Genomic DNA, 70,573 nt, shown 5'->3' with positions numbered 1-70,573 from the left:
AAGATACTAAGATTGATGGAGAAAAAACAATTTGCCTTCAAGTTAATGTTCGAGAAGTTATATTTCTATATTAAAAATAAAAATGCATTAGTATTCGAAAACTATAAATACTAAAACGGTGCACCTGCACCACATCTTAAATCTTCAAAATCCAACCAATTATCACATATATATCCACTATGCATTTATCTCACAAAATCACTAAGTATTACTAATTGGAGACTTTTCTGAAGCCTATGTTAATTCTCATGAGGTATACTAGAAAAAATAATTAGAAATTCCCACAGAAGGGTAAAACATTCATCCAACAATTTTATAGACATTAATAAAAATCAACAATAGTCATTCGGTATATTTTACTTTTAAAAAAATTATGACCTTTGACAAATAACCTAAAGTAACACATGATCTCCATCTAAATTAAACACCTATGTTATTATAAAAAATAGCATCCTACGGTTGTATCTAAATTACCCATATCTACATTATTAAGAATAACCCATAATAACCCCACCAATACAACTATGAAAAAAATAATGTAAAGTTAACCTGTAAATTATTATATACAATGGTTGTTATTAAAAATAACCAAAAGCTACCCCAAAATCCGAATCTACATCGCTTATATTTGTCATTATAAATACAAAATGTCCCAAAGTACTTTAAATATGCTTCTAAATTACCCAATTCAACCATTGTTAATATAAAAACTAACTCAAGGTATGCATGCACTATGTATAGATGTATGCAGGAAGCAATGATCATATATATTTTTATGTCAAACATAAAGTATTAATTCTCAGCTATGATTTTATTTATACACATGTCAAATACACATTGTTGTGATGCAAAGGAAAAACTATGAAAAAGAATGAAAAGGTATATAGTAATAGGTAACTAAAGTATATCACAACCATCTAAAGTATCTATCACTACTATGTAAGAATTTAATCAAATTAGATAGAGCAACGATAAACAATTTTATGGTCCTGAAATTATTAATGAATATCTAACACTTATGATCTCTTAAGATTACTAGCCCGTGCAGGAGCACGGGTTGATGAACTAGTTGGGCCTAATTTTATTACTTTATTTCCTTCCAAAGTTATTCATTCACTTTACGTTTCATCTTTTCCTCCATGGAAACTCTGAGAGCAAAATGTGGTGGGATAAAAAAAAAACTAACAACACCTCGGAAGCCTACCCAACCGTATGATGCCTCAGTGTCTGTGGCCGTCCAACGTGCATCAAGAACCCAGTGAAGAACTCGTAAAATCAGATGCCATGATGCAGCTATCAGATGATAGTACCAACAGGCAACAGTTAATTTGCATCCAAAGTATCTAACCGTACATGCTTGTCAACTGAACCTCCCAAAATGTATGTCCCACGAACTCGTAATACGAGCGCTACTGATGCCTCCCAAGCCTATCACCACATGTACAGTGAGCCACTGCAGTTGCCTCGGCGAGCAGCTCATCTCTTTTCACAGAAAAGAAATGTTCATGCATATCTCATGTTGGAACACCGTTGTGACCAAGAGAGTGCGATATCTCACTACAAAGGTAGCAAACGGACATGCTAGCGCTACTGATGCCTCCAAAGCCTACCAGCTACCACCACAGTTATCCACTGCTCTTTTATGGACCAAAAGAGAGGGCAATATGTACGTGCGTGATAGCATTTGATTCCATAAGGGTATTCAGTGCCTGCAATTTCATTGAATAGGCACTCATCACTGATGTTCCATGCTGAACTAACTCCTCAGTTAGTTGTCTTGAGAGTTCAGAGATAGGCAATCTCATCTGCATGCGCAGCAGCAGGTAATCGCTCATGAGAAAAGTCAGGAATCGGCTCGGGACGAAATCGTGAACCCTGATTGGGAAGCTGTAGAACTCCTCGTTTCTTGGTCCGAGTAACCTTTGTGATGGTGCAGGAATGGCATGAACCTATGAGAGCCCTCGGTCGGAGTCCTAACCCCTAGCCTCAAATCTGTTGTACAGAACAGATTGCATATGTGATGGTGCAGGAATGCGCATAAAAATGAATAATGTACCATAGGCAATAATGGGGTTTCAACTTCTATGCTCTTTGCAACCAATGAGACTAAACAGTGTGCACAACATTTTTGTCAAGCATAGGTTTCTGAAGGGAGGAGACGCGTATCTGTTACAGTTGTTCAGCCCAGCTCCAGCCTTCCTTGAAACGCTAGACAAGAGACATGGACTGAGAGTAAGCACATGAGCTGTATGGTGTATAAGAACACTAAACCACAAGAAATGGTGAGGCAAACTGGTACAGGGCGAAGAGCATATGGTCTTGATCAAGCTTGGGGATGCTGAGCTCCTGATGTCTCCCAAGCTTACACTACTAGAAATATGACTCCCGAGGTATTGTACCGGTTAGGTTTGGACCCGATGCTAATGTTAGCATTAGTACCGGGTCCAACAGATAGTGTTTGGAGCGCGTCCCGTGAACCCCTTTAGTACCGGTTGGGGGCGACAACCGATACTAAAGGGTGCACATTAGGAGCGGTTGGTGCCCCCAACCGGTACTAATGCACCACCCACCCTCTAGTACGGTACTAAAGGGGTGCCCTCTAGTACCGGTTGTTGCCCCCAACCCGGTACTAGTGTGGCACCCCTCTCTAGTACTAGTTGGGGCAGCAACCGGTACTAGAGGGCACCCCTTTAGTATCAGTTGTTGCCCCCAACCGGTACTAATTTCCTTTCTATAACTACCCTCCTTCCTCCAGCCCGAGCCAGATCCTCCAACTCGAGCTTCACCCTATCCATGGCAAAATAGGGGGAGGTTTTGCCGGATTTGTGACTATTTTTTGGGGATTTCACTCATTCAAGTGTTCTAAAGGTTAGAAACTTCATCCTCTCTAGATATATGGTTAGTATACTAAGTTTTATGCTTTAGAGCTAGAGTAATTTGTGATTTTCAGAATAAGGTACAATGAGAAAAATTTTCATTTATATGAATGTGTTATTTAGAGCTCATATTTGTGATTTGTAGAATAAGCTATAAATTTTTGGATGCTATGGTTCGTACTAGTTAAAAAAATTGATACGAGGTTAGAGAAATAGTTTCATAGTTTAGTACTTTTCAAATATGAGGTAAATAAATTAGGGCAAATGTGAGCGAGATAAATTGTGGTACATAGAGATAATTTGTGTATTTCTATCTAAACTTTCAGCAACATTTGACTTTAATGGTACTTAGAGATAATTTGTGTATTTCTATCTAAAATTTCAGCAACATTTGACTTTAATGGTACTTGTATCGGTTATTTCAGCAATTATGTTATCAAATTGTATGAAATAATATTCATTTCTTGCTAATTCAAGAATTTTTTTATATTCTCTAGCTAATTCAACATTTTTACTACAATTTCCAACTAATTCATATACTGCAGAAATAGAAAAATAATTATCCATGGCTCGAGCTTCACTCTATCCATGGTGCCCTAGGGGAGGTGCTGCCGGATTTGTGACCATTTCTTGAGGATTTCACTCATTCAAGTGCTCTAAAGGTTAGAAACTTCATCCTGCCTTGATACATGGATAGTATACTAAGTTTTATGCTTTGGAGCTATTGTAATTTGTGGTTTTTAGAATAAGGTACAATGGAGAAAATTCTCAACAATAAGTTAGTTCATGTGTATGTACTTCAAAAATCAATTCATTCAAAAAATTTAGATTAAGTATTTCTAATTCATTTGCCAATGGCACAAATAATGGCAAGGAAGGATAAACTCCTCGAGACCGAAGTTTTCAGGGTAATAAAAAACAACTATGTGAATTTCTTCTGGACAAGGTCGCAAATCCTGCGGGGGAGTTTCATAATGACAGATCAAATCTAGTGCACCCTTAGGAGTCGGGTTCATAATAGTAAATATGATATGTGTATGCACAATATGTCTATATATATATATGTAATATTATTCATATATGTGTGTGCATAATATGTATATATATAATAGTATCTCAAATATTATATTAAGATAAATAGAACTTTATATATAGTAGAACTAGCATACGTAAAGGAAACAAATACAAAATATGAATATAGAATAAAGAAACAGAAAATAAGAAAAGAAAGGAAAAAATAAATTTGTTTTGGTTGGGGATACCAACCGGTACTAAAGGGCCTGCCACACTACGCGCGGGGGCGGCCTTATTAGTACCGGTTGGTATCCCCAACCGGTACTAAAGGGCACCCTTTAGTACCAATTATTTCAACCGGTACTAAAGGACCCCTCCTTCTAGTATCAAATTGCTAATACCGATTTCACTACCGGTACTAGAGGGGGGTTATGGACCGGTACTAGAGATGATTTTTATAGTAGTGTTATGATATAGCGAAGCTGCTGGTGTGCACTCCATAAACTGCTCATCTCTCAACCATAGGACTTCTACTTATTCACATGCTATTTTTATGCACTGCAGGGAGATCAAGTAGTATTAGTAAAGGTGTGACTACCAAACTCTGTGAAATTAATTGGCATATGCATGGTCAGTTCATGGTTCACTCTGCCACTGCGTGCATGTGCACCAGCATACCGTCAGATGTGAACTATAAACCTTTCTGGATAGAGCGTATTTACCATCTTTAGGGAGAAACCACTAAATATAACCAAGGAAGTAGCTAAGATACCTAATTCAAAGTACTAATCATGGTACCTCTTTTCAGTCTAACATTTAAGAAGGGAAGATGGATTTACAAATTAGATGTAAAGTCTAAATATTTCTAAAACATTAGGAATACTAGCTATTTAGCATCCTAGCATGTACGAATTTGATAATAAATTTAGCAGATCATAAGCTAGTCTTCAGAAGAAATGAAAAGTAATTGAAATAAACATATTTAAAATGAGTAATAGGTTTCAGCGAATTAAGTTACTTCACCTTAAACTCCTCTAATGTATGGAAGTGTTTGTGCAAAAGAAAAGGTCAGCTTATACTTTGCATCCACTCTAAGCATCGAGAACACAAGTCCTACTCGACTACTCGTTTTGTTCAATTCAAGGAAAACCAAAGAACAGTGCAATCCTACACTGTGTACTTCAGAAGCGGAAATTAGAGCAAAGGTTGAAACCTGGACGAGAATGCGCGCGACAGGGTCATTCAACGTTAATTGAAGACCAAAACTAATTGTGGTAACCGGTGGGTTCTTGTTCTTGATCCTTTCCCTAGCTAAGCAAGCACACGTGTTTTTTTTTACTTTTAGTAGATTACTTTGATGGAATTTGAGTGAACTGGTCCGTCCGCATCTTCATGTCCATGGCTAATGCTACGTTCTCGCTTTTCATTACAACCAGATGTGATATGAAATTATGAATTAATCCACTCATATTACGGTGGCTCCGTTTTTACAGGAAGCCCGATCGATGCAAATTTCCTTGACGAATCTGAATGATATCATGCAACACGAGACCTCCCAATACCTCCCAAGCTTATTATCGAAGCATGCCACCGGAGCGGCTTCCGCCAACCATTCATCCCTTGCTACATCAAAAGGAATTTTACTCGTCTCTCTCAGCTTTGCAGAAGCAACAGTGGTGTTGCGCTCCTTCACCTCCTCTCTTTTATGGACTGAAAGAAAATGAGATAACACGTGAGAATGTACAATTTGATTACATCACATTATTTTCGTACTTGCTGTTCACTTCAATCTCACCTAACACTGCTCCATGTCATCAAACAATGGTGTAAATGCCAATTCTGTATCAGTGCCTTCAGGCTGATCGAGCTGAGAAGCTATAATCAGGTGACTGATTACTCTAAACATCACTTGGGGAGCTTCATTTCAAGATGGTAGATGAAGTACAAAAGCCACACATTGGAGACATACGCATTGGTCGACGTCGTCGCATCACTTCACTTCGCATAGGCACCTGTTTACTTTTACCAAGGTCCATGGGTCATGTCAAACTCAAATAACAGCAGTAATTAACTTCTTACACATACATAGAACCGCGTTCATGTGCACCAAATAACCACAAAAAAACTCCATAAAAGTTTGTAGAGATAGGACTAAAAGTTGATCAAGCAACATCGTGAGAAGTTTCAAACTGAAATGAGCTTAAAACACGGAGCACACCGGCCCTCTTGGATCCATTTGCGTGCAAGCTCATTCAAACTATTTCTGTATGATCTAATCTCTGCAAAAAAAAACTCAAGAAAAAATGATAGATGCAGGTACTGTGTTGCGAAGAAACATCTCATAGAATTGCATAATCAAATTTATTCTTGAGATTGATAAATTAAATAGGAGATGCACATGAGGTTTGGTCATTATTTGGAATATTGATCACCCTCTGGTTTGCAAAGCACTTACCTAGGAGGCTAGGACTCAGACCTCAAAAAGGATTTTATCACGAAAAGATTCTTGAGACAAGTTTTACAATTTCTAATCACCACGAAATCTCACACTTCAAAACTGAAAGAGGTAGGATTGGAAATGTAAATTGTTCATGGTGCGTGGTGGTTGTTTCAAACTCCGGTAAAGTAAATCATCATGTCCCAATTCCCTAAAAATATAATTGTGGGAAAATTTAACAGGTGTAAGGAATAGAATGTTGAAGCATCCTGAAAATTCTTATAGTCGAATAAGTTTGAAAGAGGGAGCTGTAACAAAATTAAGAAATAGTCATGGCTCTGAACATGAATCTGTTCAGCATGGCCATGCCAGATGATTTGGTATGCATCACAATTGACAAACAAGCGTGCTTGCTTGGTTTTAAGAATGAAAGTATCTTAATGAATCATAGTCCTAATTAATCGACTAGTCTTCTGTTCTCCCTGTTCTACTAGAATTGTTGTTTGGTATTGCCTCGGTCCGAAGAAGCCAAAAGGGTGCGCTCTGAAAGGGTTGCTTTCAGCGCAGCTTCTTTCTAGTAGACCTTTACATTTTCCTTGATCGTAGGACTTGGAACTTAGGTATGTGATAATAATCATCCGTAATTATGTCATAACGATTATCATAGGCATGTGATGATCTGATGATGTAACATTAGAGCTCCTGGTGACTCTCAATCCTACCATGGCGAAAAAGCCTTTAGAAGGGCCTCCATGAAGAACCACTCGATCATCTCTCGGCCTTATTCTTCGTCTCGCTAATCTAGATTTGTCACCACTTTTCTACTGTTGTGCTCACTCGACTTTGTTGGAACATCATATTGGCAGTTGACACCCCCGCAATGGCCTTGTCCCATGGGCACCTTCTGCCCATAGAAAGAAAAAATGGACCGGACCACTAGTTGGACCAGAAAAAATCCGGTCTTGTTCACTCAAACAATCGGTTAAGGGGAAAAACGGACATCAGGAGCATATTTTTGTGAGCTATGGGGCTACACGTGGTCCCCAAGTTAACAGTTTGAAGGCCCCGAGCCTAAAACTACGGGTAAACGAGAAGGTTCGAACCCTGTTTTGTTGGTTTAAAGCCGTCGCCACTAGCCATGCAGCGCGATTTTTTAAGTGGTTGGGTTCACGATCAAAATTGGCAGGATATGGACACACCGATCATTAAATCGGTCTGACCACAATCTCCAAAATATAAATTGGACTTTACTATTGTGTAGCTCTCGTTGAGTAGATCAAAATGCATATATAGAGTGTTCGATTTAGAGTTCGGACTAGGTTATGACTTTGGGAAAATCTGCACCTAGGAAAACTGGTTAGACCGATTAGCCAAGGCAGTCAGACCGGTTTGGTCTGTGTAGTCCAAGCTAGGAGTTGTATTTTAACATGCAATTTATTAGGGTTTCGACTCCTAATGTGGCAGCACCTCCTCTCCCAATCTCTACTCCTAAAAAAAGCAAAAGGAAGACAATTTTTTCGTACATCATTCCTTCCACTCGATTTCGTCCCGCGCTACGTGCAATTCCCTCCGTCCGCTATACAATCGCATCTACGCCCTTCGTCCTCCGACTTTCCTCCCTACCTCGCTCGCACACCTTCCGCCGCCACCCCCGAGATTTCCTGCGACGGGCCGCACCATCGCCCCTACTCCCCTGCGTCGGGCCGCTCCTCCGCCGCCACAAGCACAGCCGCCACCCACCTTCGACGGACCGCACCGCCGCCACAAGCACCGCTTCCGCCACCCCCCTTCAAGGGGCCACACCGTCGCCACAAGCACCGCGCCGCCACTCCCCTGTGTCAGGCCAGACCGCCGCCGCCACCCCCCTGCGACGGGCCGCACCGCCTCCGTCGCCCCCGCCGCCGCCACCGACCGCGCAGCCGGATCCACCTGGCCTCCTCCTCCTCTCCTCGCCGCACCTTCCGCCGAAGCTACTCACGTTCATCGCGCCAACGAGCCAGGTGACCACGTCCTCTCTCTCACAGATCCATTTGTTGCGCCTTTCTTGTTCACCGGAATTTATGAAGTTCAGATCCCTTCTTGTTCATACTGTCTTTTGTTCATGCTGTCCAACAGTAGATGCTGTCCAACAGTAGATGTGTTCCAACATTGAATTAGTGAGAGCAAAGTATTTATCTATCTATCTGTCACTGCAAGCTGTTTCTGTTTGATGAGATGTTCAGACTTGAGCTTTTAAATCTGTTACTGCCAATGAATGACTTTCAGTCTCAAGGCTATCAGTCTTAAGGATTATTTTGCTTCAATTCTTTCCAATTTAAAAGGTTCACAAAGGTTACCTTTTGCTTAATTAGTAGTACTACTCTCAAATGCATGGCACAATTTATCAGCTCGTTGGTTGCAGTGGAGTGACTGCCATGCGGTCACAATCAGCTTTGAGTCATCTGATTTTTATTCATCAATTTCTTTAACTGTGCACATAATTTATGAAGACCTCACATATATGTCTGGTAATTTCATTAGGTGGCACTACTCTCTTTGATGTCAAGTCTGAATGCAGTATCAATACAATAGGCTCTGAACCTCTGAATAAAAACCGCAGTTACAATCAGGGGTACAATCCACTGCCAAATTCTGTATGTTGTTGCTCTTTATCTGAATAATCCATTGTTTCATCTCCATCAATGTATGCTCTCCAGATTTTTGCTTCTTGGGAACGTCAGCGACATCCATGGATCCATCAAAGTCCACCCGTGGTAGACATCCGCTTGCAGACATCACCAACACAACACCTCAAGGTGAAATATCGTTTCAATTAAATGTTTCTCTCCTCCGGAGACATTGCCTTTTTTAATAATGGGCTGCTTTGTAGCTAACCAAGCACCACGTGGATGGCAGCCAGATGATGTCGATCCTAATGCTCGTAAGAGGCTGAGAGATAGAGAACGGTCTGCAACAATGTCTGAGGAAAAAAGAATGGAAAGGAACAAAAGCGTTGTGAACGCTATATGATTAATAAAGTTGTAGACAAAGATAATTCGCACCTAGCTATGCAGTTGGAGGGTACTCGATTTTTTCCTGTGTCATTTTGCAATATTTTTGTCATATTCATGTCACTTTATTTACTTTGCAAATTCAAGTTGTAGGTGGCGGTATATCCATGGTGAAAGATGAAAACGATGACTGGCTACATAGGGGACATCTGGATGACAATGATGAATGGATACATGAGAGAGATTTGGATGTAAATGACGACTTGATTCATGTATCAGGTGGGCCTCCAGATGTACACAGTTCTTTTGCATCTTGTTTGCATTTGTTTAATTTTTGTCAATTTTCATCTATAAGCATCAAATATTTTCGTGTAAAATATTTACTTCTACAAACTCAGACACATGTGAAATGCCCCCAATGTGAAACAAAAAATGACTTGGTGGGAGTTGTTTTCCATCAAACAGTAGGATATGTCATGTCTTTTACCGAGGAGAAGAGGAGGAGGGTGGTCGTCGTTGGCAGCGCAGGGAGACCGAGCTGAGGAGAGGAGGATGGCGCGCGTTGGCGGCGGTAGCGGCGAAGTAGGGCGAGCGAGCCGAGGATAGGAGGATTGCGGGCGGCGGCGGCAATTCAGGGCGAGCGAGGAGTAGGCGAGCGAGCGAGCGGAAGATCTGTGGACATGCACGTTTGAAATAGTTATCATCATTTTTGTTGTTGAGCGCGCCACTTTTTCTTATTTTGAACGCATGCTTTAATTTTATAGGCAAGTTTATTATTGTGCCCATATGCAATTATATAGAAATACTGGTGGTCATCATTGTTTCAGCTACCTGTCGGTCTGCATTGAGCTATCCATTATCTAATTTGAAAGACCAATCTGATGCAATCTTCAAGGGCAGTCGTACTCATACTTCTCTCCCTTTATCTAGGTGGTGATGAGCTATATATGGTTTCTTCAGTGTTACATTTGTTGCCATTGGGAACCAAGTTAGAATGCGTGTATTTTTTTAAATAGTTGGAGCACTGGGATCTGAACAAAATGAGGCGTCGGTACATGGATGCGATGGCTTTGGTGCGAAAGTTTGGTAAACCGGATATCTTCCTCACAATGACGTGCAATCCTAATTGGGATGAGATCAAGAATGAGCTTTATCCTGGTCAGAGTCCACAGGACCGTCCAGATCTTGTAACTCGAGTGTTCAGGGCAAAGTTAGAGGAGCTCAAGAAGATGTTGATGGAAAAAGATATACTTGGAAAGGTCCGTGCATTCGTATATGTTGTGGAGTTCCAGAAGAGGGGTTTGCCGCATGCACACTTTTTGTTAATAATGCAGAGGAAGTACAAGATCACGTGTCCAGAATAGTATGACTTGCTTATCTCTGCTGAGCTACCAAACAAGAAGAAGTACCCTGACCTCTACAGGATGGTGACGAAGCATATGATGTATGGCCCATGCGGGACGCTAAATCCGTTATGTCCATGCACAAGGGGACGTACTTCATGCAAGAACCGTTACCCGCGGCCATTCTGCGATTCAACGTCGCAAGGTAAGGATTCGTACCCCATCTATCGGCGACGCGATGATGGTCGTAAGGAAATAATTAGAGGTCACATCCTAGACAATCAGTGGGTCGTCCCATACAACCCATGCCTGCTGCGTACTTTCAATTGCCACATCAATATTGAGGCATGTAGTAGCATTAAGTCCGTGAAATACCTATTCAAATACATATACAAGGGCCATGACAGAGCGTCTGTGGCTGTTAGGGAGGCTGGAAAAAAAGATGACAAGGGGAACGTTGATGAGATCACGCAGTACAGAGAGGCTCGGTGGGTGACACCTCTAGAAGCGATGTGGAGGATATACGGCTTTGACTTGAGCAAGAACCATCCACCAGTGCAGCAGCTGCAGCTTCATCTTCCCGACATGCATATGGTTACATATCATAAACGGGACAAGATCGAACGGGTTGTCAAGCGTCCAGGTGCCGACGAGTCAATGCTGACAGTGTACTTTGACTACAACAGGCTTCATGAGGAAGGTCGAGGAATCTTGTACCGTGACTTTTCGGAGCATTATACTTGGGAGTCTAATGGTAAATTTTGGAAACCAAGGAAAAACACCGTATACCAGGTCGGGAGACTCGTATCGGCTCATCCGGCTGAGGGGGAACGCTACTTTCTTCGGGTTCTCCTGAACCATGTTGCTGGGGCTACTTCATACAGGGACCTAAGGACTGTTGACGATGTGATCCTGCCCTCGTTCCGTGAAGCTGCGGAGAGGCGAGGCCTAATCGAAGAAGATAATACACTTGATGAGTGTCTTACTGAAAACAGTTTGTTCCATATGCCATCCTCATTGTGTAGGTTATTCGCGACTATATTGGTATTCTGCGAGCCGAATGATGTGTTTGGGTTGTGGACAAAACACTTTGACGCAATGTCAGAAGACTACAGGCGCAACAATGCAAACCCGATTCTGGTGGAACAGATCGTTTTGATTGACATTAGGAACATGTTGCAATCAATGGGGAAGGAAATAAGGTCGTTCCCTCTCCCAGGAATTGACGACGCATATGACGATGCTAGCTGTATCCCTCGTGAGATATTTGAGGAGGCAAGCATTGATCAGCATCAGGAAGATGTGGGACTATCTGATTCCCTAAACGAGGAGCAGAGGGCTGCCTACGAAGAGATAATGTCCAAAGTGGACACCGAACAAGGCGGTTTGTTCTTTGTGGATGGACCTGGCGGCACAGGAAAGACATTTTTGTACAGGGCACTTCTCGGAACCCTTCGCAATCAGAACAAGCTTGCCATTGCTACAGCTACATCTGGTGTCGCAGCGTCTATAATGCCTGGTGGGAGGACTGCTCACTCACGTTTCAAGATACCCCTTACTCTTGAGGATGGTGGTTGTTGTTGTAGTTTCACCAAACAGAGTGGTACTGCAAAGCTGCTACAGCAAGCATCTCTCATCATTTGGGACGAGGCGTCTATGGCAAAGAGGCAAGCTATGGAAGCTCTAGACAATAGCCTACGTGATATAATGGGCCGGCAGGATCTGTCGTTCGGTGGGAAGACTGTTGTCTTTGGAGGGGATTTCAGACAGGTCCTCCCTGTTGTACGGAAAGGATCCAGGGCTCAGATAGTCGATGCTTCTCTACGGAGGTCATATCTTTGGGAATCCATGCACCACCTTAAGCTCGTGTGCAACATGAGGGCGCAGAGTGACCCGTGGTTTGCGGAATATCTACTGCGCATTGGTGGTGGCACGGAGGAGGTTAACGGAGATGGTGATGTATGTCTTCCTGACGATATATCTATCCCGTACTATGGGGATTCGGAGAAAGATCTTGACAGGTTGATTGAATGCATCTCTCCAAACCTCAATGCAAACATGACAAACAAGGACTACATCACCTCCAGAGCGATTCTATCCACACGTAATAATTGGGTGGACAATATTAATACGAAGATGATCGGCATGTTCCAGGGTGGGGAGATGGTGTACCATAGTTTTGACTCCGCGATTGATGATCCGCATAACTACTATCCGTCGGAGTTCCTTAATACATTGACTCCCAACGGGCTTCCTCCACATTTGCTTAAGCTCAAGATCGGCTGCCCGGTCATATTGCTTAGGAATATCGACCCTGCGAATGGATTGTGCAATGGTACAAGGCTGGTGGTTCGAGGCTTCCAAAGAAATTCGATCGATGCTGAAATTGTGCTGGGACAGCATGCCGGAAAGAGGGTTTTCCTTCCTCGAATACCGTTGTGCCCCTCTGATGATGAGATGTTCCCATTCCAATTTAAGAGGAAGCAGTTCCCTATTAGGCTCAGCTTCGCCATGACGGTCAACAAGTCACAGGGGCAAACTATACCAAATGTGGGTGTGTACCTACCCGCCCCTGTGTTCTCTCATGGTCAGTTGTATGTTGCTATGTCTAGAGCCACAGCCAGAACGAATATCAAGATCCTCGCCCTCCCGCCTAACGCAGAGGCAGACGAGGAACAAACTAAAAAGAAGGAAAAGAAAAAAGTTTATAAGAAAGTGAACGGCCAGGGTAATCAAAATAACAATGAACAAAAAGGTGCATCAGTGAAGAAGAAAAGGGTACCAACTGTACATGGCACGTATACGAAGAATATTGTATACAAAGAGGTTCTAACACCATAGGCAAGGTAATGTAATTATTCGTGCGTGTCTTACATTTTTCATTTATTTTTTTAAAAATACTATACTCATCAAGTCCATGTTTGTTGCTCTTGCTAGGTAATTTTAAATGCTTTGCCATACGCTGCATGGATAATTTGCATCCACACGAGCTGCTAATTATGAAGTCAAGTGTTTAGGTTGAAGTGAAGACTTCAGTTCTTTAATCTTTTATTGTGTCATTTCACCTCTTGAGAAGTCAAAAATTTCTTGACTTGCCTTTAATATAGCCATACAATTTTCACATATTGTTTCACTACTCTTTGCAGCTACAACAAGATCAGGGATGAAAGATGCCCACCTGGCAGGCCACTCGTGTTTTAGGACCTATTATAATGCAAGGATGCCTTGAAAAATTCAGTTATACTGATTGTTTTGGAGAATTGCCGCAATAAAAGTTCTTTTGCTTGTCTTGAGGTGAGCTAAAAGTTTGTGCAACTACCTCCTCATGACTTCAGAAGATGCTAATTATAACCACCCATGTTTTTTTAGTCATATCATGTTAATTTGTTACTTTTTTTCAGCATTTTAAGCTTCTCCTAGCATCGTCAGACCCTGAGATAGTTGTAGTAGCTTTGGAAACTCTTGCTGCATTGGTGAAAATAAATCCTTCAAAGTTGCATATGAATGGAAAGCTAATTAGCTGTGGAGCTATAAACACCCATCTTCTATCAGCCTGTTAATTTAGGTTACTTCCGCCATGTCGTCCACGGCAAGGGGTGCATGGCCAGTGTCAAGTACACCTCGCTCAAGAACGCCTTTGCCGTCCTCACTGCGGCGGCCGTGGCCGCGTCCATCCTGGCGGCGACCAGGCAGTGGAAGGCTATCTTGCTAGCGGTGTCGGCCGTGCTAGCTGCGGTGTCTTATGCGTGTGACGAGGAGGTTGTAATGACCGTAGCGGAACTGTATTTAGTAGGTACAGGGAAAATGGAGGAAAGGGCTCCTCTTGCCCTTTGCATATTTGTATCTGATAAATGGTTGATCTTTTGGCAATCTAAAGCTTCATGTCAGCAGCAGATGATACTTCTGCACTTTGTATATTTGTATGTAATATAAATGAGTAATGATTTGGCAATCTAAATTGAAAAATGTCAGCAGCAAACTATATGAGGATTAGATTTTAAATCTTATGTGAAAATGCAGTCATGCAGGAAGGGCGGGAGCCTCCTCCTGGAAGTGGAGGAGGAGGAGACGTTCAAAGTCAACCAGTTCGAGTTCGACTACACGTCGGATTCGACTTCGCCTCGGACTACTCCAACGTTCCGCTCAGGGGTCGGACACTCCCGACCCCAGGACTCAGAGTCAGGCGAGGCGGAGCTTCACTCGGGGTCGGGCGAGGCGGAGTTCCACCCTCAAGGGGTCGGGCGCATCCGACCCCGGGACCAAGGGTCGGGCGAGGCGGAGTTCCACCCTCAAGGGGTCGGGCGCATCCGACCCCAGGACTAAGGGTCGGGCAAGGCGGAGTTCCACCCTCAAGGGGTCGGGCGCATCCGACCCCGGGACTCAGGGTCGGGCGAGGCGGAGCTTCACTCGGGGTCGGACGAGGCGGAGTTCCACCCTCAAGGGGTCGGGCGCATCCGACCCCGGGACCAAGGGTCGGGCGAGGCGGAGTTCCACCCTCAAGGGGTCGGGCGCATCCGTCAAGAGAGAAGATTTTGTGGGCATGTTAAAAGAAAGGAAAGATTAAAAAATCAACTCCCTATATGCATGCGCGAGATTTTGTGGACAGTTTAAAAGAAAGGAAAGGTTAAAAAATCAGCTAGCTCCTTGCATGCATACGCCAGATTTGTCAATATCCTTTTTTACAAATTTTGTGGGCATGTTAAAAGAAAGGAAAGATTAAAAAATCAGCTAGCTCCTTGCACATGCGCGAGATTTTGTGGACATGTTAAAAGAAAGGAAAGATTAAAAAATCAACTCCTTGCATGCATGCGCGAGATTTTGTGGGCATGTTAAAAGAAAGGAAAGATTAAAAAAATCAGCTAGCTACTTGCATGCATGCGCCAGATTTGCTAGGCCTGGTTGGAAAAAGAATTGTACTCCATCCTGGTTCCTTCCCTTCCTTTTTCTATCAGCCGCCATAACAAACTCGTTGCCGCCATCGCACATGCACACGCCCGAAGCAAACCCGTTGCCCGCCCTGCGCCTTCGCTGACCTCCTCGCTGGGTAATTGTTGACCATCGGTACGGACGCATGCAATTCTCCTGAAGCAGTAACTATGGAACAGTACACTGAACTGATAAGCTCCTATATCATTATTCCTTCATCTCTCCTAACGAATAAGACTCACTGCAGTACAAATGTTCAACTTGCAGTTATCCAGCTATGGGTTCCTCCTACATGTCGCTCTCGAGGAAGAGGGTAACCTTGCCTGCACCGCTGATATCCTTGCCCGCACCGACAATGAACAGGTATGATACTCGTAATTTTCTGAAGCGGTACAGATTTCATCAGAATGATGACATCAGTTTTTATCTCGTACGCTATGATGCACCCTTGCATTATATATGTATAAAATCTCGGAATTATAGGTGGGTTGAGTTTCATGAGGTGGAGCTGGAACACATCTTCTGGAGATGGGATGTGAGCGTCATGGTTTTCTGGAAAGGAAACATACGAGAGTATGGAGGACAGGAGTATTTGCGCGTAATATTGGTTGATGAGCAGGTGCTTCAATCATCCGCCTACTTCTTTTTTTTTATATGCATGTGTAATTAGGCGGATGCATTGTGGTTTCACTGCAAACTACTGATGTATGTTGGCTACAATGTTTGTGCAGGGCACCAAGATGGAGGCAGTTGCGTGCGGCGACCATCATATGATGTTCAACAGTGTGCTCATTGAAGGCGAAACATATGACTTTTTGGGAGTGTATTTTACGCCAACTTATGTGGATCCCATTCCCAATATGTACCGTCTGTGTGAATACTACGCTGTCGTCCTTTTACCGGATACTGTAGTCAAGACTCCACAGAGGCCCATCTGAATTTCAGAGTGTCCTCGTGCCTTTAGGAAATTCGAGGATGTATACCGTCAGCCAGTAGATACTTTTGCAGGTGACTCATCAATTTATACACACTTTCATTTAACAAAATATGATGTCCTTGGTTTCACACTAAAATGCAAAGCATATATTTTTTTTGTTGTTGAAGATGTCATAGGCGTGGTTGTATATGCGTCTGAGATCCAAGATAAGGTTGACTTCCGGAGGCGGCCTAACAGGCACGTGGTAATCATGAATCAAAGGTATGTGTATTTATGTACATATGAAATTATCTGCCATGCCATCGGTCGATCGGAATTAATGTTGTTACTTGTAGGAAAAACTTCATCATAATCCACGTGAACGACCCACACCTTCAACGCCACATATGGGAGTGGCGCCGTGTGGCTTATCAATTCAAGACATTAGCTGCCCTCCATGTCAAGATATCTACGATGCAAGGTATGACATTATCAATGAGCACTCAGTTTTGTTAATCAAATTAACAATATATTTAACCATTAATTCTTTAAATTCATGTATCCCCTTGTCTATTTAAGTTTTTAATTCACTTTTCCCTTGCCTGTTAGGTGGAGTGACTACTACAGATTATAGTCAAATTATTTTTTCTCCCATATGTTCTGATGCGTACGATGCGAAAGGTAACATCTTTTTGTGCTCAATAACTTTGTTTCACTGAAGTTATATAGTTTTGATCTCTGATTTTTGTGCTGTAGACCTATCCAAGCGGATACGCGCTGAACGGAAACAAATTACAAAGACGGCACGTGCCCTTACATTAGATATCATCAACAAGTAGTAATGCTAGGATGCTCAGCAACTCTATGTTGTGTTTCAAAGTTTGGATGTTCGCGACATACTGAATCATATTTTTCGAGGATTTTCCTTATATGAACTTTTTAGACAGTGACCATATAACATGTTTGGTGATTCAATGGCAGCTAAGTACTCAGCTTGATGTGTTTATTGTTACCATATAACAATTTCATGAATGCGTTAAGTACTCAGCTTGATGTGTTTCAACCCTCCATTGTGTATATAACATGTTTGGTGATTCAATGGCAGTAACATGTTTGGGGAAGATGCATTTCACTTCTGTTTGGTCCAAGATCTTTCTAAAAGATGCTTGCTCTGGACTGCAGAAGAAATGTTGCGGGTGATGATTTATTGATATGTACTCCAATGCTTGTAGATCCAATGCCCTAAACATGTACTCCAAATCGGACCAGCTGTTTTAATCAAGCTGCACGTACATCCTGAGATAGCATAACCCAAATAAGGCACTATGATTCCTAACCCGGCAAATCTAAATCTACATGTACTAATATTTTCCCCCCGAAACCTAGCCTGAATGGTAAGATTGGTTCCAGCAGAATCGCATCCCAAATCACTCGGGGTCGGGTGAGGCGGAGTTCCACCCTCAAGGGGTCGGGCGCATCCGATCCCAGGACCAAGGGGTCGGGCACATCCGACCCCGGGACCAAGGGTCGGGCGTATACTCGGAATTGGACTGCGGGTTGATATCACGAAATGTCAGGGTTTTTTTTGAAAAATAGCCTCGGACTACTCCAACGTTCCGCTCAGGGGTCGGACACTCCCAACCCCAGGACTCAGGGTCGGGCGAGGCGGAGCTTCACTCGGGGTCGGGCGAGGCGGAGTTCCACCCTATATGCATGCGCAAGATTTTGTGGACAGTTTAAAAGAAAGAAAAGATTAAAAAATCAGCTAGCTCCTTGCATGCATGCGCCAGATTTGTCAATATCCTTTTTTACAAATTTTGTGGGCATGTTAAAAGAAAGGAATGATTAAAAAATCAGCTAGCTCCTTGCACATGCGCGAGATTTTATGGACATGTTAAAAGAAAGGAAAGATTAAAAAATCAACTCCTTGCATGCATGCGCAAGATTTTGTGGGCATGTTAAAAGAAAGGAAAGATTAAAAAAATCCGCTAGTTACTTGCATGCATGCGCCAGATTTGCTAGGCCTGGTTGGAAAAAGAATTGTACTCCATCCTGGTTCCTTCCCTTCCTTTTTCTATCAGCCGCCATAACAAACTCGTTGCCGCCATCGCACACGCACACGCCCGAAGCAAATCCGTCGCTTGCCCCGTGCCGGCGTTGCCCGCCCTGCGCCTTTGCTGACCTCCTCGCTGGGTAATTGTTGACCATCGGTACGAACGCATGCAATTCTCTTGAAGCTTTCTCATCACCTACTCCCTGACCTTGTCACTAGACCGACGCCGATCTGTTGTGAAGCTGAACGCTCGGTCGCGAACTGCACCGGAAGGTTGGAGGGTGTCGTCCGAGCGGCGGCGTTGCAGCTCAAGTGTGAGTTCTCGTTACCCTCTGTTAATCATGTTCACGTAGATTAGATCATGATTAGGCCTAACTAGACATGATTATACCAAAAGGTTGTCGGATATGGCATGTGTTATATTAATTAATCTGTTAATCATGTTCGTTATAATTAGATCATATGTATTCACAGAAAGAACTTGCCCTCCGCACTACTCAGCTGTCAGCTCAGCAAAACAAGGCTACAGCACTTGTGTTCCTGGGAAAAAAAATTAGCAGGCGCCATCATTATGTATTCAATGAAATAATTGTGCCAGGACCTGTAACAGGAGATGACACATGAGACTCAAAGTTGAATAAAATCTCACCTTTCAGAAGACGACTAGAAGGGGCTGCCAATAATTAAGCGAGCGACGGCGTTGCAGCTCACTGAATCTTGGCATCCATCCATGTCAGACAGTTCCGAGGTAAGCTACACACAAGCTTAACGCTCACTAAATCATATTGCAGAACTAGTACTAATTTAATGAGTTTATATGTTACCTCCTTTTTCCATCAATAGTTATCCTTGGAGCAGCCATCCATGGAGCTGACGCCCACTGGTGACGATGGTGTCTATAGTATGGATATATTGCTGGAACTAGAGGAAACTACTCCCAAGACAGATTACTTGGATGCCAATAAATACCAAGAGGGTTTGACACCTGACAAACTCAAAGATGTTGATATGTCACAGCAGGTGTTGATCACTGACGAAACCAACGAGTCAGAAGATGCTTTCAAGATTCTGGAAGGTAGTTTATGTTTCATTCATATATCAGGTTGCTCATTTGATATATTTTCACAACATTTATCATGTGCAATGATAATTATCCTCAAATTTTATGATTATTTTCAGGGTACGAATGTACTGTCAATGATCATGCCTTCATTGAAGCTGCTAAAAAGATCTCAGCTGATCCAGGTAGGGAAGAGCTTGTGCTCATCGATGATGTCCTGGTGAATAGGAATCACATGGAGTGCTTATTTTGTCGAAACGCATACCTGTATGACGAGGTAATAACCCCGAGTACAAATTTATGGGAACAAAAATCTTTTTTTATATTGAGAAATTATTCATGGTTGATTTTTTGCAGGTCATAAATGCGTACATCCACCTATTGCGGACTCAAGATAATATGATAAATAGGCCAGGTGGTACGTGCTACCTAGAAAATACAAGTATGACCGTGTTAATGAAGGGGGATGGTGAAGAAAAACGGAACATGGAGGACATGGAGGATCACTATCCCTCCCGTGGGCATTCACAGGTTCCACGGTTGGCTGAAAGGGTATTATCGTACATGCAACACGATATGGTAACTACTATTTTCAACATTACGATATATACTTCATTTATCCAATATACGTTCCTTGACTGACATTACATTTTTTAATACTTGATAGTTGTTCTTACCAATAAATATAAAAGATACACACTGGTATCTTGCTGTAGTGAATGCGCGAAGGCGTAAGATACATGTGTTAGATTCTTATGGAACACTGTTTGGGCGCAGGGACCTCGAAAATACTGTGAGTTTTTGCCATCACAGATATTTCTATTTTTTTTTTTTGCAAACTGCACATACTAATTAACCAGGACATGTACAAACAGTTGAAGGGATTGCGGATGCAGATGGAATACACATTGCAATACACTGGCCTTAAAGATCACGCTTGGCCGGACGTCAATGTTGACATCTGGGATGTTGTGGAGGTCATGGTTGACAGAATACGGTTTGATGGGTATGTATGATATTGCACACTAATTTAAAATACCAATTCTACAATCTCATATGTATATATCTTACATTTTTCTATATAATAATGATTCTGTAGTGTCTCATGTGGGTTATTCATGGTTGCCTTTATAAAGTATTGGACTGGGGATCATCTGTGCGCTACCGTGGATCAGGTACATTATGTATAACTTTAACACAAGTAATTAGTGAATATTTTTTACTAGCATATTTTTTTAATAAACTGTGTTACTACTAATGTACAGTTAGTATGGTAAAATTTAGGACTAAAATGGCAGCTACATTACTATCAACTATATTTAATGAACGGTTAAGTAAACCATTACTACGCAATGAGGATGAAAACATCGGAAGCCCGAGTGACTTTGCAGAAATAATAGAACCTAACGAGTTTCAGCAGATCAAACAAAAGAGGAAATCCACAAACAGCCATGAAAATGCACTTAAACCAAAGAAAATCGATACAGAGATAGACTCAGATAAGCAAGATGTTCTTCTATACTACAAGGACTGGCCCTTGAAGAGAGATGAGTTAGCTGAGATTTTTTGTGATTATATTTTGACAATCAAGGATCCTGCGGAATTGGAGTAAGCTCAGTACTTCATCGCTTTCATTTACCACTAATAGTATTGCAATTTATTATGAATTCTTATGCATTATCCTTATATATTGATTTGCAGTATGGTTTGGGTAAGGAGTGATTTGCCCTATAGGAGTGTGTATAAACTCGGTGATCTCAAGGTGTTGTTGAAACGAGGTTCACCCATGCCTGAACCATTTTTCAACTTAGGTGTCCGATTTCTTGCATACCGAGAGGCTAAAGGGATGATAAGGTACAACAACAAGGTTGCAAAGCATCATGTGGATCTGCGATTCTGTGTAAGTTAGCTTGTTTATAATTACAATCATAACTGTGGAATATACTGCATTCATTGTCTATTTATATTTATTAGTTATACATAAAATTGATAGGTGATACTGATCATGGCTATATATCATTTTGCTTCAGAAAATGTTGGAGTTAACACGTCATGAAAAATATCATAAACATCACAGTGGTAAAGAGTTGGGTGATGTGATTGGTGGATGGGAAATAGTAAAATATGACATACTAGGTTGCAGATATGTAAGTTCTTTTCATGCCATTATTTGTTCATTACATATCCTTTGTGGTCCTAATATTGAGTGCTTTGCAGTTTCTCTTGCCATGGAAGCATGTCAATACCTACCTGCTTTATGTACTCGATATTAAGCGGAAGAAACTTATTGTGATTGACACTAAACCCATTCCAAAATATGCCACGGATGTGCCATATAAACATTATGCGATACAGATCGTAGGATTTCGCCTAAAATTTATGAACGCATTTAGACAGCTTAAACCTGATTCATGGGAGGATGTTCACAAATGGGAATTTGAACGCGTGAAAGGAATTGTGGAAGACACTGATGGGTAAGATCAGCTCTGACACACCGGCATTTTAGAGTGTCAATATCCTTTATTTCTTAAAAGATATGTTCGTATATTTATATAGCTAACGATTCATCGTACCACAGATTTTCAGATGGATGGCTTATTCTACAGTACATGGCATGGTGGGATAGTCTTCAAAACGTGCACATCGAAAAAGTGAGTAAATATGCTTTGTTGTACGTTCCTTTGTAATTTTACAATATACGATAAATCCGAGCTTAACTTGAAGTAAGCACTTATCTTACTTACAGGATGCTATAACGATGCGGCACAACTTCTTCATCGATCTTCTAGCGCACGAAGCGAATGCCTGGAGGACAAGACTACCAGGCATTGTAAAACATTTCCTTTGGCGCATCACAGGCAAAGAAATAAGATAGATGGGGGCATTTGAATGACATGTATTCGTACATGTTCTGCATGATTATTGTCCTGCTGAATCCAATCTTGGATGATATACTTATTTCATATTTATACATGTTTTATATTTTTATTATCCCATTGAATCCAATATTTTGCAATATAAAAATTTTGTTGTCCGTAGCAACGCACGGGCACGAACCTAGTAAATATAAAGGGTCACGACCGATTGGGGGCATCCAATCAATCAAAAACATTATCAATCTACTATTTTATCTTTTTACCTTTTTCTCTTAGCCCTAGCTTTTCCAAACCCATCTTGTTATTCTTCCTTCGTCTCTACGGCGTTTGAGGACATTCTGGGTGGATTACCCACCCTAGAACAATCCAAGGTGCACCTTCTCTAACGGGATCCCTCCCAGGCGAGTGTTTGTTGGTTTTCTTCGCCGGGTTCGTCGGTGAACCGATCTGACCGGCCATCATATCGGTCTGACCGAAGTGTGCAGAGGAGCAGCAATGAGGCTCTCCGCACGTTGCACATTCGAGTACTATTCGTGTGTTGGTCCGATTTTAACGCCAAGTTGAAAGAAGTATACACGGAATATGTACATTGTTAAACCACGCTTCGACGGGTCAACCGCCATTGAACCGGTGAACCAGCAGCCTCACATGTTGGTTCTCTTTATGCTTTCGCCACTTGTGGCTGGCAATGGTACCGTCAGTCCGCCGCCACCTTGCCTCTCCATCCACTGTTGCCGCTGGACTACCTACCGCCGTAAGCTTTGCTCTAGATCTGTTAGATCAGGCAACCTGAACTCCAAACGTAATCACTTAGAGTTTGCCGCAGATCACCTGATGCGAAGAGGACAAAATTGTGTTCTTAAAGATATCTAAAACACGCATGTTATCACTTTTGGCAAAAATAATTGCAACAAAAGCCGACCTTTGTTTAAAACTAAAACAGACTGCTTATATATAACAAAAGTGCGATAAAATCAGTAAAACATTCTCTACGAAATTATGCCTATTTTTTCTCACTTCATTCCTTCCAAAGTTGTTCACTGAACATAGCCAAAAAAAACCCAAATCCAAAGTTGTTTATTTTCCATTACTATACTACCGCAGCCAAATCTTCTCAGAAATCAAATCTCTAACTGTTCACTTCTTCAGGAAAGTGGCAAACTTTCATAGGACAGCTCTGAGATCTTAAATTCTCTCTGACATCTGTAGAAGAACTGATTCAGAGCTGCAAAAGTGTAATAACCAGTTAAATCATCTATATTCATCTTTCCTCCATGGAAACTCTGAGAGCAAAATGTGTAGGATCTCAGGACTTACAAACCATCGGAAGCATAGCAAGTCATACGATGCTTTAGCGCTAATGCACATCTCCAACGTGCAGTGGAACTAGGAGAAGCCGTGATGCAGTTTCAGATGATGACAGTTACGAACTTCTACTTGCATCTACCCCTACATACCACTCTTGTTCCTGTCTTGTTCCTGTGCCCCCTCAAGTACTCACAAAAGGTAGAAGGGGTTAGGCAATTACCAAGCTGTCTTGTTCCTGTGCCCCCTCAAGTGCTCACAAAAGGTAGAAGGGGTTAGGCAATTACCAAGCTGTCTTGTTCCTCTGCCCCTCAAGTGCTATTTTATGGACAAAAAGAGAGTGCAATTAACATCACACAAGAGATGAGATGGGAACTAGATCGATCGGAGCTTACCTCGAGTTCGCCTGCGCGTGACGGTGATTGGCGCAGCTTCAGCCCTCATCTCCGGCTGACCGCTCCTCCTCCTCCTCCAATCCGCTCCGGGATGCCACCATGCAGTCGACGACCATCACGGAGAGGCTGGCTGCATTTGCGTTGTATTGCGACGTCAAATATTTTTAACACTTCTGGATCTGAATTGCGGCGTCAAAATAAAGGAGAACGGAGGGAGCAGAAGGTTAGGCAATTGCCTCGTTTGATCAAAAAGAAAACAGCTCTCCCGAAGCCTCCCAAGCCTACAAGCACAGCGAGCCACTGAAAATTTCCTCAGCGAACAGCCCATGTCTCTCTTGGCTTAAAAGAAAAGTTCATGTCTCTAGTGTTACAACCTACAACACTCTGTTCTGCCGCCTCTACTGCTCTTTTATGGACCGAAAGAGAGGGCAGTATCACACAGGGAATGTGAGTAGTGCTAACAAGTGATTCCATCAGGTATTCAGTGCCTGCAATTTCATTGAATGGGCACCGACCACTGATGATCCATTATAAACTCGTCAGTTAGCTGTGTATTCAGAGATCAGAGATGGTCAGGTTAGGTGACTCATGAAGAAATCTTGTGAAATTTCTGCTACTACCTTTTTTCGCTCAAACAGTAGATCAACAGCCACACATTGAGTAAAAATAAACCAATGCATTTTACTGGAAGTCATCAACAAGTAAGGTGCTATTTTTCTGTAATCCTTCCCAAAACCATACGCCAGGGCATACCGCTCTACATTGTCATGTAACCATTTCTTAGCCCAGAAGGGGGTAAATAAAGCAAATGTCCTAAACATTCTTGTACCCATATCCCACTAGAATGTAGAGAACCAATCACGCTACAGGTTACAGGAGTAAGACTACCAAGAACAAAGAGATTTACATGCGCAGCAGCGCTCATGAGAAAGTCAGAGGAATCGGCTCGGGATTAAGTCGTGAACCCTGATTGGGAAACTGTAGAACTCCTCGTTTCTTGGGTCCGAGTAACCTTTGTGTCGGCGCAGGAATGGCATGAACCATGGGAGACCCCGGTCGCCGTCGAAGCCCCTAGCCTCCAATGTGTTGTCCAGAACAGATGCAACAATCAGCGCCACCGTTGGGCCAGAAGCAAACACGGTGTTTAAAATATCGTTGAACTGCATAAAGATATATTTAGATGTCAAAATTCAGGCATAGAGAATTCCAAGACCCAACCTGCATAACTGAAGCATCCAGTTACAGCGCAATAATGTAGCATGCAGAAAATGAAACAACACATGCAGATGGTAGATGGGTGATGCAAGTATACAAAAATTGTAAATGTAACAGGTGTAAAAGGAGATGTTTCAAATACCCATCCAGCATTTGTTCGGGCAGGTCCACGGCCAGCAGAAGAAGTATATTCATTGAAGTACTGAGGGACTGAGATGCCAAGGAACAACGAGAGTCCAATGATGTAGATGTTCCTCATCGAGTTCTTGTTGGCAAACTGCATGAATGAGACTCCCACAGCAGCTGATGCCAACAAAAAATCATTCATTAGTCAATGAATGATGAACGGTAACAAGTTTGAGCTCTAGAAGCAAGTCCTACTCACCTACGATGCCAAACAAGATGCAGTAAATTGCTGCAAAGATTGGCAGTGGAATTGATGCAAAGAAGGCCCCAAACTTCCCTGTAAGAATGGTAGTTCACAATTTTAGCAAAAAAAATGAACATTTTAATTCTAGGAAACCAAATGCAAGAACAAAAGGTTACCAAATATGGAGAAAAATATCATAAATCCAGTTGATATCTGGATCACTCTCCTACTTCCAACTTTCGTCAGCCCAAGGAGACCAATGTTTCCCCTACATTTTTTTTAGCACAAGCAGTAACGTTTAAGCATCTCTTTTAAAAATAATCACTTGAATGTGGTAGAAATTTATCCAGCAAAGTGTTCCTAATAATATCACGTACTTAAAAACAATCCATTGAATCTTATTTGAGCCTTCTGGGGTAGCATGTTCTGGGTTCAAGCATAAAACTTGTACATGCATTTTTGGGAACTATGGTGGAAATTGCAGGTTCTAGAATCTGATCTACAATTAAAAAAACACAGGTAGGGGATAAAAGTTAAGATTACTTACACTGATACGGATGAACCTGCTGGAGCACCAAAGATCCCCTCCAGGAACATCCCAATACCCTGCATGAAAACATTTTATTAAGAGGCTAGAAAATTTTGTAAGCAAATGACCATATATCACATTTGTGTAGGCAACTACACTAGAAGTTATACAGCATATGCACCAGTCCAAGCATTTTGGTTAGTAACAAAGGAAAACCATTAAGATAATTTACAAATAACTAAATCAAATGTCTCATTTACAACTTGTCAAAGATAATTAAACTAGTTTCCTGAATCCATTTTCAGATGGAAAGCAGAGCTTTTATTTAGGACAGCGACAAATGATGTAACTATACAGTGTAGCAACCCCAGTCCTTAACTCCTTATAAGAGAAACTCTGGAATAGGTCCAACCTGCAAGCCAACACTTCGACTAAGGACATGACCTGGAGGTGGTGTAGCACCTGCTAGACGTGCAGTTGCAAAGTGTGCTCCAGTTGACTACAAAATACATAACATCTTTAAATAAGAAAACTGAAAAAGAAGATACAACAAAAGGATATAGAGATATGAGAAAAGCATCAATTCATAGTTTTAACCTCAAAGGCTGCAACAAGTACAGCACCCATCATCCCAAATGAATGACCAGCGGTGAAGATTGGCGTACCCCATTGGAAAGGGTATGGAATTTTAATCCTACAAGAATATGCATGCAGAAAATAAATTACAATGCTTCTTCAAAAAAAGCAGCTCTTAAAATTTGATTAAGAATCATCTTTGTGGACCGTACCATGGTGCAGATGACATCAGGAAAGACTTATCAGTGCGGCAGTGCAGCTGCGTCTTAAGTGAAACATGGTTGTAGGCACCCGCAGCAGTAAGGATAGCTGCAAAGGCCCACACAATGCCAATACAAAGAAGCAAAGAATACCTCTCAAACAAGAAGGTGATCCGCTCATGGATATGACTGAAGTAATGTGGCACATACTGCACACAGCATATCAAATCATTAGTCTCCTATCTCATTCATAACAGTGATATAGGGCTATGATATGAATAGATGTTTCACTCAAAGTACATTTTACAGAGATTAAGTCATTACCTGCTGCACAATCACCGCAAGAATTAGCATTGGCAGCCCAATCTCCACACATTTACCCACCTAAATTGACAATGAAATATTAAAGAAAGGTTCCTTTCGTTGTTTTTTTTTCATAAGCTGCATTATTTTGCTGTAAAAGCACAGGAACAATACCTGGGGAAAACCAAGTTCAAATAGTCCAAGACCAACGACACAAACAACAGGGGTCATTATTACAGGACTGAATTTCCTGCAGATGAAATTATCTCAGTGTTATTATCTTGGCACATATAGCATGAGAGGGCTAAGGTTCTCACTCTAAGAACAAGTACTATAAGATGCATACTTGGCATATGCCCCCCATACTGTGCTGAACCCAAGAATCATGTTGAGGATGGAAGCAACAATCAGAGCTCCTTGTGTTGTTCTCATTGTGTGGACAAATCTCTGCAAATGCCCTAATAGGTTACAAATATTTGTATTACAAAGTCAACAATATTTAACCAATTGATCCTAAAGAAGTGATCATGCTCCAAACAAGATTTCCCAAATCCCAATAAGGAACCTTGATAAGCATCCACTTCAAACCCAAAAGTATAAATTTAAGCAAATGAGCATCACTCTACCAGGTGATTATTTGTAAAGTCATTTGGATCCATCTCTCTGGCTATTGATAGCACTGGGACAACAAATGCAAAGGAAGCATTCATAATTGTTGGAAGTCTCGTTCCAACAAGTGTTTGCAGCAGCGTATTGATGCCACTCATAAAGAGGAACGATTGAATAACTCGAGCCTTATCCCCCTGTCAGTAACAAGGACCAATGTGAGGTGGAGAAACACTAAACCTTCAAAAGGAAATTTTACTTATGTGTGAAATCAGGTAACTACTAAATTAACACTTACAGCGTTACCACCCATTGCAGGAACAATAGTTGATGCGAGCATAACGGTAGAGCCCAACATCACAAGATAGTGAAGGAATGCAAGTGCTGCCACCTGAACTGAAGATTAAGGCAACAAAAGTAACTGAGTAAGCATAAACTTTCCATATCTTAATCATGTATAGGATCCACACGAGTAGTAACATTTCCAGCAGTTCAGTTTGTACCTAAATATCTTGATATACAAAAATAACTCAATACTACAGTGGATGCACCTTGAAAAACGGCTACGGACAAGACTAGGAATCATCCATTACTCTAAAAACTAGGAATTTATTATCCATGCCGCTTCCTTTTCAATACTTTATCAGCACCATTTCTTTCTATAGCAATGGATGGAATGTTTTGAGTCATTAAGTTTCATGTCCAACTGAACATACTACCCTATAACAATCAGAGGCTACACTATTCTGAGAATAGCAACTTACAGATAAGCAAAATATACACCAGTAAACGACAAACTCTTAAACAAGACAGGGGCTTTCGCAACATCAATGCATCAATCAACTGAACAAGCTATTGTATACCAATCAAAGGTACATTATTCCGAGAAAAGCTACTTACAGATAAGCAAAATATTCGCTGGTAAACAACAAACTCTTAAACAAAACAGGGGCTTTTGCCATAAATAAATCAGTCATTCGTGGAAATTCTCAGAAACATATAAATATACATTAACAGGCTGGATTAGGAAAGTCGCATACAAAAGTGAGGCAAAGAAACATTTAGCATGTCAGAAAACAGCATGTCAACTAGGAGTATAATACAGTCACAAAAGCAACGGAAACTCCCAATTTAAAATCCATTCAACGTGATGACTGATGAAATCATCTGGAGTTCAAGTCTAAGCAGCCCGTAATCAAATCTTTCTCCTGATATCTTCGAAATTATTTTCCAGTCATGCTAGTTGAATAGGAGGGGAAACCCCAAGTACAAGAACAGAACAAACTCTGCCTACTTCAAAGCATTGAACTCCCTCACTCTAGTACACCAAAGCAAGCATGTAAGGGCGCCTTACCCCAAGACGGATTGGAGTGGACGCAGTAGGCGAGATGGTGGAACTGCTCATGGGGCGGGTGGATGGCGCCGGTGCCGACGGCCGGTGCCATCATGGGCTGCATCGGCATCATGGGCGGCGGCGCGGCCACCGGCGGCGGCGGCGGCTGGTTCGTCTCCCCCATTGAATCAGCAACGTCACGGGAACGCCCACTCCTCCTCCAGACTGCAGCAACACAAGAAAGAGGAACCGAATTACAAACCTAAAAGCTCTCACCTTTTCCTGGAAGCTTCCTATTGATTACTCGGATTTGCGTGACGTAGTTAAGGCAATTAAAAAGACGCAATTTCTAGCGATTGGTGCGGAGAGAAACCAGCAAAGAAAACCGGTGGTCAGAGAGCAGCACTCAAAGTTCGCAACCTTTTCTTCTTCACAAACCGAAAAAAAATGTCAGCTTTCTCTGAAGATTGCTCAGGAAAGAGGGCGCAAGACTTCAACTTTGCTGCTTCTAGTGTCTCACGCTAGTCTCGGATGGAGTGTCGTACTGTCATGCAGCAAAGGACTCAATGGGCCAGATAAGATTCAGATTTGTGGGAAGATTCAGAGGTAAATCTTGGGGAATAAAAACCAGGACCTATACCGATTCCTCTTTTATTGTCCCACAATTGGCTCGACAGGGACAAGCATAGCAACGCCGAGGAGGAAGAACGGCTTGATGGAATGGGAGCTTCACTCTAAAGATTCGATTCGAGGGAGCTTGTGTCAAAGAAGTTGCCTCTAAACAAATGCAGTGAAAAGGATGCACGAATTCAAAAACCAACACCTCACATCAGCACACTGATAACTAAAATAAGAGCAAAGTTGCAAAAAAAATTCAAACCAAACCGCAGAAACAAAGGAAACCCAGTAAGCAAAAACTCACGAATTCAGAAGCTCAGGCCGCTGGTCCCTCGCTCCCGCCTCTCGAAAAGCAAGAACTTTCCAGAGAATCCAGGGAGATTTTTGAGCGAGGGGAGGAAAGCTGTGCGGGAAGCAATCAGTAAAAGGCCTCGCCTTTCTATTCCCCTTTTCTCCCCTTCGCTTCTTCTCCACCTTTCTGCCTATTCTTATCTCCTTCCTATGGCCCCCTCCTCTCTCGATATCCAGCGGCGGCGCGCGCAACAGGACAAACGCGGGATTTGTAGCCTTGCTGGAGCTCAGGAAAAGATTCGCAAATTCGAAAATCTCCTCCTCCTCCACCTCTACCTTTTTTGACTACTTTGTAATTAATCAGCCGTGTTTCTTCCTAAGCACTCTGCTAATCGCAAGCATCCAAAGAAAAGTGAAGCACTAGATGGTGCTGAAGAGCAAGAGGTGTTCCACTGTTGGAGGCAAGGGCAAGCAGAGTGCTTGTGATGGATGGAGATGGGTTGATGGGTGGATGGATCTGGGCAGGAGTGAGGACGACTGGACTGCATTAACAATTCTTGGTTTTGGGAAGATGTATTGAATGCAACAGATTCCGAGGATGGGGAGAGTGTCTTGTGGCCAGTGGCCACACCACACCACGAGTGAGGTCAGTGCTCAGTGTTCACAGCTTCACTCCACTCGACCACTCCACATCGGCGGCTCAGTTCCACCCTCTGCTTCCTTCCTTCCTCCTCTACGGCTCGGGTACATCTCTACTATTTGGTCCTGTGAGTCCTTCGATCCGGAGTCCTCGTACGACGACTCACGACTGGATGCAAATTGAAGTAGTGCAATGCATCTGACATTACCAGCGTATAAACGTACAATAGACCAGCAATCTTGAAATCTTTCTCTTTCAATCTGTCTGGATCTTCAACGTACAGCGTGTTTGACCGTGTTGTCGAGATTTGAGTTGCTGCACGCGTGTCTGTCGAAACCATCATTTTGAACTGAACGCCACAGATCAGGCACAGGGGGCTTCCGTCGCAGAAGATCAGGTGCCGTTACTATTTTCCCTGGCCTGACAGGTTAAGCATGAGCCTTTCAGGTAGTCTGAACCACTGGCCATTTCTTTAGCGTGTTTGACCTACAGTCCTGTACACTAAAAACTGGTTGACGCCTTGCTGGCTTCTTCTTAACCGTTAGAATGCATGCCTCGCTTGGCAACAGATTAGTGGCACTAATCAAATGATCAAGGCCTCATGAATCATGATCCTGGCACTACACTACAGACTACACTACGAGTTCGTTTCACTTTTCTTTTCTGAACGGTAGTATCTATTGCACTTTCGATGACAGGGACCCAACCTAACCTTTGTGAAGTAGTGCTGTGCCAGATCAGATGGGTTGTGAGAGATTTGGCAATTTGCTTTCTGGGTCTAAAGTTGGCATGGAAACGGAGAGGAACGAAGGAGCAGGCTAAAGGTGTAGCTGCTACCACACCAGACAAGAGCATGTTCCTATCCTTGGCAGCAAGTGCTGTTTTTTTTATTGTTGCTTTTTTTTTAACCTGAGAAATGGTAGTTTCGTGTTACTTAAGAAATTGTTATCCTCACAAAAAAATAGAAATGTTCAGTACTAGTAGAATGAGCTCTTTTTACGGTGCTTTTAAAGTACCATGTACCTGGAGGTACTTGGAGGTACCTTGTGCTTTAATTTTTAAATTATGAAAAAATAAATTAAATTGATTGTTCGTTCCACTATTTTTGTACTTGTCCCACTAAATTAGTACTTTCTCTTTAGGTACTTCATAGTACTTCTTTAGTACTTTTTTTGTTTCCACCGTTCTATTTCTCAGTATGGACAACTCTTTTTTTTTTAGCTCTCTAAAATCTCTCCTCGTAGAATATTTGCTCGATTTAGAGGAAGCAAAGGTCGGCACCGAGTAGGGTGGTGAGGGGGTTAACTGTGTATACTGGGCATCGAGCAGGCGATTTAGTAGTACTTTTATTTTATTCATTTTTTACGATGATGGGTAGTTTATTTTATTGAGAAAGCAATTAAACAATTGTATTTCTCCAAGTGAATTATTGGGTTCAGTTAATTAGTAACGCGCCGTACATCACGCATCACGTCATGGAGAGCTAAAGTAGGATAGGAACCTTGCGATGCAATTTACACGCGGTTCCTGTATTGACAATCCGCCGGTGACACAGGAAAGCGAGCAAAAGTGCAAGGGCTGAGTGGTAGTACAGGGTATTTCAGTTTTTGGATTAGTAATTCTTTTTTACCCTCCTATTTCCATTGCTACAAGTAGGAGAACTTCTGCCCTCTCGTCGTCAAAATAGTGATGATGGAATTTTCTTCCAGACGATATATTGGCGCCAAAGACCTCGAGTTCATGCCTGTTTACCAAATTTTAGCCGAAACCGCCTTGTCATTTCGCCGACGAAAATGAACAAGTTAACACGACTCATGTCGATCTCAACGAACAAAGTGTGTGAGCTGGGCGGCTGGTCAACCTTGAACAACCACTAATCCTCGCTTTGCCATAAAAAAAACTCTCACCAAACCGTGTCTGTCGCACGCAGGAGCAGCTCCCTCGGCACTTGACATCATGGTGACCTGGTCATTGACGTGTGGATCCTGAGACTGTCGGACCCACACGTCGGTGATAAAGTCCACCGCCGGTGTGACTGCTGAGGATCTCAACCATCGGTGACAAAGGCTGCAGGAACCTCACAAGTCATGCCGTCTCTGAGATGCGGTGCGCCTGGATGAAAAATTTCTTCGATTTCTTAAATTTTGACTTCAAAAGTTGTCCTCGATTTTTCTGATTTTGACTTGATTGAAATTAAGTGGATGAGTGGGAAAAAAAAGCAGCGGAAGACTGGCTACCAATAAAGATCCATTGCTGCACACCTTCTATAGTCTATATCCTAGATCAGCTGCATGCTCTAGTGTAAAAATTTATAATTCTTCTGCTCTACTGGACGGAATTTTAACCAATCAGATTTTTTTTAAAAATAGTTGGCTCCACTCCTGCAAGGCAGCGAGAGTGTGAACTCACCTTTTGAGTTTTTCTGAAAAGTTGTTACTGGTTTTTTCTTCTAAAAAGTTAACACTACCTTTTAGAAGATTCTAAACTTAAAAATCTACGAAAAGCTCGTAAAACTGAACTTTTCAGCTTTTGATATAAACTTAGTTTTTTTGGACTTCTAATTTTTTGGAAGCAACACGAGAAGATCGCTGTTTGTTTAAGTTTATGACTTTTCACGCTAAGAAGTATGCTAAGAAGCTCAAACAAACAGAGTGCCTAACAAAGATGGGAGGCGTTGATATACATGGCAAGAACGGAAGAAAGGGGTTTAGGATGCATGATTGATCGATTAGTCGCGAGATTACAATCCCTGTGATGACTAACTGACTGGTCGCGCCTTGGTTCGTATCCGCCGCAAAGTTGGCTCGGAATAAGATGGTGACGGGACCGGAGATGACAAAGCAGGGTTAGCGAAACACGTTGCATACATCGTGGAAGGAACGGACGGGCTCATCGTTCAATTCGTCGCTGCCTTTGTTAGTGATGAGTGAGTGGTGACGATCGGATTAGGCACGCAATTTTGCTGCTTTCAGGGGAGAGGGACGATTACCTCCTTTTTTTTTAGAGAGAGAGAGCGACAGAGAGAGAGGAGAGGGACGATCGCTAATCAGCTTGCGTCACACGTTTGGTTGCAATCAAACAATCAAATGCTTACACACACACACACATGTGGAGCTTTTAGCAATTTGGTCCGTCACTACTTTTGGGCCAGATACATACTCCCAAACTACTTACTACTACTGTTACTACCTTGCTACCAGTCAAGGCCCACCCGTGTGCTTGCTTGGTAGGTTTGAGGCCCACCACTACCTGCAACCTGGGCCGGCCCGCGTGCATGGTTTGTTTGAGCCCAACACTCTGAAAGGATGTGCCTTTTTGTTTTAATAAGAAGAAAAAAAAAAGGGAAGATGTGGCTTGACAGCTTGTGTTACTAACGAAGAAGCTTCTTGATCCACACTGAAAAGCAGCTGATCCAACTGCTTGCTTCATGGAACAAGTATCGCTCTCTGTGCATTCCCGCACCTTCGGTTGCACACTCACTGCATGCCGGCCGCATGCCCACACACAGCAATATTATTAGCAACAAGCTAGCTAGGTCCAAATCAGCGATCAACAACAAACAGACGGGGAAACCGTGAAAATAAAATTTTGACGTGCGCAAACCAACCGAGAGTTGACCGTGTGTTACGAAGGCATATGCATATTGGTGAATCGACGGATTATAAGAAAACAGGGGCAGATGGTGAAGCGTGTTAAACCCCTTGGGGGGCCACGGCTGCATGTTATATATACGGGCGTTACATTAAACTTGGCGAAAGCATATGTTACAGATATACTTACAGATATATGCTAACAAATTATTGAGTTCCAGCATACAATGGAAACACATATAAAATAGATTACAACTCTATTGAAATTATGATTTATTGGAGATGCGGGTTATTAATACGCGTCTCGTATGATTTATTGGAGACGCGTTTTTCTCCCGCGTCTCCTATAATGGTGTCTGATTTGACAGTTTCTTACGTAGTGCATCCAACATATGTAATCTCGATCCCCGTTGCATTGGTGGTCAAATCATGTTTGGTTTCAAAGGTTTGAGCTCCAAACCTCTTGCTCCACTGCTCACACTTACGTTTGGTCGCAGGCAGCTGTGTGCGCTCGTGAATACCACCAGCTAGCCAGCACGCTTTGGTACGTGGAGGGGACGGAGGCCAGGCACCCACGCTCTCTGCTGTGTTCTAACGCTGGGGGAAGGAAAGGAAAAGGAGAAAAACGAAGAACACGCTTCGATTCCTTTTCGTGCATATCATCATCAGCTGGCGCCGTTTCTAGAAGAATGACCGCCAGGTGGAAAAACCAGCGGTGACGCGAGCGTATGCGTGTACGAGTACGTGTGAGCGCGCCGGTGGCCACGCGGCCGGGCCCGCCCTACCGTCTCCGCCCACGTGGCGGCGACGGCGTCCACACCTTGCACTGGCGCCGTCCGCCCCAGCACCACCGGCCGGCGCTGCTCCGCTGCAGTTCCCGCCGTGGTCTCGCAGCACCGGATGCCGATGCCGTGTGGGCCCCCGACACTAATCCGGGCGCGGGAATCACCACCACCGAGGCAAAAAAAAGCCCTTGTTTACTTCCCACAAAACTCCCAACTTTGACACTATGCAAAAAGAAGATTCCCCATCACATCAAACTTGCGGTACATGCATGGAGTACTAAATGTAGACGAAATCAAAAACTAATTGCACAGTTTTGTTGTACTTTGCGAGACGAATCTTTTGAGCCTAATTAATCAATATTTGGACAATAATTCACAAATACAAACGAAACGCTACAGTGTCGCATTTATGGCAAAATGCCAATTTGGCACCTCCCAACTTCCCAAGTAAACAAGGGCAAAGGTTGGCAATGCATCAACGGGACCCCACAAGTCTATGGGCCCGGCTCCACGGGCTAAACTTTATCTCTTGTCACATCGAATGTTTAATATATATTAAATATAGACTAATTACAAAACTAGTTGCACAGATAAAGGCTAATTTGTGAGACGAATCTATTAAACCTAATTAGTTCATGATTTGACAATGTGGTGCTATAGTAACCATTATTAATGATGGATTAATTAGACTTAATAGATTCGTCTTGCGAATTAGCCCAAGGCTTCTGCAATTAATTTTATAATTAGTTCATATTTAATCTTTCTAATTAGCATCCGAACATTCTGATATGATAAGGGCTAAACTTTACCCCTAATATCTAAACAGCACCTCTGTTCGATGAAGAATGCCCGCTCTGGTTTCAGATATACTTCAATGAGTCCGCTGTTCTGTGCCAATGCTTCGCCATGGAGGCACTGACAATCGACGTCATGCCTCACGCGCCAACACGTCAGCATGTGTGCCTGCATATCCTTTTGGCAGGCCGCAGGCGGTTGGGCAGTTGGCGCCGCCCGTCTCTCCCGCGCCATTCCACGCCGACTTTTCCATCGCGTGGACCAGGTCCGGTCGCCCTCAGGAGCTTCCACCAACCTTCCCTTTGATCCCTTGATCCTTTCCTTTCCTTCATCCTGCTGCCCAAACCGGCAAGCAGTCGAGGCTAAGTTTCTCCTCCATCCGCCAGCTAGAGTTAACAACCCCATCACTCCTCTTCCTCTCTTCCCTCTTCCATAGCTGGCAGCTACTCCACTCTACTCGTTTCTCAGGGATCTCCTCCGGTAGTACTTCATTCCTCACACGTGTCGTCATCCGAGGCGTGGAACCGCGTTGGAGGCATCATATCGATCGCCATCCGCTAGAGTGTTTGACCCCGGGACACTTCCTCATCCATCCCGTAGTATCAAGCTAGCTCGTATAAAGCCACCACTCCCTTGCCCTACTCTTCCACTCACTATCACTTCCACAAGCAACTGCTCCCTTCTTCTCCTCCTCTCCTCTATTTGCTTTCGTGGCTAAGCTTGCTTGCTCACCAAGTGCTGGAGAAGAAACACAGCTGCTTGGGATCGACCGATCGATGGCGGTCGAGGCGGTTCTTGACGCGGTGGTGATGCCGTCGCCGATCAGCAGCACGCCGCCGGATGTGGTGGCGGCGACGAGCAGCGAGGAGGAGGCGTCTTCCACGGCGCGGGAGGGCGCCGATGGGTGGGCCAAGCGGAAGCGCTCCAGGCGGCGGCGGCAGCAGCTGCTGCAGGGCGCGATGCTGCCTAGGGAGCCCACGGAGGAGGAGTACCTGGCGCTCTGCCTCGTCACGATGGCGAGCGGCCGCCGCGACGTCGCGGCCCCCGCGCCGCCGCCGCCGCAGGAGCTGCACGCGTGCTCCGTCTGCGGCAAGGCGTTCCCGTCCTACCAGGCGCTCGGCGGCCACAAGGCCAGCCACCGCGCCAAGCCTCCGGTCTCGCCGGCCGGGAGCCTGATCCGGGACGAGGACGCGAAGCAGCACGCGGCGCCCGCGCCCGCGCCGGCGCCGTCCTCGTCCGCCGAGGCCAAGGCGTCGGCGCACGAGTGCAACGTGTGCGGGAAGGCGTTCCCGACGGGGCAGGCGCTGGGCGGCCACAAGCGCTGCCACTACGACGGCACCATTGGCAGCGCCGCCGCGCCCGCGCGCTCCGCCTCGTCGTCCGCGGCCACCACCCGCGTCTCGTCGACGACGACGGCCGCCGGCGGCGGCTTCGACCTCAACCTGCCGGCGCTACCGGAAATCCCGGAGCGGTGCGCGGCGGCGCCGGAGGAGGAGGAGGAGGTGCTCAGCCCGATCGCCTTCAAGAAGCCCCGGTTCATGATCCCGGCTTGATCTGTTGGCGCTGATCAAGCATCAGCTTGATTTTTTCGGTGATTAGTTAGCTCAGCTCAGTTATACTTGTTGATAGCCTGGGTGGTGGTGGTGATTGGTGGAATTGGTTTATTTGTGTACATGCATAGGCACTACTGTTCATCATACATAGTCTTCATTGTTCATTATTTAGGTAGCATATAGGGAATAGTAGCTAGATAGTCAAAGGATCGATTCTTTCATTGGTGTATAGTACCGTGCATATAGGATATATGTATGTATATAAATATAATAAAATCAAATCAAAGTGCGTGTATGTATCTTAAACATTCGATGTGACGGGTGTTAAAAATAAGTCAGTGGAACCAAACACCCCCTAATTGCCGAAGTAGTATACGACTAGTACGTAGTACCAAGCATGTGATGCATGGAGTGAGATAAGGCAGTTGCTTGCCGTGTGAGCCTGGCAATACAATGGATCACGAGATGTATTGCACTTGGGCTAGCTTGCGTGCACACTTAGGCTCCGTCAAAGCAGGCACGTGTACGTGTGTGTACGTTGTCAACTTGTACATACCGGTACCGTACCGTGACACGGCTGTTCCCAAGAGAGTGATCGACCAACCATTCGTCCATTCCAGATGGCGGAGAGATACTCCTTGCAAGGAAATCCAAAGACAAAGAAGAACGCAAACTCGTGGTGATCTTTTTATCTGTTTCCGATCGATCTTTGATTTGACACGTTCCGGTTTGGACAAGTCGCTGCATGCTTTTGGTTGCCGGACGGAAAGGCCAAAAAAGTGTAGCAGCTCAGCTCTGGTATACACGGCAGTCGTAAGGATGCGTGTTGGCCAGCGATTGCGGGCATGCATGGGTCGGTCAGCGTGCATTGCAATGCAACCGACATGGGATGGCTGTGCGTGCAGTGATCAGTCGTCCTGATCAACTAGTAATTCCAGCTGCTAAACCACCGGTTAGGGGCGTAATCTCATGTTTTTACTGCGAGCTATACATATAGCTTTAACTGTTTGTAGTTTTTCTTTTGTTTTCTTTTCTTTGCGATAGCTTAAACTAATTCCTGCTGCTAAACCACCGGTTAGGCGTAAATGATCGGTGTTGGCTGGATCGGAGTATTAACTATTATAGTCTAGTCAACCGTCCGAGTATTTCTACCCTCGCGGAAGTCAAACTGTGGGAGATGATGCACGGACTACGTCAACATACTCCCACTCCCTCCGTTCGAATGCCGTTTATATTTTTTTTTTCATCGGACGTACTAGCACCCGGACGTCCGATAATTTTTTTTATCGGACGCTCCGTCGCAACATTAAATAATAACTACCGAAACATAAAAAATCAACACTTGCAACACGAGGATTGCAATACCTTTACGAGCATGAAACATCTCGAACCGCTTCGTGCAACATTCAAAGCAGACATATTGCAACAACATAAAAAGTATCTCTTACAACATTGCAACAACGAAAGAATAAGAGATCGAAACAAAGAAAACAACTATATGCAACATCATGAACAAGTTGGTGCAACACCCGATTGCTGGCAAGTCGGACTGTTGCAAAACAGATGAAACATCAAAAGCCACTGTTGCAACATCCCAAAATAACTAATGCAACACCAGGAAGTACCTATTGCAACATGGAGCCGTCAGTAGGCGCGAGCTTCTGCTGCTCCGGTTCGCTACAACGTCGAGCATCACGCGGAGGAGACGGAGCCCGCTCAGATCCATGATGACTAGCCTGCTCGTCGTCGGCCGAAGGAGAGGAGACGCTACCGGATATGGGGAGGGCGCCACCGGCCGGGGTAGGGGAGGGTAAGGGGCTTGCTTGGATCTCACTGGGATCGGGAAGAGGGCTATCGGATCCGCGGGCGTTGGGCGCTCCCGGTGGGTGAGGACGTCGGAGTGGGGGAGGGGCGCCACCGGGGTGGGCGAGAAGGATGCCGGGGTGGGGGACGAGGTCGCTGGGGGTAGGGGAGTGCACCCACCTAGGCATCCACCTCAGCCTCCATCTGCAGCACGGGATTGATGCGGGGATGAGAAGGAAGGCTGCAACGGCGGTGAGGAGCGCAGAGGATAAAGAGCAGAAGGAGCAGAGGATAAGATATGGCTGTCAGTGGAAACGAATGTGTGGACGAGAATGAGGTGGGCCTGATTGAGCGTCCGGACACCGGACGCCAGTAGCCTAGCATTTCCGTTTTTTCATTTGTTTGACTATTCATCTTTTCTACAAATATTTTTGCAAATAGATAAACCTACAAGTTAAATCTAAAGTACATTTGACAATAGACATAGTGATACACATTTTACTTTAGTTAACTAACTCGTTCAATAGATATTGGTGGTCAAAGTTGACATAAAAAGTCAACGGCATCATATATTTAAGAATGGAGGGAGTATTTTTTTTTGAAAGACCCGGAATGATTCCCGTCGTTAATTAATAAGAAGGGAAGCAATTACAGGCACCAGAGATGCCAAGTTTTAGATCCTAATGGACAGGCCGGGGCATCGGAATAGCCCCGCAACAAAGGAAGAAAAAATCATTACAGCGATTACTCGCGGCTTGATGCATCAACTATGACAGCCAAATGCTTGGCTCCAGCCACACACCACAGGCGAGCAGCATCCTTGACATCCTCCTCAACAAGCTTGGCGATCGGCTTCTCCTGATTGTTGAAAATTCTGTTGTTTCGCTCGCACCATATCGTCCGCGCTACCAGAATTGCCATGGAACGAGTTCCTTTTGTAGCAGCGTCGATCCATAGCACTTCCAGCCAAAATCATGGAACCAACCCACCAGATCAACCTCTTTGTTCCAAGCATTAGGTTGCAGAGAGGCGCGACGGCACCAGCTGCCGACTGCCTGTCAAATGGAAGAAGAAACTGGACACTTGACGAAGAGGTGATGTGCTGTCTTAAGACTTCTGTAACACATCTGGCAGAGGACAGTACGAGTTAGGCCATTCTCTGAGCAGCAGCAGCCTATCAGCTATACAGACTCTGTTCTGTAGGAGCAACCACACGAAAAACTTGCACCTGGAAGGTGCCCAGACCTTCCAAACCGTCTTTGGGAACGACGAGAGGACACCACCTTCAAATTGCATGTCGTATGCCGATCTTGCTGAATATTCACCTGAAGCAGTTCTTGTCCAGAGTATTGTGTCTGGCTCTGTGGCACCATGATCAAACTGGACCTCCTCAATCAGTCCCCAAAGCTTAACAAAATCATCCAATAATGGCACCGTGAGATCATGCATACTATCTGAAATCCATTGTTCAAGGGAGAAATATAAACCATTTTGTTTACGTTCAGCATGGAGAGATTCCATAAGCCATTTTTAGATGTACTCCAGGTATGATACTTCTACATTTTTTTGTATTCTATAAAATAACAAAAAGAGTACTTATTGAATAGTGTTAAATTCTAGGAGTTGCTTAGTTCCTTTTTTCACAATAATTTTAAAGCATGACCTTCATAAATGTTGCCTGGGATATGGGAGGTGATGTTAGAACTCGATTGCTTTGATGTAAGGACTTGTTGCAGTTTTATGAAACATTACCCAATCTGTTGCTTGTGCACCATGCACACCGCCGCTAGGAGGCTGCTGGTCTGCTGTGACCGCAGTCTTATGGTAGCCGTCGTTTCCACTGTTGGCATTGATTCCTATGAGTTCCAATCTGCCTCTTCCTTTCCCCTCTGTTTTCTGTTCAGAATTTAGTGATGATTTGTCAAAAATACTTGTCTTTTGAGTTATGAACGGATCGACTGATTAATATGTGATTTCAACTTTGTTCATTGTGGTGAAGTCTATATGCAGATGGAAACATAAATTTTATTAGTGAAACACATTAGTGGAGACACACTTCATTGCCTGATTACTTTATTTTGGCCAAGAAACTGAATTCTAAATGTTTCTGAATTTGTTACACCATCAGGTCCTCCCACTGCCTACCTTTGTGGATAAGCTGTTGAAGATCATGTAGTGAGTCAATCAGTATATCGCAATGATCATGGAGGGTGGAGCTTGATCAACCTGGCTTGCTAGAGGTTCATACCCGTCCCTCGGTTAAACATATTGCAATATGTTCCTTTCTCTAATTGTCTGGAAGTCTGTGTGCATTGCGCCTATTCAGTAGTTGGTGATATGCCCGTGCGTTATTAATTATTGGGACATGTCTGACATCCTATTTGTGCGTTATTAATTATTGGGGACATGTCTGACATCCTATTGATTATTGTTCTTCGCAAAGTAAGCAGCATCAATCTGTTCTGGTTGTGTTGTTCTTCCATAAACTGTATTACAATTTCTTTTACAGGAAGCAGTGGATGTTCTCATTTCCATGGGTTGTGCTGTTCTTCCATAAATTGTGTTATAATTTTTTACAGGAAACAGTGGATGTTCTCATTTCCATGGCGAGCAATTTCTAATACTCTGCTACGGTGGCATGATGCTGCTTACCAGAAGTTTGAAGTTGTGTTGTTCTTCCATAAACTTCAAATTGAAATTCATTTATTTCCCTTTCCTAATAAAATTTGAAGTTTGTTTTGGTTGGGGTGCGCCCAACCTAGGTTATAGTGCAACACCTAGGCGACACATGAGGATTCTAGTGGCAAGCCACTATAGTGAATACTCCCCCACAAAAAATAAATTTAATATCATTGTGAGGCGGTGCCTCACATATCAGATATTAAACTGATAAGAACAGATACTACACTTGATCTTAGCCAAAAGGCCGAGAAAGGTATGAGTTGCTACGTTGCGGTGCCCATTGTTTTGTATCGGTCTCCACCGGCTCACCTGCCTTGGCTTAGCAGTATGGCACAAATCCTGTGCCAATTCCAGGGGTTTGCAGATAATCTATGGGGTGCAGAGCCGGGCCATGCTATCGTGTTGGACACAAACCTGTCACTATTACAGCCCATAAGCGCGGCCTAGCATATCTTTCCATAAAACAGCCCATAGGATTCCCTTTGTGCCTCAGCCAGCAGTCCATTTTTCTTCTTTGGGCCGCAGCAATTCCACTTCAGGCCCAGGGATGGGAATAAGGCCTGAGTCATTAATTAATCCTCCCTAAAAGGAGTAGTTAACTGATTGGTTAAACTAAAATATTTAGTTAATTTGGTCACTGTAAAAAATTATGTCTAAGAACTAGTTGAATTTTCTTACAAATAATCAATTGAAATCAGTCTTTCTTAAGACTAATTATGATGGTTTAAAAGTTCAAAGTTAAACGCCTCATGGTGTACTGCATCATGACGTTCAGCTAGTGTAGACCCAAACTCCTGGACGTACATGGAAATCAGCAGCAAAGCGTGACGTGATATGCTCAACATTACATTTTAGCTAGATTAGACGAAGAAAAGATTAAGCGGGTGTTTGTTTCTTTAGCACCTCCTAAAATTTTTGTCACATCGAATGTTTAGATACTAATTAGGAGTATTAAACATAGGCTAATTACAAAACCAATTGCACAGATGGAGACTAATTTGCGAGACGAATCTATTAAACCTAATTAGTCTATGATTGATGCTACAGTAAACATGTGCTAATGATGGATTAATTAGGTTTAATAGATTCATCTCGTGAATTAGTCTCCATCTGTGTAATTAGTTTTATAATTAACTCATATTTAGTTCTTCAAATTAGCTTTCGAATATTCAATGTGATATGAATTTTTAGTAAGGAGTAAAATCCAAACACCCCCTAAATTATCGTTATGGCCTGCCGTAGTGAATGGTCACCCAACTCCAGTTGAGATGTGGTCAGTGTCCTACTACAGAACCTACAATGTACTGCATGTGGATTGGATTGGGTTGGGTGCAACAATCATCAGCAAAAAGGTGTTGGGTGCATGTGTGATGCGTTGGACTCTCATTCGCACGTCTCCATGCCTGCAGGGACCAATGCAGCTGCAGGCGACACATTCATGCATCTAGAGTGTCACCAATATGAAGCCAGATTACCAGTTGCTCCGAGGACGAATAAGCTGTAACCCCAGCTGCAGCAGAATCCAGTCCTGGCACTGTTCCCAACTGGACCTGCCCAGCTACCTCAATAATCCACATCCATGAACATGGATGCACAGTCCTGGACTCGTGTTTGCTCACTTGTCCACACCCGGTATGAGATCTAAAGAAAGCACAATCGATCACGCATGTAATCTTGGGACGGAGATCAGGAGGATCAGATGACCGTGATGCATGGACGATCCATCATCCCTGGTGACTTGTCTGAATTTTCTCTCGATGAGAACCCATGTGGATGATATCCAGTATCTACGCACAGTCACACACCTCGATCGGTCACAAAGACAGAGACAGACATGTCTGTTTGCAATGTACCAGCACGTACTCTGCTGGATCCGTCGTGTAGATCGATGATCGATCTCAATTCTCAACGTAGCCCAATGATTACCCGATGCATCATGCATCGATGCTGTATCTTCAGACTATCGATGCCCGTGTGTGACAATTGGCAAAGTTCCAGAGACCGATCACACGTACAATTCCATTCCGTCCACGACGACAAACGCTAGGGTTTGCTCCGAGTTGCCCAACGCAGAGTCTCGTCGTCGTCGTCACAGATCACACGAGACGACAGGGAGAGGGATCCAAATCTCACTCTCTGACTCGACGCTGTCGCTTGACATGACTGTGGAGTGCGTGGTTAAAGCTGTCCAGATCGATCACGAGTCAGATCAGTCTTTCTTTTTGAGGACAGGGCCCTGACTGATTGAGCTTCTGAGTGCCGAGCCATGGTTGGACTGGACACACGAGAAAGTGGGTGGGCGATGCCTGTCGTGCTCGTCTGCTCGACATGGGACACACACACCATAGCTCAGCTCTTCCTCTCTGCAGCAGCACTGTGCCATCAGTGAGTTCAGAATTCAGATCATCAGTGCCCAACCTGCGATTCAGATTTCTGCAGGATTTAGGAAATCTCTCAATAGGATTTGAACTCGCATCAGTTTCGTCAGAGGATGCCAGATTGCGAATCCATGGCGGCTTTGGTCGGTTGGACGGCCACAGCCAGTCATGCAAAATACTCCTATGCTGATGGATCTACAGATCTACGTGGGGCTGGCATGATATTGGCCATTGGAACTTGTGAGCCTATGAAGACGCAGGTGCAAGAATCCTACTAGACGGCTAGATCGAGCACCTACAGCTACATGCACCTGCCTGCGCAGTCGATGCTGATCTCCAAATCTTGTGACACAGAACAAGTGTAAAGAAATGCAGAGAGGGATGCACATGTAAAGGGCTAGTAGTACACAAAAACAATGGAGAGATTCCTCATCACAAGGTGGGGGAGTCAGCACCATGTGTCAAGGTCTAAAGAACTCAAGGTCCATGGTGTGACAGATTGAAAGTTGCTGATGCATTCCATAACATACAGTGCATGTAAAGGGGAAAGCCTTGTACTTGGTGTTTGTTTAATCTCACTGCTGCCACCTCATCTGCCTATTGTATGTTTTCCACCCCTTTTTTCCAAAAGAAGAAGAAAGCCATACAGTATCTCTTCCTAGAGTAACCATGCTCTACTGTGTATTTTGCTACTCCTGCACTGTTTGGAACGGGGACCAAGCAAAAGCAGAATAGATTTTGGGAAGGGGACCAGGAAAGTTGAAGTGAGATAGCCTGATCAGTATTAGATCACAGGTGCAATAAAAATAGTATGCTTAAGAAAAAGATTAAAAACCATGATTAGAAAACGTTAGGAGGCGATGGATATGATGACATCTTACTAACTAATAATTAAGCGCCATTGTGCTTATTCTTTTTTTTTAAAAAAAAGACAGGTAGAAGAGCTCTCCTTATTGGTATGATGTCAGTGACGCAACTGCAGTGAGAAAAACAGTAATTATTCGCATGACGCACTAGATGTTTAGTTTCCTAGTTCGCAGAAAAAGTATTTAATTTCCTAGTCAAACCTAGACGCCCGACACTGAATGGATAAGAGGCAAAAAAAAGAAAAGAAAAATATTAGAGAAAGGTTGATTGGGCAAACGGTCTTGGTGAAGACTTGAATCAGCAACTGAAGATGTAAACAAGTGTATATCTTGCATTGGTCAAAAGGAGAGGGGAGCATTGAGATTATCCAACATGATCTTGGAGCAAATGTTTCTTTAGCACTACATCAGGTGGTTTGACTGAGGATTCTATCCTTCAACTTCACATGTTTTCACTTCTTTTCTGAAACTGGCTGCAGTTTTCTCGTTTCAATTATTCTTCACTGACAGCATATAGCTCGCCATGCATCAAGAGAAAGCTCTCGACCCAAATTTCTCTGCTTACCTGCAAGATCGCATGGGCTGATGGTCAGCAATATAATGAACGCAATTACTCGCAAGAGATAAAAATAAAAACGAACGCAACAAATAAACTGATGGCCTAACCTTGACGGCTACTGACCATCACGGCCGATCACTTTATTAGTACACTGCTCACCTCATGTAATGCGATTCAATTATTGGCGCAGTACAGTGCAACAGTGACGGCTCTTAATCCCCCCTAAACCTTTCCCTGTCAGTCGAATGTGAGATATCATGAACATACCCGACACCAAATTTGCATTCATCTGTCGCGGCATGGGCTTGTCTCCCAGAATTATTGATGCATGCAGTCCGTGCGCAAATTTTTCAACGTTTCTGGAGCTGGCTCAACTTAATGTACATCCCTCTATCTTTCTTCAGAGAATAGTTTGGATGCAAAATTGATTGCTTTTAAATAATTTATTTTGCCACAAAAAATCCAATACTATTGAACAAGTTATTGCAAAAATAATTGGAAAATTTTAGGCAAAAAATGGATAAAAGAAAGGAGAGAAAGGGAGGGGGGGGGGGGGGGGGGGGGGGGGGGGGTTCTCAGAGAAGTCCATTGGGTGGCACCACCTCACCCCAGCAGCTTTTTAAGCTAAACTAACTCCATCATCACTCCTTTGCATTGGAGTAGCAGCAAAGCAACGCACACTTCGTCAGTCAAGTCAGTTTGTCCCCGGGAGGAGCACACACGAACGCACAGGTGCTCTAGCACACAACAGTTGTCTTCCTCCTTCGTCGCCATCGATCCTTCCTCCTCGACCCAGAGGCCAAGGAGCCGGTAAGCCTTCCTACCTGCGTTCCTCTCATTTCTCCCCATGAAGCCTGTGCAATCTGATTGAACCGATCAGCCTGGTAATGGCATGGAGCTTCTCTTCCCTTCTCTTCTCTGTTCAATCACTCTTTCCTAATCCTAACTTGTCTGGAGTAGTGGTGTGTATTTTTCAGCCAATTTTTTCTTGCATTCCACGGTTTTTTACAGCCATCACCTGTTTTCTTGAATCCTTACATCTTTGTCTGCCTGATCTCCTCTGAAGACACACCCCAAGTTTCTCACACATTTTGTTTTTTTCATAAAAAAACCACACTCGCGTTCTTTTTCTCAAATTTGAGTAAACCTTTTCGTTTCCCTCCACACAAAAGTTCAGAATACAAATCAAATTGTTAGCTTCTCGGTTCAAGAGAACAACGTTTGCGATCCTTCTTCCACACACACACAAAAAAAAAACTGTTTTTTGCAGCCTTTTACTCCTTCCCAGTCATGCGGTTTTTATTTTCTCCACTGCAACCTGAACAAGATTCCAATTCCAGCCTCACTAGCGCCTGCTCCCACGCCGCCGTGCCGGCCGCCCTGCACCCCCCATCCCCCATTTTCCCGGCGATTATTCCATTCCCGCTGTCCCCTCACCTCTCACCCCCAGGATGCCACTGCTTGCTCTGACTCCGTCTCCCCGATCCGATCCAACTTGCAGGAGCCCTCGGATTCCTGGGTCGGCCATCGCGTGCTTTCTTGGACCCGGAGCCTGGCGAGATTTGCTGAATACTTCGCCGATCTAGAGAGCGCCTACTTGGGTTCCTTCGCCATGGAGCAAGGGGACGCCAGCGACTAGATGGATCTCTGAAGCTGATGGCCATTGGTGATCCTTGGTTCTGATTTCGTGGTGTCTGGTGTGGAGTGAGGAGTGAGAGCAGCAAGGGGGGAAAAAATCGAGAGGTGGTTCAGTTCACTCTTGGCGTGTCAAGATGAAGTACATGAAGCTTGGATCGAAGCCGGATGTCTTTCAGACAGATGGGAACAGCATCAGGTGAAGTGGTCCTTACCTTCTCTTGTTTACAGTTTACAGAACATAAAGATACGAATTGCTTTAGTTCTGAATTTCTAATCCCTCCAATTGTTGGTTTGATTCACTTGAATTCTTATCTTTGTCGGAGAAACGATAGTTTGTGAGTTATCTAATTCCTCCAATTCTTGGTTTGATTCACTGAATATGTTTGCTATAGTATAAGCTCATGTTTACAGCCTGGGAGTACTGCTAATGTCAGTTGTCAGTTAGCCAAGCATTTTGAACAATCTTACTAGTTCCTAGAGATGGTGTATCTAATACAGTAACTGAGTTGGCGCTAAAACATTTGCATTGTTTTTCCAACCGACTATGATTGGCACCGGAAAGAGTATCTCTCTGAAAGTGAGTACTTGTGCTGTCAAGCAGTGAGTCTCATGATGGCACTTAAAAGGCTCCATCTACACTGATCTCCTTTACAGGAGGCATCTCTCTTATTCTTTGGCAATGGCATCTGTGTTCAGGTTTCTAAATACTCACGAGCATGTGCCAATCTCCTGGCGCACCTTTTCTCGGAGGCTGTTTAGTGTTACATCTGTCAGATTACAGGGTTGTTGATTGATGGCCGTGTGGTCCATTTGGAGAAAGATGTTCTATAATTTCCCTAACCTTTTGGGTTACCGATTTGTTGTCAAATCATTTTCCTTGGTCCACTTAGCAGTTTGATTAGGTATGTTATACCTGTCATGCATGGGCAACCTTCAGGAATTGCTTTCCTCACTTTATTGCTGTGCTCTTGCTGGTACTTTGTTTAGGCTAAAACGGCTGCTTCTTTTCTTACACGTAGCCAATTTAGTGGCTGGAATTTCATTCCATTTATCATTCTAACTTTACCTTGTGCATTCATCACAGACGCTTTTTTTTACTGTTATATTCTGACTTTCCTCAATTTACTGATTTGATATGATCCTAATGCTGTTCAGGTTTGTTACAACTGAGCTGGCAACAGATATTGTTATCACTGTGGGGGATGTCAAGTTCTATCTTCACAAGGTGCAGGCTCAATCTTATAGTTGTACAGTCTCTTAACACAACAAAACTAAGATTCAAACCTTCAGCCTCTAATGTCTTTTCTTTGCATTCTGTTGAATCGAAAAATACTAACGCATAGGTGTTCTTTACACATGATTTATTAGGATCAGATATTCTGTGTGCCATTAATTAAATCAAAATAACTTTGGCTCCATAACTGTGAACTTGTGATTGATAAGGTGTCTTGTTTTAAATACACACAGTTCCCTCTTTTGTCGAAGAGTTCTCGCTTACAAACATTGGTGGCCTCAACAAATGATGAAAGCAATGACGAAGTAGATATCTCTGATATCCCTGGCGGTCCTGCGGCATTTGAAATTTGCGCCAAGTTCTGCTACGGTATGATTGTCACGCTCAACGCCTACAATGTCCTCGCAGCCCGTTGTGCAGCTGAGTACCTTGAGATGTTCGAGACAATTGACAAGGGAAACCTCATCTACAAGATCGATGTGTTCTTGTCCGCAAGCATATTCCGGACCTGGAAGGACTCGATCATTGTGCTGCAGTCAACAAAGTCACTTCAGCAATGGACAGAGAACCTGAAGGTGATCAACCACTGCGTTGATTCCATTGCCTCCAAGGCTTCCATGGATCCATCAGAGGTTGATTGGTCATACACCTACAACAGGAAGAAGCTTCCATCGGAGAGTGGCCTCGATTCACACTGGAACGGCGTTAGGAAGCAGCAGACAGTACCTAGAGACTGGTGGGTGGAGGACCTGTGTGACCTTGAGGTGTGCCTGTACAAGAAGGTCATCTTGGCCATCAAGGCCAAGGGGAGGACAAGCAGCGATGTGATTGGTGAAGCGCTGCGAGCCTACGCTTGTCGCCGGCTGTTCAGTTCCCTGGACAATGCCATCAACAATGGGCTTGACTGCACGAAGCATTGTGCCGCTCTTGAAACCATCATCTCCCTGCTGCCAACCGAGAAAGGTTCGGTCTCTTGTGGTCTCCTTCTTAAGCTGCTGAGAGCTTCATGCCTGCTGGGGTCCGGTGAGACCTACCGCAACGACTTGATCAAGAGAATTGGCATGCAGCTGGACAGAGCTTCGGCCTCGGATCTTTTGATACCTGCAGACTCCAGCAGTGACGCAATGTACAATGTCGATGTGGTCACAGCGATACTGGAGGAGTTCATGCTGCACAACAAAGATGTGAGTGAGCCAAAGTTGCAGGAAGATGATGATGACACCATGGATGTAGCTAACAACCTGATCGCTTCCATCTCCGGCTCTTCGAAGGTGGCGATTGTCGCAAAGCTGGTGGACGGATATCTCTCTGAGATCTCCAAGGACCCCAGCCTTCCTCTGGAGAAGTTCATTGCGCTCGCTGAGTCAGTGCCTCCCGCGTCTCGACCTGTGCACGACGCCCTCTACCGCGCTATTGACGTTTACCTCAAGGTATGTACAGTTATGCTATGCAATTCTGCACCATATCTTTCTGCATTTCAGTATGCAGCATGTTCGGAACTTCAGATGCTGAATGGTCTGCAAATGCAGGAGCATCCAGGGCTGTCGAAGAGCGAGAAGAAGCGGCTGTGCGCGCTGATGGACTGCAAGAAGCTGTCCACCGACGCGAGCGCGCACGCCGTGCAGAACGAGCGCCTCCCCTTGCGCGTGGTGGTGCAGGTCCTCTTCTTCGAGCAGGTCCGGCAGTCGTCGGCCTCCGCAGCCGCCGTCCCGTCTGCCGACGCGCGCTCGTTCCTCCTGCCCAGGGAGGACGGCACCTCGTGCGGCAGCTCGAGGTCCGCGACCACGACGGCGACCGAGGACGAGCAGTGGGCCGGCGTTGTTGGCGCGCCGACGTCCACGTCCGGCGGCGACGCCAGCTCTCTCCGGTCGGTGAGCCTGGCCGCCAGCAAGAGAGGCGACGGCTCCGGCGGCAAGAAGAAGTCGAAGGGCGGCGCGGTGGTGCCGGCGCCGGCGAAGAGGGTGCTGGGGAAGCTGTGGTCCGGCAAGGCGAGCAGCGGGGAGAACAGCGGGTCGGACGACACGTCGGAGAGCCCCGCCGGCTCGGTCAACCTGGAGGAGACCAAGTCAACGCCGTCACGGATCACGAGGCACTCGGTGTCATAATGACTCAGTGACTGTATATTTTTCTTTCTTTTTTTTTTGGGAGTGATGGTTTTGTTACCACACGAGCTTTTGGATTGGATTTGCCTCACAGAAATGTTTTAGTGTAATATATTGTTCATTATAATCGCAGAAAAGGTGTAATTTTGGTAACTAGAGATGTATCATATGTAAGATCCCATAGCAGTATGAAGGTTGGAATATGATTTCAGTTTAAAAAGAAAAACAATTGCTCGAAAATGTAATCCATTTTGTCTTAAGTCTGTAAAATGTAATCCGTTTAATTTTATCTTTAGTTTCTCTATTATAATTGTAACCGAGTTTATATAAAAATGCACCAACATCTACATTTAGTTCATTATAAATCTATCATGGAATTTGTCATCCTGAATTTACATTTTGTTTCTATTGTATATGTTTTATTATATTTTTCTATAACTTGACCAAAGTTGATAAATTTGATTTAGGACAAAGCCTCAAGCACTCAAGTATTCCATAAATAACTACTCCTATGTTTAATTTGTAGTTAATTAGTTATCGATGGTCCAAGTTTTAAAGTGATAAAAAATGTCAATTTTGACATCCCTATCCAACGGATAGGGTCTCCACGAGAGGAAAGTAGAATTGGTAATGCTATACGCAGAACGTCCCATAGAAACGACAACATTGGACGCTCCATCCACAAGACTCGTATTTATCCAAAAACAAACGACTGAGCTATCCCACCCATCCTTTCTAAAGGCGACGTGGCTTCAACTCATCCATGCAGTCTGCCATTCTTCTTCTCTCATCCGTTCCTCCATTGCCATTTGAGCTCCCATCATATCTATCTTGCCCCATCCTTTGGCCACTAAAAACCACCAGAATGACATGAAGGGGCTTCCACGGCCTATCCATGGCCTTCCTGTAGCAAGAGCCACCACGAATTGGCGCCACACCAGCCTTCCTCATCCCGTTCTTCCCTTCTTCGTCGATTCGCGAGAGGAGCTTCTACAACCTGCCTTCCCTCACCAATGTTGCGGGCACCCTCCTCTTTGGCTTTACTGCTCTAGGGCCTCAGTAGCCGCTCCTCCCGCGCAACTTTCCTCTCTATGGTCTTAATTCCATTGGGGACACCCTCAACCTTGACAGTGGTGCAAACTTCTGCTAAGTCACCATGATAGAGATAGTCGTGCGGAGGTACATCAGCGAGCATGGCGCGGTGGATTCAATCTGGGTTTGAGATGTTGCAATTGTGTTTTTTGTATGTTACAATAGTTGATTCGCTAGTCGGTCAAGGTTATTTTTATCCCATGTTGCAACTGATATTTTTGATGATGCAATATCTGTTTTTGGATGTTTCACCGTCGAAATTTCTATCCTAAAATCGGATGGAAGAGTAAGAGTAAAGCTGTATTTTTCATACATGGATATTGCAAACATTATTGTTCATTGTTTCAGATGATATTTTCTCATGTTGCAATGAACTGATAGAGTGTCCGATGCGCTTTTTTTCATGACATTGATGTTGCTTGGAACATTGCATGATGTTGCGGAGGGAATTTTAGAAGGTGTATTAATGATGTTGCTTGAAACATTGCTTTGATGTTCCGGAATTTGAGCCATGCATGCACCAATGTCTGACCGCTGGCGCCTAAATCGAACGTGTGAGCCCTAGCTGTTTCGAGGTAGAATCAACCCAGAAAGGCACAGGTTTTGCCGTTGCTCGTGCACTTGTACCTCAGCAAGTCGCCACCAAGCTCTGGCAAGTTTGCATGGCCACCCGTATTTCACCCACAAGATCAGAATCGTCTTCCTATATGCATGCACGCACGCACAGCACAGGTACTGGGATAAGCAGAAAACAACTGCAATTGGGCCTCGGCAAGAAGTCAAGAACAACAAGCTCAAATCGAAAATGGTGCCCATATATGAATCTAGAAAAGTCAAAATGACCTATAATTTAGGATGGATGAAATACATTATATTTGGAATCGGAACCAAAACGAAACAATGCAGACAGTTTCATCATTTACCCGCATAAAATTCGACCTTATTTTGGAAGTGCCACCAAATATTCATTCACAAGTTATCTTAAGCTTCTTCAAACGAATGAATAATCATAGCGAAAAGCCCAAAACGATCTTTTAGCGACAGAGTGAATTCCAAACTGAGCCCATGGGCTATTAGCCCAACACGAGCCAATCCCAAAGCTACCTACCGAGCCCAACGAGTCTCGCAGTCGCATCGCGCTGCGTCCATGGCGATCCTGGCCGGCCTCGCCGCCGTCTTCTCCGTCCTCCTCGCCGCCGCGCTCCGGCGCCTCCGCCTCCACCTCGGCCGCCAGCCCACCCCCGCCGCGGGGTTCTTCCACCCGTACACCAACGACGGCGGCGGCGGGGAGCGCGTGCTCTGGTGCGCGGTGCGCGCCGTGCAGGAGCTCCGCCCGGGCCTCCCCTGCGCCGTCTTCACCGGTGACGCGGACGCCTCGCCCGACGGCCTCGCCGCACGCGCGCTCGACCGGTTCGGCGTCCGCCTCCTTTGCCCTCCACAGGTAATACTGCGGCCCGGTCGATCGGGGTCTGTGCCTCGCAGTGAAAAATTGGATCCTGGCGGTCCGAGCTGCTTGTTGCCCTGAAGAGTTACTTTGATTCAGTTCAAATGACTGATATTAGTGCGGCTGATTAGTCGTTTCTTGTTGAGTATGATCTGAATTAACAAAGTGTCTGTTTCAGTTGTGCATTGCGCCACTTTAGAAATTGAGTAAGACATGCTTAGTTAGTAGTTACTGGCCTTGTGACCCTGAATCATACTGGATTGTCTTGCCTCAATTTTTCTTGCATGAGAGCACTGCATGAATCTTACTATTTCCTGCTGCACTTCCTTAAATAGGTTTCTGTAGTTTGAGTTGGTAATATTTCTTAGCAAAATTGTGGTATGAACAAGCATTTTGGGATCGTGAGGGTTCATGACGCAGCTCCCTGCCTTGCTTTTGTTGTTAGCTTCTGCATTATGTTCAAGTTTCTCTGCAAGTTGAGCCTTTGGTGCTGTATATGGCCATTGTCTGGTTAGTTCTTGTATATTTTATTGTTGGATAAATGCATCTATGTTAAACATAGAATTAGACCTTGGTAGTCATTGGTTTTGGTGGAGACTGCTCATTATAAAAATGTGGTTACATCCCTAGTCTGTTACACTGTTGATAAAACTAGAATCATGGTGATGCGAAACAAGAATGATGCCAAATCTAGTCAAAAGAAGCCTACTGTATCTTGAATTTTCAATTATAACTGAGCTTCACGTCGGTTGCATTGCCTTGCGTCGGTTCGCATTGGTTGCAGAGATTTAAATATCTTCGAGTGTCATTTTAGCATAAAGAGAATGCAATATATGGCTTTATTAACTCCTGGAATGAGGGAAATGTGTGTTACCTTTTATTCTTCATATGAGTGTATACTGTTGCATTTTTCCTATTGTGTTTGCAAAACTAGCGAATAATTTTTTTAGCAGATGTGACATATTGGCACGATCACTAAATTGTTTCAGTTGCATTTTCAGGTAGTTCACTTGAATAAAAGAAAGTGGATTGAAGCAAGCACATATCCCCATTTTACAATGATTGGACAAAGTCTTGGCTCAGTTTATCTAGCATGGGAGGCTCTAACCAACTTTACCCCCCAATTCTACTTTGATACTAGTGGCTATGCTTTTACATATCCATTGGCTCTACTATTTGGCTGCAAAGTCATCTCCTACACTCATTACCCTACAATCAGTTGTGATATGATTGGGCGTGTTAAGCAGCGCAGTTCTATGTACAATAACAATTCTCGTATAGCTGGAAGGTATGCATAACTTCAGTTCTTCTTATTGGTCAACTAATATATATGTAACTCAGCAAACCACAGTGCATTGTTGTATCTGGGAAATCAAAATCTTACGATATGTGTTTTAATGACCAAATATGTATCAGCTCTCCATGTCTGTTCCCCTGAATCTTTTCATCTGTCCTTTTCTCTTTACTGATACATGTTTCTTTCCTACTTGAGATATGCTAGTTACATGGACTAATACGATTGTGCAATAAATGATTAAGAACTTTTTTTTGGCCACTCGATGTGCACTATTTAATTAAATGGATCAACTAAGTTTGGTTTTGATAATCTAAATGTGTCTTGCAGTTTCCTTCCGTAGCATATCAGATCTTAATTCTCTCTCTTGCTCTATATACTATTGATTCTGGTATCCTTCTCTGTCCTTGTGCAATGATATCAACCATGAAAACTAACTGTATATTCTTTTGACTGTAGCATTTGGCTGTCACGATGCAAAATCCTCTACTATACCATATTCAGCTGGGTATATGGTCTGGTGGGTTCATGTGCACATCTTGTGATGGTTAATTCCTCATGGACGAAATCCCATATTATTAATATCTGGAAGATCCCAGAGCGTACTAAGAGGGTGTACCCTCCATGCGACACTTCTGCTCTGCAGGCATGTCTAGAATCCAGCCATCTATGTTGCTATGTTTTTTTGTATCAATCCTAATCAATCAGTTATTTTGTGATGTATAGTATTATTTCCATGCCAACCCATTATGTATTAAATAGAGTCAATTCTGTTGTTATTCATTAGAAACATTTTGTGGATGAAACAGATGCTTCCCCTGGAAAGATCAACAACACCACCTGTTTTTATATCAGTTGCACAGTTCCGACCAGAAAAGGTATGCCAATTTAACATTATTTCAAGTTTCTAGTACAGCCGCATCTACCATCCACCCAGTTCAGAGTAGCATGCACTTATCCTGCTGTTCCACCAGGCCCACGGTCTTCAGCTGGAGGCATTTGCACTTGCTCTTACAAGGCTAGATCCTGAATTTCCTAAGCCAAAGCTTCAATTTGTTGGTAGTTGCCGAAATAAAGAGGATCTGGAAAGATTACAAAAGCTTAAGGACAGAGCCATTGAGCTACACATAAATGAGCTAGTGGAGTTCCACAAGGATATCTCTTACATGTATGCGTTCAACCTTGTACAAAATTTTTGCACTATGCATGTTCTTTGCTAAATGCAAAATTAACATGCATGTTCATGTATTTACAGGGACTTGGTACAGCTTCTTGGAGGTGCCATTGCTGGGCTACATTCAATGACAGATGAGCATTTTGGAATAGTGGTTGTTGAGTATATGGCAGCTGGAGCTATTCCAATTGGTGAGTAACTGCCTGAGTATCTCATCCCCCCCCTTGCTTTCTACTTTCTCCTTTGCTTGTGTAAGCAAACTTGGAAATTTCTATTGCTATGGTAATGGGAATGGGGGATGCCTTGATTAAAAAAAAAAAGACTGCCTGAGTATCTTATTGATCGTCAGTTGATGTCCTCCACTTCATTCTCCCCAAGGATAGTATTGGTAGAATGCGTTCCTAGTTCAAAGGGTTTTGTTTTAAATTGCAATTGTTTGAAAAAAAATGATATTTTGTTCTGAACATCAAATCCACATCTGAGTACACCATTGCAGGAGTGGTTAGGCACACATGTTTTCTGAACATCAAATCCACATCTTTTGGGGGCTAAATACTGAGGGTGATATATATATTTTTAAAGTCATGAACCAAACACCATTGCAGGAGTGGTTAGGCACACATGTTTTCTGATGTCACCAGTAAGAAGATTGGTGGATGAGTCATATCTTTGATAGGCGCATTTTGGAAACATAACAACCCCTGTACTTTTTGCAGCTCATAAATCTGCAGGACCAATGATGGACATTGTGCTTGATGAGGACGGCCATCGAACAGGATTTCTAGCCTCGGAGAAAGAAGAATTTGCTGATGCAATTATCAAGGTCTTGAGGATGTCAGAGCAAGAAAGGCAAGAAATGGCAGCTGCATCGCGGAAGCGTGCCCAAAGATTTTCAGGACAGAGGTTCCATGAAGATTTCACTGAGGCCGTCCGCCCAATTTTGTTACTGAGGGAATCTTGACGAGCTGCTGTTTCCTCTGACAATCTGAAAGCGCTAACAAGTTTTACACGATAGAGTGAGGAAAGCTGGATTTGCTTTGCATATAGCACCGGCAGAATTTTGTTGAGCTTTTTTCCAGATTGCTGATGTATGTGCTTCGTTAACTTTGTTTAGTGCTATGCTTCTACTGTACATTGCTTCGTGTACCACTACTGTACAGGACATCGACACAGAAATGACATGTTAACTTTGTGTGGTGATAATAGCAACATAGCAGTTGCCAAGTGGCGATCATGGCCACTCTTCTGAATCTTTCTAGCACTACTTCAGTTGCTTGTTAAGTTTATTCTTTCAAACTTGAAGTTCATATTTGCGAAACTAAATGGTGGGCAAATTCTTGTACATCGTCTTCGTCCTGAGCAAATTCTTGTGAAATTGCACCACTGACTGGTGGGCCCTCGATCACCGAAGAATTTCAGTGGCTCCATTTGTCAATGAGTCTTCACATGATGTTCCATGAATACCAAGAATTTTACATCTCCGGTATAGTTCTTTCTTTGCACCCACAGTATTTTTCTCTCTCACGCAACTGATGAACTTATTTCTTGAACAAAACAAATGGGTAAGCAAGTTATCACCAGGGCCTCTGATCTTATCTTAGTGATCAGCCATGCAGGTAACAAAAAATACCACACAATCTCTACGCTGAACAGACCATGCAATTCAGCAGATGGGAGCCAAGTCCAGGGAGCTCCATAGCAGCTCGTCGCCATCGCCATCGCCATCGCCGTCGCTCGCCTCAGACGATGACGAGGAGCTTGCCGCCTCCGGGGCGCCGCTGCCGCCAGAACACTCCTCTTGAGCCGCATTGCCATCCTCTGCTGCTTCCGGCGATGGTGCTTCTTCTTCCTGCTGCTGCTGTTGGGCTGCATCTCGCTGCTTCTTCCGGCACGCCTCCCTCAGCCCGGTGAGCTGATCTCCCACGCCGGCGCCGTGGCGCATCCTGAGGCACTCCGAGACGCCGCTCAGCGCGTAGAGCGACGCCGAGATCTTCCTCTCGTAGTCCATCCTCCTCCTCATCAGCTCCTGCACGGCCGACTCCGACTCCGGCTCGCCGCCGTCGGCCGCCCCCACCGCGCCGCCGAGCTCCGCCGCCACCACGTCGAACGGCGAGCAGAGCCCGCCCTCGCACCCAGCGGCGTGCTCGTCCATGAACTGGAAGTCCAGCTCTTCTTCTTCCTCCTCCTCCTCCTCGTCCTCCATCTCCTGCGAGCTGTTGCCGTCGCTGCTGCCGCTGTCGTAGCTCAAGAAGTCGTCGACATGGAAGGCGCACTCCTCGCCGCCGCCGCCGCCGTACGGCTCATCGGCGCACAGCGGGCCCGGGAGCAGCGCGGCCTCATGCTGCGCCGCGGTGGCGGCGCTGAAGAGCTGCTGGTTGCGGGCCCGGAGCCGCAGCAGCAGGAGGTTGGTGACCTTGGACGGCAGAGCCGGCGCCGGAGACGACGAAGCCACTGCCAGTGGCGGTTCCACTTGCACTTGCACCTGCACGGGATGCGCGGCGGCTGCCGCCGGCGTGGGGCGCGGCCAGAAGTTGGTGCGCGTGTTGGAGCCGCGGAGGAGGCAGGCGGCCTCGTCGTAGGCGCGGGCGGCCTCCTCGGCGGTGTCGAAGGTGCCGAGCCACACGCGAATCTTCTGGATGGTGTCCTTGATCTCCGCCACCCACCGCCCCGACGGCCGCTGCCGCACGCCGACGAACCGCTTCCTCCCCCGCTGCTGCTGCGCCGCCGCGGCCGCCGCCGCCACCGACGCCCACGCGTCCGTCGACGGCAACGGTGGTGGTGAGTTGATGAGCACGTCGTTGCCATCTTCGAACTCGACGGAGTCGGAGGCCTTGCGTTTCCTCGCCATGGAAGCAGTCGATCGAGCTAAGCTTGGAGTGAGGAGAGGAGATATCGATCGATGACGAGCAAGATCAGTAGAATTTATAGGGGAGGAGAGGAGGCAGTGGAGACAAGAGAAGATGAGGTCTCTTTGTTGCTTGCGTTGATTGTTCATGGCAGCTCATTTGTGCATTAAGTATTTGTGGTGTGTATTTGTGTAATCTAAGTTGTTTGATTGTTGTTGTCTTTGTTGCTGAATGATGGATCATAGCTAGGGATGAAAGCGGTCGAAATCGGTCGGGATAACCCTAATATCGTTTTTTACTTTTACATTTCAATATGAAATCGGAATTGAAAACGAAAAGGTTGGAAACGAAAATGAACACAAACTTACGGGATATCGGAAACGAACTGATTCGAACGGAAACACGTCGAAAGCGATCAAAATACGAAAAAGCAAAACGGGAACACTGACCCGTAGAACTAAGTACATGATTTCACACGTTTGTACACGGCTCATCCAACCAATCCTATATGCGAACACAATAAACACGTAACCAGTAGAAATAGTTCACTTCTTCCGTCATAGAAAAATCGCACAAAGTCTTAAATAAATAAGCATATGTGATAATTAATCAATTCCCGTTCAGTTTTTTTTGAGACTGGATTTCCATTTAGAAAAAAAAAAGCAAGATGGCCAGCAACCCACCTACAAAGGCCGACAATCACCGGGGCAACAAACTTCTACAATAATCTCCTTGTATCTGGTCATCCCCACAATTTCTCCAATCCTACCTGAGTTGCCCAAGACCAAGCTCTGCGTCATGCTCATGCGAGAGGCTGCCGCCGCCACTCGTTGATTCCTCGATCCGCACCCTTGAGCTCTCGCCGGCCTCCACGCCTTTGTCCACATCCATCTAGCCGCCACCCCCTCGTCTAGCTGCAGCCTCCAGCCATCCACAAACCACAGCTAGCTACTAGTTCTTCCCCCATGGTGCAAGCAGGAATGCGCTAGGCTGCTGGCACAGGCCAGCCACAATGCAAGGAGATAAGAAGGCGCACAGGAGGGCAACGAGTCAACGACGCAGGTTGGCGCGTGCGAGCAGGAGGCCGAGCAGCGGCGCTGCGAGTGGCCGAGCAAGCACAGAGGTCAGCATCGGCATGATTCAGTTTCAATGTAGAAAAATAGGATATACCGAATAGGGAAAAACGGGATATCCCGACCAAAAGCGGGAAAAATGTAAATGAATAGGATAACAGCTAAACCGTGTTCGTCCTGATTTCGTATTTGTCATCCCATATTTCGTACCGAATCCGAATTTGTCCGAAAATAAGAAAACGAGTTGGTAAAATGTAGAAAACGGGATAGAACGGAACGAGATATATCCTAACCGTTTTCAACCCTAATTATAGCATTGTGTAGTTTTGGTGCTCAACATATGGATTATGGAGGGAGACAAGGAGATCTAGTGAGAGGGATTGGATGTTTTGTTAAACCATTGATGATTTGTTATTGTTGTTGTTTAATTCTATCTTTTACTAGTGAAGTGATCTTTGCTGGGTAAGGAGGAGGGTTTGGTTGTGTTGGCCTAGTCATTGACAGGTGGATATTACATGAACGAGACTGTGCCACTGTGGTAGTGTAAAAAATCCGGCATTTATATTTACTATCTAACATTGGCGGTTTATCGTGGAGGTAGAAAATTGAGATGTTGATCTTGAAGATAAGGAGGTATCGGCAAAAAAAATGCTGATAATAAGGAGAATCTAATCCTTGGGTACCAATAGGATTGTATCGCCCAAAACATGAAACAAAGGCCACAACATTTGGATCGCTGTTTTGTGGTCTTTTCAATAGAAATAGCTACCATGTAATCATCTTGGTGGGAATCATCTTATGGTCTTAAGCGTAGCTTAGGTGATGATTTTCAACGTACTATAATTTGATATCATTATTTTTCTATTATAGTACCAAGATGTGGGACAAAGAACGGAAAAGGCGTTGAAAGAGACATCTGCAGCTTACATACGCTTCTGCATTTGACCCAGTCCTTGATGTCCATATATCACCTTTTGGTGATTAGCTCATGTCCTACGTGTAATGAAAGCTTTTAGGTTGATGAACTATGGGCTATGCATTATACTAACAATTTGTGAACCGTGGGCATCAGAAACCAACTCACCAGGGTGTGACACAACTTGTCTCAGTCTATTACTTCTTCTTTTTTTTCAGGCGAACTCTAAACACTAGCAAAGAAATTACATAAGTCCGGGTGATTTTGAAGGCATTTTCACCGCCGGTTTTGGAATTGACCGTGCTCATACGTCAGTAAAAATAGCCATGATCAAAGTTGGAACTGCAAAGCCAAAACTTTGTCGCTGTTCCCGAGGCGTGTCTAATAGTAACTATGATGGTAACCAGTGCTTGGGGACAAGAACTGCGACGAAATTGGCAAACTATCGGTTGAAAACCATGGGCTACACTGCTTTCTTAATCCCCTGATTAAACCGGCGTTAACCGATTGTTAGCTGTAGCTCGTTTTCTCCTCCTACGTTTGTGTTTGTCATGCATGACGATGACGGTGTACCCAATGCTGCTTTACACGTCCTCTCCTCTCGACTAAACATTGCTTCTTACTTAGTCTTCATTTTCTATTGGAAAGATATTGCAATCTAAAGTATCTCTGCAGTATATACTATACCTTGATGTCTCTATCACATATGCATTCATGTTGTGTTTATTTATACCCTGCCATTTCGTGCATTTGTGGTTGTCCTCGTGCAATCTTGTATTCATGTCAGCAGCAGCACGGTTTGAGTTATTGAACATCAGCTGATTGATCTGCTATCTTTCTATCTCTTAGAACAATTGAAATTTGATTATGAGGATATATTTGGAGAGGGCAGCTGTTACTCAGAAGTCAGAACCTTCAAGGTTTAGTTCAAATTTAAACTGAATCACAATTCCTCAACAAACCGATGTCTTTCAAACCACTTGGCCTAGTTTGCAATTAATCATATCTTGTGACAAAACCACATAAGTATACTTTTGGGTTAACTTGCAGAGTTAGAAAGGTTAAGATCCTTTTTAGCTCCCCATCTTTTGGGTCGTCCTAGTCAAGTCATGCTAGTGACCATAGGGTGTGACAAGGTCAAGCTTGCAACGACTCCAAAGTGTAAGGGCCCCTGGATCTTGGCCAAGAACATACAGATGAGAAAAGGACATCCAACACCCAAACATTCCATTCAGGTTTACATCACAATGCCTTTTCATGCTTTATGACCATGACCAAGAATGTGTCAGCAAATGTGTACAAGTTTTAATGGGTAAATGGCAGTGACTTGGAATCAAGCATGTAGTGATAAATTATTAACAGAGATATCAAGTGGAATGATGGTCTATACTCTCTATACAGTTGGCAGAAAAATATCACCGACGTATCATAATGCATTAGGATTTCTAGTTTCCCCTCAAAGCTAACAATTAAAAGATTGCCTAAGAACAAGGAAGACAAATGGCATAATATAGTTGATACATACTTGATATCTTACACTAACATGGATTTCCACTTGCCCAATTAGGGTCAGCAAGCTTCTATATTTCTATGCGTGCAGATAACATGGAAGCCAAATGGCGCATGAATGTTGGCAAAGGATGGATAACACCACCACAAGAAGTAACATGTTCCACTACCTGATAAATTTTCGTGTTAGCTCCAATTGGCAGTCACACGTACACGGGACACACCTTTGAAAATGCTTTCGGCTCTTAGCAATGTTTACATGTATCCATGTTGTTCTACAGTTGATAGATCTGTAATTTCCTTGCTGATGAATAAGGTCTTTCTGACATCACCTGCTATCATTCTCGGAGGCTCGAGCCATGCAACCAGATCTTTGCCGGATCACATCTGAGGACCAAGGGGAATAAACAAAACCAACGGGAAGACACTTTCAGAGTCAGTGTAACTAGCGCGTCAAATGATCTCAGCATACATATAATCAGGTAACAGCACAGTACGGGCTTCCACATGATGATCAATTCCACACTGGTTGAGATCTTTGAACACACAACTCTTTGATATCGACAGCCATATGGTGATAGAGAATCAGAGTAATAACCAAATGAATGGCAAGCAGAGCCTAAAGAAAATTATAGGCAGAGAAGTGCTCCGCATCACAGATGCTCCAAGTGGCAAACAATCTCATAGGCTACACAATGTGAAAGCAAAGCAATGTTCATATGCACTAGCAGTCAACTGGAATTAGAAATGAATGAAATAATTTAAAAACTTGAGGGTACCATCCATAAACCCAGTACATATGAAGTTCGTATTGCCAACACATCAGTAAAGGAGCAATGCATTATTCATCTCTGAGAAGTAAGCACAAAATACCATGTACAAATATGTACAACAATCTCCTCACCGAAAAGGAAGAAAAATATTGCACAACAGACAACAATTACGAGTTACAACCATCCATGTCAAAAGCTCTGCTCTAGTGTAACAAACAAGTACACCTGTACCATTGTGTATCTGATCATCAAGTCCAAACGAAAATTCACACCGTGGGGGCCAGCTGTCATCTACAACCAATCTGGGGCTACATGGTGGCCAAGAGCGGCGCAGTACGTTCATCCGAGTTCGAAGAGCGTTGGGTAGGTTTCAATGCTGGGTCACGGTATGCTGTTACAAGATTGCTGAAGAATTCAGGCATCTCTGGTTTGTTCTGTTCTTCTCTATCCTTCTTTATCAAAGACTGCATGTACAAAAGGTGAAATGTCAAGACGTTGTCACGATATAGTCACAGGAGTGACCGACAGCAGAGTGAGATAATAGCCATTAGTCACTAGTTAATAGTAAACAGCTCCAAAAAGTATCAGTGTTGTTAAAGAGTAAACAAACAGGAAATGGTACCTCAGTAGAGTATGCTTCAAAGATAGGCAAAAATCTGTTCCGGCAGAATTCGTTGAACAGAAAGGTCAGCACCGGAAGAGGCAACAACAAGCTTGATGCGAGGGGGAGCTTCTTTATCCCAAATACTCCAATAGCAAGTATATGCATAACCACCAAAGTAAATATAGTTGTGTTGTGAACGATTGGCCAAAATTTTCCTCCAGTATCATACTTGGGCGCATATACATTAAAAAGCTGCATTTGTACCATTTGAAGTTACAGATTCTACATCACACAAAGTCAAACATGTGCAGATTGCAAAAATCTAGTTAAAATAACTGGCAAAACAGAGCTGAAGTGTTTGTAAAAACACATCATATACTGCTATCATTTACATTGTGAGAAGAGCATTTGAAATTGTAAATTGAAGACTGTATTTATCCAGTAAAGAGTATACCACTCATAGAGACCTTGAATGCATGCATTTCATTTAATATTTTGAAATAACTATGTCTAGTTACTTGCAATCTCATAATACTAACCAACCAAGCATCAAACAATAATTAAAAAGATCCCACAGATCCCCTGTTTTAACTATCCAGGCAAGCATTGGCACTCAAAAACTTGCTACCATCAAGTCAACCAAAAAGTTATCTGAAGTGCCACCCCTAAAAGCTTCAAAACATGCCCCTCGCATGAAAAAATGTGTTATTAAGTATTTAGGTTCATCACGAAATAGTTTAGGTCACCTTTTTACTTTCAGGAGATAACACTGTCACTATGTGCTACACATCCTGAGAAGCTAGTCACTCTATGCCTTACACCCACATTATAAGGATTTCAGAAGCATCTCATGTTATAAGTAGCTAACTAGTCATATTAATCCAGAAGAACTAAATCCAAATCCTATTCAAACTCAACTAGATGTTACTGACTTCTCAAATTTAATGCAGGTTGCATGACATATGTTGAAGATTTACGAAAATGCTTATTAAGAAACTCAGAAAATAAGCTGCAATGGTCTCACCTGATTACGAAATATGAAGTAGCCAAGGCAGAAGTAGACCAATACAAATGGGAGGATAAGGGGGGCTACAATAAAATATGTGAGTCCAAGAAGTCCAAACAAGAGAATCCGCGGAATTTCACTGTGATAAGGCATTGATGGAGCTTTGGAGTCATCCCTCCTGCAGCACTTTGCACACTTTCCCAACAGATGACAGAAAAGGGCAGCGGTTTGAGTGAGTTCAGATGTTATGCTTGTCCATGATGTCACCACATATGCAATAAAGAAAGAGGCCTACACAGCAAACACAAAACCAATTTTGTTTAAAGTGTACAATTGATATAGACTACCATACTAAAGAACTGATAAGTGTGTTTCACATTGATGGATTCACAGTTTAAATATGCCTACACAGATATAATTACATAGGCTAGGTTAAATCTTATATGCTGGTTACTAAGGCTATTATCTTAGAAAACACAGATATTATATCAACAAAAGCGTATCATGTCCACAGGAAATAAGATGCCAATGACATATGAAGCATAAAAGGAAGAATATGTTCCAGAAATATTTGTAATAACTTTCTCAAGTAACACTGAAAAAAAAAAGAATCAAACATGTGCCATATGATGGTTCATTACATAAAACAAGGAAAGCATGAGCAACCTGTGCTGGTACAAGAACTGCAAGTTTTGAAGGTATTTCCTTTGGATTAAGGAAAATCTCGGCTTTACTTAAGGCTGTACCAGTGAGAACGTTGGCAAAGAACACAGTCCATATTGTAAACCGAAGCATCTTATTGCAAGCGCTTCGCTCAATCCCACTAACAGAAACAAATCCTTGCATGGTCGAAAATAGCTTCATTATTGAGGGCACATAAGACGAAATAAAGAGAAGAATGACACTGGGAAGATATCCTGTAACCAGTTGACTCACAACAGCTCTGCAAGGACAAACAAAATAATATCGAGTTAGTGAGGCCACCTGTAGTGCACCAAAGCATTTGAAACGAGACACAGAACAATGATGGAACTGACATTTCCAGTATGTTCCTCAGGAAAGGCAGCCATTGCTTTAGTTGTTCCAAATAGGTGAGTCCTTGAACAAATGCCACAACTAGGAGAAAGACAAGTATAAGGAGAATTGAAGCTACAAAAACTACAAACTTGGCGATCCATCTTTCCATGAAGGATGTAGAAAAGAAAGGCCAATAAACATCATGAGGATCAGGAGCATGCTCAGTTTGCCACTCAGTTGGATTGTCTGACTGCCTAATGTAAATTGCATTTGCAGCACCATATCGAGATCTGAATGAAACAAAGGCAGCAGGAATTTCCTGAAGAGATATGATACAATAACTATCGATCAGAGTGTGCTTGAATACCATGACCCTCAGAAACAAATATCAAGGTAAGAAAAAGCAAATCTAGCTAATTCTTGCAATACCAAATAAATACAAAACTGAACCTGTCTCCTAGTAGCATCTGATTGTTCCAACCTAACATTCTCCTCTACATCCTCCAGCCTTTTCTGGTATTGTCCAAGAAGATCATTTCTGCCAAATAATCCAAGGAATTTTCTTGGAGCGTCACCAGAAGATCGATGGACATATTTTAAGTTGGTAAGCTTTGTACAGATATTCTCAGCATCATTCTGGACAGAAATGCAACCAGCCATAAGTGAGTCAAACCAGGTACTACCTCTGTTTTTGAATTCAGATAATCAGATTGAAGAAATTGTAAAGCTGATCTCTCAAAGCAAAGTAGAAATGGAATGACTTAGTGTCTACCATGTAGCAAAGCAAACAAGCAGCCATTACAGAAGCATACAGGATGTAAATGAAAATGCTAAAAAGGTGACGGAAAAAACAATGCACCAAATAAGGATGACAGTGATATGACAAAAAGTTCGTGGAATGAACTATATTCTTTCTCCCACCATCTTATCATTCCTCTAGAGAACACTTCTCCAATCTAACACACTGTCCGATGATATTATTTGAAGGGGAAGACGCCCAGTATCCTTTGGGACAAATCAGTACATATACTTTGTCCAAGATATTTGTCCCAAGAACACTATAAAGTAAGATTGTTGTAAAGTAAGCTTCGGATTTATGTCTCAATAATTTGAATAACACATATTTAACACTGATAAGACATCATGACGAAAACAAAATGGCAACTTTAACTATGCTGCATTGCTATGTTATAAGAAACAAAAGAAATCGAACTAGTGAATGAAGTCAGGAATTAGAGACTGAATAAAACCAAAACAAATGCATGTCTAGTACACCTGATACAAGAGTTTCTCTCATGCAATATATCGCTGAACAACCCATGAGAAATACAGAACACATCAATCAACAGACACCAATATAAGTATTTAGAACCATTGGTGAAGTGAAGGGTAGTAGACATCTATTCATAATAAAACAATACATATAAAGTAACAAAAATAATGAATCTTACAAGAAGACGACGAAGTTTGCCAGTTTGATGAACAACTGTGTGTGACAGGTAGGTGGATGAATGATACTCTCTAAAAAACTTATCAACTGCATCACTCACTGAAACACCATCAGATACTGGAATAGCACGGACAAGAACTGTGAAATGCTGAGGTAATGGCTTCGAAGTCATAAAATACTCTAGCCTCTTGCAAGAGATATATTTGTACTCCTGCAAAACAACATGAAAAATGTTAACAAAAACATATGAAACTAGTGAGCATAAGAATTTTTACAGAAAAAATAGTTAAGAGGATCCAGACCAAACAAGTAGGCATTAATCGTAAAGAGGTCAATGATCTGTGATAAACTGTACTGATACTCGTATCATATAGAGTAGTAGGTGCGTATCCTTCTGAGGAAAATGATGCATGCAAAATGTCTAGCAAATATAGAGAAACTAGGTAATGAAAGGAAAGCAAAAGGTTGAATTACTCACATGATACAGTAGGTAGCATGTAATTGCTGTCATAATATACACAGCTGAAAAGTGTAGCCACAACCTGGCAACCAATAATTTGTAAAACATATATTCTCGGTTGAACAAATGCTAAGCATGGAGCACTAAACATTAAGCAGACACTATGGACTCAACGGAACCGTTGCATGTCATCACACCAGATTGTAAAGATTCCTAAAACCTTATCTCTGATCTTTAGATCCACATTCCTTGCCTATGAGAAGCTAGCAGATGGTGGCATTGGCTCCAGATTTTTTTTAATTAAACAAGCAACTAAAAATAATTTATCATCGGATGAGACATTTCAAGACCATTTTGCACTGTTCCTATGAAACCTAGGCACGCAGTGGGGACAAAGTAAACTTGCTATCAAATTGAGCACCGTAATCCAATAACTGAACTGAACACAAGCACAAGGAAGCATTCCATTTCCATGAAGCTAAAACGCCACAGAACCGAGAGGAACTCCCGAGTCCTAACACCAAGAACAACCTCAAATAAGCTTACTAAACAGCACATTAGGGAGCTAATCAACCAGCTGAGTTGAAGTGGTATAATTACCCCGGAACACTAACCAAAAGACCGAACACCTCTACCAAACCCCCAATTTGCATCAAATTAAGCAAGAGAAAGTCCGCATTCCTCACTTTTTTGAGCCGTCCTGGACGTTGGAGACGCTGAAGAGATCGATGGACTTGTAGGGCAGGTCGGAGAAGTCGATCTCCCGCAGCTGGTCCCCGAGGAAGTTGACAGGCAGCAGCACCCCGACCCCCAGCACCGCCGCCGCTGCGAAGACCCTGATGCTGCACAATCCATTCCCAGAACGCACGCGCGCGCTCCATTGAGCTGGGGAGGAGGAAGAGCACCGAAGGGGAGTAGTATGGGGTTTTGGGGGGCCGACCTGAAGACGAAAATACGGATGAAGACGACGCCGTCGAGCCCCGCGGCGGCGTGGATGTCGTCCTCGGAGCGGCGCCACGCCGCGGGGAGCCAGGGCTCGAGCGGCGCGTAGGGCCGGCGCGGGGCGTAGACCTCGGCGTACGGCGGCCTGCCGCGGAGCAGCGTGTACGCCGCGGCGAGGAGCACGGTGAGGGCCAGGTTCAGCCCCACCGACGTGGCGAGCGCCGAGAGGATCATCGCGACCCGGGCAGCGACGGCGCCGGCGGCGGAGGCGCCCCGAAGGTTCCCGGGCCCGGGGGGAGTTAGATTCCTCCGGCGAGGTGGGGCCCGGTGGTCAGTGGGAGTGGGAGGCTCTCTCTGCTTTACGGCTGCCGCGGCGCACGCCACGAGGCAAGAGGAGATCGCGATCCGAAGAGGTTGCTGAAGGCGGGGGATAGGAAGTGGGTCCACCATGTCAGTGAGACACGTGGCAAGCGGGCGTGACGTTTTTGGTCGGCGTGGGTTTATCGGGAAGCGGGGACGCGTGGGTTGTTGCGGGCCCCGCTTCCCGTGACGTGTACATACGTGTGCGTCATTGGCTGGTAATCCCCGTACGAGCAGTGTATCTCATCAATCGACTTCACCAGTTTTCAATTTGGTTTCTCCGTTTTATTAAAAAATCGTCCTTTTTTTTCCTCGTCTTCAAAGCACATCTCGCCATCAGGCCTCCCACGGCACTTATCAGGCCCGTGTGCCAGGGAAATGGACGGGCCTGCAGTCAGTCGCAGCTGTTTTACTAGCACGCGGGCCTGTTTGTGAACTGGCCCACGTGACATTGGCCCAACTGCCCAAGTCCCTCCGCATAACTGCGAAACTGCAAAACAGCTACGACTAAACTGATAGATCTCGAGATTAACAAAGTCATCACCGAAGAGGCATCGTTGACAGGATATACTATGGGGTGTTTGCATACGAGATGCTAAACTTTAACAATGTCACATCGGATGTTCGGATGCTAATTAGGAGAACTAAACATGAGCTAATTATAAAACTAATTCCAGAACCCTGTGCTAATTCGTGAGACGAATCTATTAAGTCTAATTAATCCATTATTAGCAAATGATTACTGTAGCACCACGTTGTCAAATCATGGAATAATTAGGATTAATAGATTTGTCTCGCGAATTACACTCCACCTGTGCAATTAGTTTTATAATTAGTCTATATTTAATACTCCTAATTAGCATCCAAACATCCGATGTGACTGGTGTTAAATTTTAACACCCTATTGCCAAACAGCCCCTAATATATCATTAAAAGAATAGTATAGGTGATTCCTAAAATAAATTTAAAATAACATGGGCATCCGTACAAAGTTGAGGATTTGAACACAAAAGCACATGTTCCATTACAAGAAAAGTTAACAGCTACCATCAAGTGGCACCACATCTTAATCTTAATATTACTAATTGGAGACTTCTTTTGAAACATCCACATGAAGTTACCTATGAATCCTAGGTGGACACTAGAAATCCTATAAATTCTTTCAAAAAAGCAAAACATCTAAACATCAATTTGCTAGGCTCAATCATCATAGCCATTGGATCTATTATATTTTCTAAAAAATTACCCACTATGTCATTATGAAAATAGTCTAAAGTAACTCCCTAAATCTATATCTAAATTACCCACCTCCACTATTATATAAAATAAACTAAAGTAACCCCCAAATCTTCATCTAAATTACCCACCTATGCTATAATAAAAATAATTTAAAATAACCCCTCAAATTTACATCTAAATTGCCCACCACTAACATTATAAATTTTTTTATCTAAATCACCCACATATGTGGTTATTGAAAATTTGAATCCAAATCAGTTTTATTAAAAATATACCCAAAAGTACATCAATATATGATTTTAAATTATCTATTCTTACACTACTAATATAGAAAATAGTAATTAAGGTATATACACATGGTGTGTCGCCATTTATAAATATATAGAGTGACGAGAATATAGATTTTCGTGTTAAAATATAGCTCAAATTTAGATTCCATTAAATAAATTCAGCATACATGCAATGCAAAGTGAAAAAATGTTCTAAATGTTGATGAAAATATTGTTGAGTAATTACT

The 70,573-nt window shown here is 43.7% G+C and overlaps 6 protein-coding genes and 1 non-coding gene across 9 annotated transcripts; 3 read left to right on the top strand and 4 right to left on the bottom strand.

The window, feature by feature from the left end:
* Positions 1–24,847: 24,847 nt before the first annotated feature.
* On the bottom strand, positions 24,848–30,764 carry LOC117849574 (nucleobase-ascorbate transporter 3). Of its 2 annotated transcripts, none has more exons than XM_034731161.2 (15): positions 30,246–30,764; positions 29,345–29,548; positions 28,289–28,386; positions 28,011–28,187; positions 27,731–27,831; positions 27,559–27,634; positions 27,406–27,465; positions 27,094–27,290; positions 26,903–26,999; positions 26,718–26,804; positions 26,324–26,382; positions 25,953–26,044; positions 25,792–25,869; positions 25,549–25,709; positions 24,848–25,351 (listed from the first exon to the last, which is right to left on the bottom strand). In XM_034731161.2, exons 2-15 carry the CDS (start codon positions 29,505–29,507, stop codon positions 25,124–25,126), a joined length of 1,674 nt encoding a protein of 557 aa, XP_034587052.1. In that variant the 5' UTR covers positions 29,508–29,548; positions 30,246–30,764; the 3' UTR covers positions 24,848–25,123. The 2 variants fall into 2 exon arrangements, with proteins under 2 accessions (XP_034587052.1, XP_034587053.1); XM_034731162.2 differs by lacking the exon at positions 30,246–30,764 and adding an exon at positions 29,744–29,948.
* Positions 30,765–36,390: 5,626 nt separating this feature from the next.
* Positions 36,391–37,901, top strand: LOC117847700 (zinc finger protein 1). Its single transcript, XM_034728956.2, has one exon. The coding sequence runs from the start codon at positions 36,819–36,821 to the stop codon at positions 37,593–37,595; it is 777 nt and encodes a 258-aa protein (XP_034584847.1). The 5' UTR covers positions 36,391–36,818; the 3' UTR covers positions 37,596–37,901.
* Positions 37,902–42,140: 4,239 nt separating this feature from the next.
* On the bottom strand, positions 42,141–42,337 carry LOC117851113 (U2 spliceosomal RNA). Its single transcript, XR_004639475.1, has one exon. It is a non-coding gene; the product is annotated as a U2 spliceosomal RNA (small nuclear RNA).
* A 4,126-nt stretch (positions 42,338–46,463) lies between these two features.
* LOC117850002 (phototropic-responsive NPH3 family protein NPY4) lies at positions 46,464–51,146 on the top strand. Its single transcript, XM_034731769.2, has 5 exons — positions 46,464–46,693; positions 47,385–47,717; positions 48,677–48,746; positions 48,989–50,185; positions 50,285–51,146. The coding sequence occupies exons 2-5, from the start codon at positions 47,656–47,658 to the stop codon at positions 50,858–50,860; spliced, it is 1,905 nt and encodes a 634-aa protein (XP_034587660.1). The 5' UTR covers positions 46,464–46,693; positions 47,385–47,655; the 3' UTR covers positions 50,861–51,146.
* A 1,907-nt stretch (positions 51,147–53,053) lies between these two features.
* LOC117846906 (GDP-Man:Man(3)GlcNAc(2)-PP-Dol alpha-1,2-mannosyltransferase) lies at positions 53,054–57,113 on the top strand. Its single transcript, XM_034728028.2, has 7 exons — positions 53,054–53,390; positions 54,395–54,681; positions 55,147–55,333; positions 55,497–55,565; positions 55,662–55,855; positions 55,943–56,052; positions 56,578–57,113. Exons 1-7 carry the CDS (start codon positions 53,097–53,099, stop codon positions 56,820–56,822), a joined length of 1,386 nt encoding a protein of 461 aa, XP_034583919.1. The 5' UTR covers positions 53,054–53,096; the 3' UTR covers positions 56,823–57,113.
* A 167-nt stretch (positions 57,114–57,280) lies between these two features.
* On the bottom strand, positions 57,281–59,040 carry LOC117846907 (uncharacterized). Its single transcript, XM_034728029.2, has one exon. It carries the CDS (start codon positions 58,854–58,856, stop codon positions 57,525–57,527), a length of 1,332 nt encoding a protein of 443 aa, XP_034583920.1. The 5' UTR covers positions 58,857–59,040; the 3' UTR covers positions 57,281–57,524.
* Positions 59,041–63,027: 3,987 nt separating this feature from the next.
* Positions 63,028–68,847, bottom strand: LOC117849995 (CSC1-like protein HYP1). 2 transcript variants are annotated; one of them, XM_034731756.2, is made up of 10 exons: positions 68,456–68,845; positions 68,202–68,357; positions 67,534–67,597; positions 67,057–67,266; positions 66,056–66,241; positions 65,626–65,924; positions 65,255–65,531; positions 64,607–64,879; positions 63,601–63,834; positions 63,028–63,442 (listed from the first exon to the last, which is right to left on the bottom strand). In XM_034731756.2, the coding sequence occupies exons 1-10, from the start codon at positions 68,689–68,691 to the stop codon at positions 63,287–63,289; spliced, it is 2,091 nt and encodes a 696-aa protein (XP_034587647.2). In that variant the 5' UTR covers positions 68,692–68,845; the 3' UTR covers positions 63,028–63,286. The 2 variants fall into 2 exon arrangements, with proteins under 2 accessions (XP_034587647.2, XP_034587648.2); XM_034731757.2 differs by lacking the exon at positions 63,028–63,442 and having other exon boundaries at positions 63,724–63,864; positions 68,456–68,847.
* Between the last annotated feature and the right edge of the window lie 1,726 nt (positions 68,848–70,573).

This window comes from Setaria viridis, chromosome 3 (genome assembly GCF_005286985.2).
Source record: "Setaria viridis chromosome 3, Setaria_viridis_v4.0, whole genome shotgun sequence".
Taxonomy (NCBI): domain Eukaryota; kingdom Viridiplantae; phylum Streptophyta; class Magnoliopsida; order Poales; family Poaceae; genus Setaria; species Setaria viridis.
This window is presented reverse-complemented; position numbering and strand designations above follow the sequence as displayed.

Excerpts from the sequence above, each read along its gene's own strand:
- LOC117849574 (XM_034731161.2), bottom strand. The coding sequence starts at position 29,507 with ATGGGGGAGACGAACCAGCCGCCGCCGCCGCCGGTGGCCGCGCCGCCG. Across the intron at positions 27,291-27,405 it reads TTGCGGTGATTGTGCAGCAG|TATGTGCCACATTACTTCAG; the intron begins GTAATGACTTAA and ends TGCTGTGTGCAG. Across the intron at positions 26,383-26,717 it reads GTCGAAGTGTTGGCTTGCAG|GGTATTGGGATGTTCCTGGA; the intron begins GTTGGACCTATT and ends GTTTTCATGCAG.
- LOC117847700 (XM_034728956.2), top strand. The coding sequence starts at position 36,819 with ATGGCGGTCGAGGCGGTTCTTGACGCGGTGGTGATGCCGTCGCCGATC.
- LOC117850002 (XM_034731769.2), top strand. The coding sequence starts at position 47,656 with ATGAAGTACATGAAGCTTGGATCGAAGCCGGATGTCTTTCAGACAGAT. Across the intron at positions 47,718-48,676 it reads ACAGATGGGAACAGCATCAG|GTTTGTTACAACTGAGCTGG; the intron begins GTGAAGTGGTCC and ends AATGCTGTTCAG. Across the intron at positions 48,747-48,988 it reads TCAAGTTCTATCTTCACAAG|TTCCCTCTTTTGTCGAAGAG; the intron begins GTGCAGGCTCAA and ends AAATACACACAG.
- LOC117846906 (XM_034728028.2), top strand. The coding sequence starts at position 53,097 with ATGGCGATCCTGGCCGGCCTCGCCGCCGTCTTCTCCGTCCTCCTCGCC. Across the intron at positions 54,682-55,146 it reads AATTCTCGTATAGCTGGAAG|CATTTGGCTGTCACGATGCA; the intron begins GTATGCATAACT and ends TTTTGACTGTAG. Across the intron at positions 55,334-55,496 it reads GCGACACTTCTGCTCTGCAG|ATGCTTCCCCTGGAAAGATC; the intron begins GCATGTCTAGAA and ends TGGATGAAACAG.
- LOC117846907 (XM_034728029.2), bottom strand. The coding sequence starts at position 58,856 with ATGAACAATCAACGCAAGCAACAAAGAGACCTCATCTTCTCTTGTCTC.
- LOC117849995 (XM_034731756.2), bottom strand. The coding sequence starts at position 68,691 with ATGATCCTCTCGGCGCTCGCCACGTCGGTGGGGCTGAACCTGGCCCTC. Across the intron at positions 66,242-67,056 it reads GCAAACTTCGTCGTCTTCTT|AATGATGCTGAGAATATCTG; the intron begins GTAAGATTCATT and ends ATTTCTGTCCAG. Across the intron at positions 65,532-65,625 it reads CTGAGGAACATACTGGAAAT|AGCTGTTGTGAGTCAACTGG; the intron begins GTCAGTTCCATC and ends TTGTCCTTGCAG.